General features: G+C 51.4%; 4 protein-coding genes across 5 annotated transcripts; 2 read left to right on the top strand and 2 right to left on the bottom strand.

Moving 5' to 3' along the window:
• Positions 1 to 23,496: 23,496 nt before the first annotated feature.
• Positions 23,497 to 26,309, bottom strand: TMEM270 (transmembrane protein 270). The gene is made up of 3 exons (XM_053557629.1): positions 26,238 to 26,309; positions 23,894 to 24,310; positions 23,497 to 23,793 (listed from the first exon to the last, which is right to left on the bottom strand). The coding sequence occupies exons 1-3, from the start codon at positions 26,307 to 26,309 to the stop codon at positions 23,497 to 23,499; spliced, it is 786 nt and encodes a 261-aa protein (XP_053413604.1).
• A 12,313-nt stretch (positions 26,310 to 38,622) lies between these two features.
• METTL27 (methyltransferase like 27) lies at positions 38,623 to 43,094 on the top strand. 2 transcript variants are annotated; one of them, XM_053556067.1, is made up of 6 exons: positions 38,623 to 38,658; positions 38,955 to 39,081; positions 39,567 to 39,695; positions 39,904 to 40,039; positions 40,296 to 40,472; positions 42,685 to 43,094. In XM_053556067.1, the coding sequence occupies exons 2-6, from the start codon at positions 38,959 to 38,961 to the stop codon at positions 42,906 to 42,908; spliced, it is 789 nt and encodes a 262-aa protein (XP_053412042.1). In that variant the 5' UTR covers positions 38,623 to 38,658; positions 38,955 to 38,958; the 3' UTR covers positions 42,909 to 43,094. The 2 variants fall into 2 exon arrangements, with proteins under 2 accessions (XP_053412042.1, XP_053412043.1); XM_053556068.1 differs by lacking the exon at positions 38,623 to 38,658 and having other exon boundaries at positions 38,704 to 39,081; positions 40,296 to 40,388.
• A 954-nt stretch (positions 43,095 to 44,048) lies between these two features.
• Positions 44,049 to 45,796, bottom strand: CLDN4 (claudin 4). The gene has a single exon (XM_053557644.1). The coding sequence runs from the start codon at positions 45,564 to 45,566 to the stop codon at positions 44,937 to 44,939; it is 630 nt and encodes a 209-aa protein (XP_053413619.1). The 5' UTR covers positions 45,567 to 45,796; the 3' UTR covers positions 44,049 to 44,936.
• A 14,104-nt stretch (positions 45,797 to 59,900) lies between these two features.
• LOC128561726 (serine/threonine-protein phosphatase 2A catalytic subunit beta isoform-like) lies at positions 59,901 to 60,892 on the top strand. Its single transcript, XM_053556286.1, has one exon. It carries the CDS (start codon positions 60,107 to 60,109, stop codon positions 60,839 to 60,841), a length of 735 nt encoding a protein of 244 aa, XP_053412261.1. The 5' UTR covers positions 59,901 to 60,106; the 3' UTR covers positions 60,842 to 60,892.
• The last annotated feature ends 8,635 nt before the right edge of the window (positions 60,893 to 69,527 follow it).

Below are 69,527 nucleotides of genomic sequence, written 5' to 3'. Positions count from 1 at the left end.
CCTGTTGCAGCTAGACACGTTCTTCCCCACCACCCCCTCACCACCCACCACCAGGGAATGCAAGTTGCCCTGGAAATATTGTTTAGGTACAAACACTTCTTCAGGATACCTCCTGGGGGAACATGGGGAGGAGCACACCAGCTTGAGAGAGGCCAGAGGGTGGGGGGCATGGGAGACCCTCCTGGTCACCAAGTGGCCCTAGTCTCTGGGGAAGGTCTAGCCAGGGCTGAAGCTGGCTTTCTCATGGCCCAAAGGGACAAAAAAGGGTGGGAGGAAGAGTGACAGCCAAGAATAGCTCTGGATCAGGGCCCCAAGGCCTGAACTCTACTCTGGTCCATTGGCTCTGGACCTTGGTTTCCTAATCTGGAAAATGGGTGAGTTGTTACACAGCTCCATTGCCCTGTTTTTCAGCTTGCATACTCTCTGCTGCTATCAAGGCCTCCCTGGGACAAGGGGGTCTTCTTAGCCCCTCAATGAAGCTCCTCTCACCACTCACTTCTGTGCGTACATGGGGATGCTACTGGAGGGCCAGTACTGAGGAAGTACCCTGGAAGGGCAGGGCGGGGAGGAATTGGGGCATTTTTAGAGCTTTGACAGCCCCATGAGTCAGTGAGGCAGATGGAAGCCATTAGGAGCTGGCAGGAGGCACCATAGGGCGGAGACAGGAACCCAGTGTGGGGAGCTCAGAGCTCAGATCTCCATATCAGGTGGCTTCCTCCAAGCCCATGGAGCAGCCAGGGGCCCGGAGCTGGTGTGCATGTTTGAGACACCAAGCCAGGTTACACAAATAGGCTCAGATACCGAGGGACCCAGGAGGCTAGGGTGGGGCCCCCAGGTTACAAGACAGTGATAGGACCTAGGACAGGGAGCCCTCCTGCTCTTAGACCATGATGCTGCTGCCCAAGGAGGGCAAGTTTCTGGAAACTGTCTCTCCGCCCCTTTGCTACTTCCTGGAAGGTCCTGGGACCTACCTGCTGATAATACAAACCTTGCCCAGCAGTCCACACGTATGCTCCCCATATAGGAGGTGGCCTGTGTCCCTCAGAGGGTATCTTATCTCTAGGGAGAGGCAGGCAAAGACAAGTCATTTTTCAAAGAATTCCGTTTTAGGGCAGTGCCTGTGGCTCAAGGAGTAGGGTGCTGACCCCATATACCAGAGGTGGTTGGTTCAAACACTGCCCTGGCCAAAACTGCAAAAAAAAAAAAAGAATTCCGTTTTAAAACATTTATCAAGCACCATCACAGGCCAGGCCCATGCTGGGTGCTGAGGACTCTAAGAAAAGCCAAAGGAATATCTGCCCTCCAGGGGTGCCCAGTCAGGCAGGGGAGACTGGCTGTTGTGCTCCGCTCTTAGAATCATGACCTGAGGTGCTTCAGAAGCTGCCAGAGCCAGTATGGCAGTGTGCTGGACTGGGAGGTGGTGAGAGGGATGTAGGAGGAGGAAGGCAGTGGGGGGAACCCCCAGGGAGCCCAGAAGGAGGCAGGGGTCCTCTGCTGCACTGCTCAGCTGGGCAGAAAGACCAGCAAGGAGTGTGGGGAGGGAGATAAGAAGGACAGAGCAGAGAGGTAAGGACCAGGGAGGAAGAGAAGGTGATGGCACATGAGTCCTAAGGGAAGTGTGTCTGGGACATTCACACAGCCTCTCCCAGGGCCCAGGGCTCTCCTGGTGCAGCTGGAGCCATATCAACCACCAGCAGACCCTCCCCAAAGACCCCCTGTGACTCTTACCTATAGAGGCCAGTGGAGGTGTGCCTCAAATCACTGCAGCACCCAAATGGGAACACGACTGTGAAGCGCCAAACCCAGCCTCTTCCCGAAGCCTCTCGTGGCTCCAGTCCTCCCCCAGCCACCTACCCCACCCAAATGGTATTGAGCAAACACCTGCTGATGGCCACTCTGCCAGGCTCTGTGATGTCAGCTAAGGAGGGACATAGAACCGGTATCCCAGATGCTACAGTTGACATCCAGAAAGGAGGGGTCATCCACCTGGGATTTGGGGGTGGGCATGCTGACATAAAGAAGGGCTCTGGGGGTGAGTGTGGTACAAGTGGCAGGAGTTTGTCCAGCCCCACTATCACGGATGTGGAGATCCAGAAGTCTGCAGTGTCTTCACAGAGGGTGCAAGGCAGCCCAATAAGAGGACAGGATGGAGGGAGGTTATGAAAAGGTTTAAAGCAGGGAGAGTTTATGTTATAGATAGATAACTCTGGTGGCCTGTGATCAGGCCAGGATAAAGCCTACAATAAGAGGCAGTGGGTAAGGAAGAGGGCACAGGTGCAAGAGTGCCTTAGATGGTAAAATCTACAGGATTTGATTACAAGGGATAGGGAGGTCAGGGGGAGAGGGAGGCATCTGGGGAGACAGCTGTGCTCCTGCAGGGAAAAGGGAGGATGGAGGTTCTGCAGGTGGAGATGGAGACAGTGTAGGAGGAGCTGGCCCAGGACAGTCACTTGGTTTCCCTTGAACTTGACTTTGCAACATCTGGGACAGATCATCGGAGAAAGCCCACAAGGCTTGTCAGCACAGAGCTGGCAACTGAAACCTTTAATAAGGCTTAAACACAAGGCCAAAGAGCTCACAATTTTCTCATGGATAACATGGGGAGCCATTGGAAGCTTTATGCAGGGAAGTGACACAGTCAGATTTAGAAGAATTATTTGGGCAGCAAGGAGGAGGCTGGCTCAGGCAGAGAGAGACCTTGGAGGCAGTGAGATCTAGCATGAGGAATTGAAATGTCCCCCTAGAGGCCAGGACCCCAGCAGTGGCCACAGCAGGAGAAGGAATCATAGGGCAGGCCCCGGATAGTGACTGATTCAGGCTAAGTGTCACAGGTGGATCTCACTTTATGCAAGTGGGGTTTTAATAAGTTTGGTCATAAATAATGTTTATGTTGATGCTTTATGCCAAATCTTATTTTAAATGATTGAATCCAAAAATGAAACTTAAAAAAATTCCCTTTATAGTAGTTTCAAGAAGAATAAAATACTTAGGGGGAAAAAATGTTTTTAAAGTACAAGACATATGCATTGAAACCTACAAAGTATCATTGAAAGAAATTGAACATCTAGGCTTGGCGCCTATGGCTCAAGCAGCTAAGGCTCCAGCCACATACACCTGAGCTGGCGGGTTTGAATCCAGCCCAGGGCCTGCCAAACAACAATGACGGCTGCAACCAAAAAAAAGCCGGGCGTTGTGGCGAGCGCCTGTAGTCCCAGCAACTTGAGAGGCTGAGGCAAGAGAATTGCTTAAGCCCAGGAGTTGGAGGTTGCTATGAGCTATGATGCCACAGCACTCTACCCAGGGTGACAGCTTGAGGCTCTGTCTCAAAAAAAAAAAAAAAAAAGAAAGAAAGAAATTAAAGATCTAATTAAATAGAAAGACATCCTATGTTCATGAGTTGAAGGCTTAATACTGTTAAGATGACAATTCTACCCAAAGCTGATGACAGTACCACCAAAAACAAATTCAACACAATCTCTATGAAAATCCAAATAGTGTACTTTGCAGAAATGGAAAAACCCATCTTAAAAATCAAATGGAATTTCAAGGAACCCCAAAAAGCCAAAATGATCTTTAAAAAGAACGAAGTCAGATGATCCACTCATCTTAATTTTAAAACTTACTAGAAAGCTATAGTAATTAAGACAGTATGTTTCTGGCATAAGGATAGACATATAGAGTGATAGAACAGAATTGAGAAATAAACCATTGTGTTTATGATCAACTGGTTATTGACAACAGTGCCAACACCATTCAATGGAGAAAAAATAATCTTTTCAACAGATGGTGCTGGGACAACTGTATCCACATGCAAAAGAATAAAGTTGGACCCCTACCCCATACCGTATACAAAAATTAATTCAAAATAGATTGAAGGTGTAAATGTAAGAGCTAAAACTATAAAACTCTTATAAGAAAACATAGTGGTAAATCTTCATGACCTTGGGTTTGGCAATGGTTTCTTAAATATGATGCCAAAGCACAAGTAACAAAGGAAAAAAATAGATAAATTGGACCACATCGAAATTAAAAACATTCGCACTTCAAGGGACACTATAAAGAAAATGAAAAGACAACCCAGAGAAAGAGAAAAAACATTTGCAAATCGAATCTTAAATGACTTAAGAGACAGTGTTGTGTAAAAGACTCTTGGAAACTTCTCCAAGGTGGAGATGGAGGGGAAAGACCCTACCCCAGTGAGCAGAGTGCAAGCATCCATCCTGCCCTGCCCTTCGTGGAATGGTTTGCCAAGGAGGCTCTACCTATATAGGAAATTAGGGAAATGAGAATCAGGAAGGGTGAAAGGAAGGAGGGACCCTTGCTCCCAGGGCAGCTACAGTTCTCTGGGAACTTGCTCATGAATTCCCTGAATTCCCCCATAGTAATTTTAGAACGAGTCCTCGAAACCCAGGGTTGCCGAAGGGCGGCTCGGCGCCAGTGTGGACAGCTCTCAGAAAGGGGACAGCACGAGGGAAAGGCTGTCTGGCCTGACCTAGTGTCCCAGCCAGGCCCCATTCGTCCATGGGAAGGTCACGAGAGGCACGAGCCAGGGCCAAGCCCCGTGCAGGGCGTGGGCCCAGGCCCAGGCCAGAAGGTCCTGGGGCCTGAGGCCTCAGTTCCCACTGACATCAGTGCAAGGTGTCAGGGGGCCTGAATCATCAGGGCTGGGGCCAGCCCCCCTCCTGGGAAAAAAACATAGCAGAGGCATGAGGCAGCCGAGCCAGGCAGGCGGCCCCAGGCTGGGCTGGACCTGGTGACTGTTTTATAGAATTAGCGAATGGGACCTGCCATGGGGGGGCAGTGGGGGCTGAATGTCATCGTTCTGGATTCCAAGGCTGTGCTCCCCCCTTTCTGATTCACAAAATTAATTCCAATGGCCAGAGAGAGGAGGCTGTCAGCAAGGCCAAGGGTCATAAACATGGAGAATATTAATAGCCCCAGCCAGGCTGCCTGGGGGCGGGGGGGCCCTTCCAGAGGGACTGATTTATTTAGTCTCCTCATTAATGATGTGGATGGAGGAGTGTTTGCCTGAGCCTGGGGCGGGTGTTGACCTACATCAGGCAGGGCTTGCCCCGGCTGAGGATGGGCCACAGGGGGCCTCTGGGGCCATGTCTCCCCCAGAGAGGCTTCCTCCTTGCACTACCATGGTGCACCTGGCCCTGCATCACAGTCAGGCCAGCTGAGAGTGGTGGAACATGTGAGCTAGGCACCTGGGATGTATGTAAGGATAGAGCTCCTTCCAAAACTGGGGGGGTCAGGGAACAATCCTGACATGTATATGAGAACACACACACACAGACATACACCCCTTTCCACATTTCTGATGACAAGACTAGCCTCTCTCCAGCCAGGTGGGCCTCCACCTGGGCCTGTGGGACCAAGTCGGGGTCCAAAGTGCCCAGCCACACCAGACTGGCATATGAGGGAGTGGGCCAAGTGCGACAGAGGTGTGCACTGACCAGGAAAGGACGGGCTTCTTCCCAAATAGGGACCCCAGTCTTCCTAGCCCTTTCCCCAACCTCAATCTACAATTAGTCAATCTTATCATCACTCACAAATCTAGGGATATATAAAAGTGGGAGATCGTGAAGAATCCATGCACACCTGCATTCACACACAAACACAAAAACACATATGCAGGTCTTTCTGTGTCTGACACCTGTTGCCTCACATACTTAGCAAGGGCCTCACCCTGGGCATGGCCTCTCCCAATAACGGGAATAGAAATCAGGGCAACTGGCATGCTCTGGCCCTTACCAAGTCTCCAGGTCCTGAGAACATCATTGCAAACTGCCCTCAGAGCCCCAAAGTCAGGGGTCACAGGCAAAGGAGTCTGTGAAGAGAGACAGCTGGTGAAGACTTGAGGAGCTCCAGCTCGGAGGAGTGCCCGGGGCCCACGCAGACAGGCTGGGCCCACACACCCCCACCGCCTGGGAAGCCCTCTGCTCCCAGCTGCGCGGCTCCTGGCTGCCAGTGCTGGGGCAGACACAGACGGACTGGGCCTGGCAGCAGCCGAGGCTGGGAGCCTGCCGAGTCCGGAGCTGGAATGAAGGAGAAACCTGTCCAGCAATGAGATCAAGGCGATGGCACCAATGTCCCCCCCAGGGAGCCGAGCTCCGCATCCCAGGACATTCCAAACTCTGTGAACAAAACATGAGGTGGGAGGCTGGCCAGGCTGGGCCAATGCCAAGTGCCCCCCCACTCCCAGCAGCCTCCTGCGGGGGCTGTCCCAGCCCAGCAATGGGACCGGCTGGGAATGTAGCATGTGCTGCTGGGAATGCTGCCCGCACAAGTCGCCTGGGGACGTTGCATCCAGACACCTGCCACGTTCCCTCAGCAGGGCGCCACATGTGGTCATCTGCTCAAGCATGGCACAGTGCTGTGGGCAAGTAATTCTGCACATCCACCTGCACGGTGCTGTTCAGCTTAGCAAATACCTTCAAAGCTACAATTACATTAAATAATCCCTGGAGGAAGCCAGGTCTGGATGGCATCCCCATTTTATAAGAAACAGAGGCCTGGAGTGGAATTTGCTTGAGGCCACACAGTTACTGCATGCTGATGGAGGATTCCCACCCAGGACTGCTCTCCACCATTCCTGAGTTCTTTCAACCACACTTCACACTAGCAGCAGTCACCAAGGCCATGGGCTCAGCCCCTGAACAAACCTGATTCCACACTAGTGCCTCTCAAATCAGAAAGTTCAATGCCTTCACTCTATAAATGGGTAAACAGGCATAGAGACAAGGGCTTGCCCGAGGTCACAGGACATCAGAGCTGAAAGTGGGTTTCAACATCAGACCTCTGGTTATGCTGAAAAGCAGCCAGTGTCCATGGCTCAGAGGCCAGGGGAAAAGGAAGAGTCATGGTGGCTTCCTGGAGGAGATGTTCTCCCCAGCAGCAAGTCCCCTAGGAAGCCCACTCAGGTGACCCCTCGGTAGAGACAGCATTAAGTTGACAAAGGAAAATTGCAAAGAACCAGAGGCTACTGGAGTGGGCCACAATGGCCAGTGTGACCTCAGAACTGTCCCTTCCTCTCCCTGGGCCTCGGAGATCTCACCAATACAACAGAGGCTAGCTGAGCTGGGACATGAGGTGTAAAGAGAAGCCAGGAAAAGACTAGAAACATAAACAGCAGGAATTGGAGGAGCAACAAGTGGATGGGGTGAGCAAGCGTGGGCCAGGATGCAGTGTCAGCAGCTTGGACCGCATTCCATAAATGATAGGAAACTGAGGGGATTAAGTAGGTCATGGTCAGACTGACCATCACGTGGGAGACAGTGGCCCAGGAGTCATCTTTATGGTCCAGGCAGGCGATGGTAGAGCTGTGTCTGGAGCCAGAGCTGGTGGCCGTGAGGTTGCAGCAGAAGCTGAGAAATCTCAGGGTGGGAGGCAGAGGCAGAGTCTCCCCACACTGTCCATCCCAGACTATTGGCCCCTCAGGGGCAATAAAGAGTCTCTGGTTCCCAGGGCAAGCATCAGCAAGGGGGGGTGCTCTTGATGACTGTGTGCTGACCCTGAGTGTGCCTAGTGATCGCAGCCCTCGGCACAAAGGGCCCACCCTCCAGCTGGACCAGGTCATGCTGACCAAGGGCACAACTGACAGGCAGCCTCTTCCAGGGAACAGTGTTGTCTGGCTCCCAGAAATGGTTTCCAGAAACCAATGGTTCAAACATCATCATTGCAGTGGGGACAAAGCATGCACGAAGACAGAAATTCAAGAAGGAAATCATCCATCCTGACCCGAGGAGGCTCACGGAGCGCTTGCTATGTGCCAGGCTCTAGGCCAGGTATGGGGCCACAGAGATGAGGAAGACAGGGCCTGAGACTCCACAGATCTGTGAGCCCCGAAGACCCAAGGGGACTGGGCTGTGGGTGCCAGCACAGGGAAGGACCCAGGTGACGTAGGCCTCATCAGTGGAGAGTGAAGAGGAAGAGGTTAGAAGCTACAAGGGACTGCAGGGACAGCTCGGGAGCAAGGGCTCTGCAAGGCAGTGGGAGATCCCCCCTCCCATCTAGGACTGAGGACCTCGGCGCGCATATCCCATTAAGCTACATTTTGGTGGAGATGGAGACACAGAAGCGAAACCATAAGCCATTTTCACCTTTTAAAAACCACAGACATCCGCTAGGCGCTGGAGCCAAATTTCTGGGAGAGACAGAGGCCCTGTGGGCTCTTCCCCTGACGTCAATCGGGGTTTCTCTTTTGTGTCTGTGGCTTTGACAGGAGGAGGCCAGATCAGGGGGCTGAGCTGAGAGGAGGACCCGAGGCCAAGCACCGCTCTGATTCTTCTGACCTTCCCGTCCATGCATGAAGCCTACATCAGGGTGGCTTGGGGGCCCTGCTAATGAGCAGGGCAGGTGTCTGCTGTTGAGGGTATCTGGAGTCCACTGCACAGCCATGACCCCATAACCAGCCCATGCCTGAGCCCTAACATGAAAGGCACACCCCATGAGGTCCAAGAAGGTCCATGTGAGGGAAGTCCTTTGAATACAGAGGTGGCACCATTAGCCACTAAGGGCCAGAAGATGCCTGTCTGGCTAAAACTCTCACCTCAGGGCTCTCATGAAGGTCCATCTGCCTGCCTCTCCTCCCTACTCCTGCTGGTTCAACCACCCCTCTCCAGGCCAGAGCACCTGCAATGGCCCCTTGAGGCCCACCCCACTCAGTCCTGTCATAGCTTCCCACCCTTCCAGGCCAGAGTTATGGAGTGCAGCCCAGCTGCCAAACACCAAGTTTCTCAGGTAGGGAAACTGAGGCCAGAGAGGGAAGAGGTGGTGTCTTGTACTTCCTGTGTCCCTAGGCCCGGCACAGGCATCAGGGCATATCTTGCTGGAGAGAGAACTTGATTAAAGTTGCCTCTCCACCCTCCAAGCCCAGTCCTGTCCTATTCCTGCCTCTAGGCTGCTTTCAAATCCTCCTGAGTCAGGGTCCAGTTGTTTGTGGGGACTGGGCACAGGGGGCAGAGACACAGAGGGGAGGGGACAGGGATCACCTTCCATACATGCCTGCCTCCATACACTCCACACAGGGATCTGCCCTAACACACGTGGAGGCCATAGTATGACACTAGGTCAAGCCTTGACCCCAAACCCAGAGTGACCCCAATACCCATGACAGAACCTCAGCACCAGCCTTGGCCCCTGACCCTAGACTAACCCAGTCTCAACTCCAGGCCAAAGGCTAACTAACCTCCAGCCTGGACTGAACCCATGGTCCAAACCCAGTGTAAACCCATCATCTGCCATAGACCAAACCCCAGCCATGGCCCCAGCCTGAGCGCTAATCTGACCCAGCCTTAGACTAAGCCCTGACCCCTTCCCCAATTGAATTTTGACCCACCCCAATCCAGACTGAGCGCTGACTCTGACTCAACCTAGCCCTGACCCAACCTAGACTGAGCCCTAAGCCCAAGACCAAGCTGAATCCCAACTCTACACCTAGCCTGAGCACTAGCCCAGAAGTACAATCTGATCCCTGAGCCTGGCTTAGCCTGAGCTCTGGCCCTGATCCTAATCCCAGACTAAGCCCTGATCCTGCCCCGATCCCACATAGCCTGATCCCAAAGCTGAGCCTTGGCTCAGCACAAGCAGCCCAGGAAGACTCTGAGGACAGCATGACACGAGCTCCAGCCTCTTTGCTGCCAGGCAGGACAGCAGGGTCCTCAGAACACAGGGGCCACGCAGGCACTGGAGAGGGAGAGAAAATACAAGGCCACAGCACATTGTGTCACCCTGGCCAACAGCGTCCCTCTGCCTCAGGTTTATCTAACTGTGGGGGTACAGGCTGTTACAGCCTGCCTATCCTGTGTGGATGAAGGACCCCTATACCATCCCGTACACAGACAGAGCCTTCAGGGAAGGGAGACTGACCCAGACAAGTCCTGCCCCAAATAAGACTATGGAAGGCCTGGCATAGGGCCAGCACCCCATGAGGAGCAGACTATGCTCAGAGCCACCTGGACAAGTACAACCTGATATGGCCATGTGCAGGGCTAGGGGGCTTAGCAGTGCAGGAGTCCCCAGTGTCTGGGCCTCCCTTAATAGCAGCAGATGCAGTATCAGGGAGAATGTGGTCCCTGTCCTCAGGGATGGCTGAGTCTCAGCCTAAGGGGTTATTCCTTCCTACCCCAGGTGCCCTCTGGTCTCCGGATGTGGGACCAGGGCCCCATGAAGGCCTCCTGAGCCCCCCTCCTGCGTGGCCCAGGTCCCTGGCCCGCCTCACTGTGAGAACGTGCGCTTGCAGCCGCCGGGAAGAGATCAGCATGAAGGAATGTGCTGTCCAGGGGCCAGCGGGCGGGATGGGCCGCCGGAGAAGGAGTGAGCGAGGCGAGCTCAGGGAAGATGGGGCTGGGAAGGAAAACAGAGATGTGCCGCGGCACCAGGCCAGGCAGCGCCGGCCCAGTCATTGTTCCCAGCCCCATAGGTCAGGTGCACTGGGCCCAAGGCCCAGCCCCAGCCTCTGCACAGCGTGGCCCCAGACTTCCCCAGGCGAGCCTGCCTCCCTCCCATCCTAGACCTGAACCTCTGGGGCCCTGCCCAACTTGGGAAGAAGACAAAGCTTGTCCTCTGTGTCCCTGAGTGGCCGAGGGGGCTCTATCTGCCTCTTGGCAAACTCTCCCCTCTCAGCTCCGAGGCCTAGGTCCTTCATAAGCCTTTTTCTGTCCAGACCTCCCATGTGGGAGGAAGCTTCTGGTTTCAATGGCCTGATAAGCCAGTCCACTCACGGGTGCTAATAGCTGATAACTGCTTAGATCAGCTGCTGTCTAAGTGTGGCCCCAGATCAGTAGCATGAACATCACCTGGAAGCTTGTTAGCCCATCCTACTAAATCAGAAACTGCTAATTTTTTCTATTTTTAGTAAGAGTTTCTGATTCAATAGGATAGTCCAACAAGCTTGCAGGTGATCAGAGGGAGACTCTGTCTCAAAAGAAAGAAAGAAAGAAACTATGGAGACAGGACCCAGCCACTTATTTTTAAAAGCCCTCTTGGGGACTTCCAAGTCCAGTTAGAGAACTATGGACTTAAAATGTGACTGTGGTCAACTCAACACGTGTCAATAGAAATTATAATTGAATGAATGACCAAGTGAGGAAATGAGTATTAAGAAGGCCCAGTCTCATTCCCAGACTGGAGTGGAATGGTTCCTTCTTGCCTGTCTGGTGTTCAAGCCCTGAGGGTAGTTGAGAGCTGCACATACAGGCTGGAACAGAGATGGAGCAGGTCTCAGACAACTCCACCTGCAAGGAGCCCAGTCAGCAGGTGTGGCCTGGGCCCCAGCCAGACTCAAAGATGACCAGCTGAAGCCGATGGGACGGGGGGTCTAGCAGGCCAAGTGGGGAATAATGACAAGGGTCTGGGACCAGGGAACCAGGCAGGAAGATGGAATTGGGGAAGTCTTATGACAGGAAGGAGGGTCTTTAGCATACGGCTGGGGTTTAGGGTAACATTCATGTGCTGAGGAAGAACAGGGAGTAAAGTTAAACCTCCACTCTTAGAACTGGGACCCAAGCTTTGATGCCAGTCACCTGAACATCGAACCTGGCTCCTTCAGAAATACTCTAAGGTCAGGCTGGGCCCCAGAGTCCGGGACAGAGTTAAGCCTGCCAGTGGGGTCCAGGGACTTCAGCAGGGGGGAGAGGACAGGAAGCTGCAGGGTAAGGATATAGCATGTTCTGAATCTTGTTAACTCATCCCAAAGTCTGGTCATGGGACCAAATCCCTCCTGAAGCTGGGATTGCCCTTTCCAGAACTTCAAATCAACTTGTTGATTCAACCTCTCTGCTTTCCTAGCTGCCTGGGTCTTGCCCAGCCTTGGCCATGGGTAACCTATTGTGGCTCATGTTTCCAGGACAAGTTAGAAAGAGGGACAAGTGTACCCTATCCTCCTTTTTAAGTCCACCTACCAGCTCACCACCCTTTAGGGCCAGGGGAGAGAAGACAAATCATGTAGCCAGATATCCACAGTAGTTCCACACCAGGGAACCTCATGTGGCCAACTCTGTCCAATATCAAAAAGGTAATTTTTCACTCAACATAGAAAGAGAAGCAGCATCACTTACAGCTAGGTGACTTGACATTTCAAGTCCAGAAACCCCAAGGTGTCCTCTCAATCTATGTGGCCCAGAATATGTCATACTTTTTCTGAAAAAGATTCTAAAGGGAAAACGACTAGTGTTAACTAAATCTGGGAAACATTTCACACCAGGGCCCCTTCTTAGAAAGTCAAAGTTCCTATTAACAATTCAAAGCTCTGAGAAGTCCTGCAAGAGAGAAGCCTGTTGGACTTTGTCCAACCCAGTTTTTCCTAGGCTTATTGGATCCAGAAGATTGTTTCTCTACTGAAACAACAGTCCAGGGAGCATCACTTGAGAAACACATCCAAAATTCAAAGAGCATCTTTCCAGAATTCCAAGGAGGAAAATCAGGAGCATCTTGTTAAAAGACCCTGAGGCAGACAACACAGGGAGCTCTGGAGACCCACACAGGATCAGCATGGATGTCCCTCTCAACCTCCAGGAACCCCCATCTCCAGAGCCACTGTCCCCAGAAAAGTTGTCGTTGAGCAGAAGCCTCAGAAGAGGGGTGAGTTTCCTTAGATGAGAGGGGAGATAGGCTGTCTGCTGCAACATGGAAGAGAGTGACAAATGTGGGTGCTGCACTCAGTCAGCCAGGGAAAAAGGGCATCTCTCAGCATCCCTTGGGGAAGGTACAACCTCATCCTTTGGCTTGAATTCCCAGACCAACTTGTATCTACACCTGCCCAGCTAGACCCCTTACTCTGTCCTCTCCTAGTTCCTCTGAAGCCCCCAGGGTCTGGGGCAACCTCCCAACCTCCACTAGTGGGCTTGGAGGCTCCCGTTCTCTTTAGGTTACAGGGGGAAAAATCCTGCCTTGGCTCCCTCCCTCCTGCTCAGACTCTTGGCTGCCTTCTCAGCCGGACAATACAGGGAAATGTTTGCACCCAAACAACTCTGCTGCTTCAGGAACTGCGGGCCCCTGCCCAGGAAAGCAAACTCCTGGAGCTCCACCCTGTGCTCCCTCGGTCTGTGGACCAGAGACCAAGGCTGGAAGGGCAGCCTGGCCAGGGAGTCATCAGAGCAAAAGGGGTCACAGGCATCCCAGCGTGGGCATCTCAGGGGTCACCTCTCTCTGGGGACCCAGGCTTGCCTTCCTGGCTAGATCAGAAAGGGAGTTCTATCTCTCACCGTGAAACACACAAAAGCCAGGTTGCCAGTATTTATCTGGAGAGCCATAGCTCTGGAAGAAATGTGGCCTAGATATAATGAAAATAGCACTTTGACTTGACTTGGAAAGTGTATTCATTCATTCAACAAGCATTTGTTTTACTTGGGTTCTGTGCCAGAACCAGTGCTGGGCACTGGAGACCTGGGATAAATCAGCCCCACCCTGCCCTGGAGAGACCCACAGTCTCATAGGAGAGATGGACACACAAGTGGAATGAAGGGTGGAAGCTCTGCTTTGTCCCTAGCTAATGTGCCCCCTGAAAAATGTCAACCTGTGTTAGCTAAACCTAAGGGCCGAGACTGGCACACTCATGGTCAGAACAGGCTGTCAGGGGAGCCATCACCAAATGCACCCACAGCCAGGGCCATAGCCACCTACCATCAAAGACATGGGGTCAAGTGCATAATTTGTAAAACCAGAGGTCCATCCCCCTGGATGATATAGACTCAAATGCCCGCTGGAGGCTCCCCTCCCAGCAGCCCTGCCCATCCTCTCTGATTTTGCCCTTGCCAACCTCAACACAGTCATGGGGTGATGAAGATCAGGTATAAGCCAACAAGCATTGTGAAAAGTGACAAGAAGTAAAAGGAAATTGGCTTCTTCGTGCTCGTTGGCACAAACACATGGACGCTCCCATGGAGTGACCTCCGGGCATTCCTGTGCATAGACCTTTAGGGCACGTCAGCTTCCTGTTTCCGGTGCAGGGGGTGGAGAGAAGAGAGCTGGTGACCCCGTAGGCTCCCAAGTCTACCTCAGTGAGGCTTGGACAGCAGCCACCCCTTCTTAAACTTGAGGACAATGGGGCTGAGGACGCAGAGCAGCTGAGGTCAACTCAAGCAGCCTACTTGTCATAGCCCCTCACACCCTCCTCTCCTGAGTGCCAGAGACCGTGTGTTTTTGTCTTTTCTTGGAGGGGGAGGGGTGCGGCTCAGAGCCTTGAGTGATGAGTTAAGTGACAATGAATTTGAACCACATGGAGCCTGGGTTTGTGGGGAAAGTGTTTTGGTGAAACACAGCTGGGATTTCATCAGCCCCCACCCCCCAGACAGTACAAAAATAGTCCGGGCCAGGCAGGCTCTGACCCACAGGCCTAGCCCAATTTCGTGGCCCCCTGTCCTACAGAGAGGCTCCGAGTGGCCTCTTTCCCTGGATCTGGTTTCGTAATCTTTTCATGTTGTTTTGGTTGCCTGTTTGTTGACTGGCCTGGTCTGTCTCAGAGAATTCATTCCCTAACAAACTGCTTCCACTGCTTGGCCTCAAGGAAAGAGGGGGAGGCAGAAAGACCCTCACTCACTGTCTGTAATCAGTCCCCTGGGGGCTCAGGGAGAGACTGGTGTGGTCACTCTTACAGCCAAGTGCAGGTAGGGTCATGTTTGCAGCCAACCCCAAACCAGCCTGGTGCCTAGAGCAAGGCTGGCCCCTGCCTTCCTGTTAGTCAAGGCCGTGAGTGATGCCCAGAGCAAGATGGGCTGCAGCGACACGGATGTTCAGGCTGCTTTGAGGACCAGGCTCCTGTCCTGGGAAACAAAGGCAGGACACATTCTCCAGGTTGCTGACCAGAGCATCCTGGGGACAGGGGTGAACACAGAGCAGGTGGCCATAGGCACTGGTGGATGTGTGCTTTGGGACCATGGCAAGGGGCAGTGGACAGGTCCTGCACTCAGGCTGACCTGGCTTCCACACTGCACTTAGGCATTTGTGAGACCTAAGCATGTCAAAGGAGGGGATGAGGGACCAGGAGGGGCCATAGGAAGTCTTCCTTGGAAGCCTACAGGGGTAGCCGGCTGGCTGGGAGGAAAGCCAGGGCCTCTGTCCAGCCCCAGTCTGGGGCACTGACCCCACCACCTTGTCCCCTGGTACTTAAAGCCTGCCCAGTGGCTGAACCAGCAGCTTTCTCCTCTTGCCAAACTCAGGAACATACAGTCAAGTTCATTTCGGCCTTGCTGGGCCCCTCCTCCATGTTCTCCTCAGACTGGGGCTTCCTCAGGGCAGCCAGACCCCTAGGATCTCAGGATAGGCTCCATGTGGGTTTCCCCACACAGTGCTAGGGGCTAGGAGGCCAGAACTCCTTGAATACACACAGGAAGCCCGGCCTGGGGACCCTTTTCCCTGAGCCATTGCCCCCTATCCCAGGGACCCTAGGACCTGGCCCGTCTAGAAAGCCCTGCTGGCCTGGCCTCCTTCCCCAGCTCTCACTTCCAAGAGGGTTTCCGTTCCTTTCAATTATTCTCCCGTCACTGCCCACTCCCTCCTCTGTTGCTAGGCCCTGGGCCAGCCCCTCCAGGCCAGCGGGGGCACAGGGACATCATGCTGGGCTATGGGAAGCCTGGCCCCATGCTGGGAGGCTGGGGAATGAGGAGGCTGCCACTGCCTCCTAGCCCTCCTGGCAAGGATGGAGATTAGGGGCTCCATGAGGGGTTCGCTGAAACTGGCCTAGGCTAGAATCCTGGCTCTGCCACTTGTCAGCTATGTGGACAACAATTTACCCTCTCTGTGCCTCAGTTTCTGCATCTGTAAAATGGGATATGAGATTGTCCAACTAAGGATATCGTGGGAAGAAACTGGACTATTACATCACAAGGAGGTCCTCTGTGCTAGAGAGGAACAGGAGCTCTCGCTGTGGGAGAAGTTGCTAAAAGGTACCTGTAAGATGGGAAGGTCATTCAAAGTGGTCCAAGGACAATGCCAATGGCCCAGAGTGCTCTCTTTCCTCCTATACTTAGGCCTTCTGATAGGTCCAAAGGTGTGGAAGCAGACAGAGAGACACCACAAACACACACACACACACACACACACACACACACACACACACACACACACACTGAAGGAGACCCTCAGCCCCAGCCCTGGCAGCACCCTCACCTCAGGGTCTGGTGTTGCCCCAGGAGACTAGGCCATAGGAACTGGATCCAACTTCCTGGCCCCTGGCAGCCCCAGACTTCCACCCTCTAGAAGGGCCAGTGCGGACTCAGCACCATCCCTGGCCAACAGGACTCAAATAATGCAAAGCCCATCTCTGTTAGACTTTGGAAGACTTGACAGGGATAGGCTGCCTTTGAGGTGTGGACAACTCATCAGAAGGCAGGACAGCCATTGTAACTTCTGGGCAGAGTCCAGCAGCACCACCTCTCAGGGCCTCAGAGTTGTGCCTTCACCATCTGGCTGCATCCACCTCTATCTCTGCTCTCTCTGTCTCCCCCACCCACTTCAGCTTGCACAGAGGCAGGGAGGAACAGTGGTCAAGGACACAGGCTTTGGCGCCAACCTGATTTGACTCTCAGGTGTGCCATCCGATAGCCAAGTAGACCTTAAGCCTCAGGTTCCCCACCTGTAAAATGGGTTAATGATGACAATGGTGCCTCCTTGACAGGGAGATTAGAATGAGTTAATAGAAGTAAAGCCCTCAGAACAGTATCTGGCCCACAGTGAACATTCAATAAATGCTAGCCCTCATTATTTTTTATTTGTGTCTCCGTCGTGCATGTTTATTGACTCAAATTTTCCGTGGGTAGGGAGGTACAGAAGAAGGCATGAAGTTCTGTGGTTATTGCTCTATTGCTCCAGGGCCGCGGGCTGGAGGCTACAGCAATAAACGATTCCTTTCATTTGGGTCCAGTGATGCTCTGATAAAACTTGACCACAGGATGCAGAATCGCCAGCCTCTGCAAACATACCCCAGGCCTCAGAGGCTGCGCCACCACCAGAGCTGATCATGTGGGCGAGAAGGCCCCCAGCCCCAGGCCATGGGCTGTGGCATTAGTTTGAGTTCTCAGGGCCATTCTCCCGTTCCCCTCCTTACTCCCCTCCACCCCACCCTGCACTCGGAATCTCAGGCCTCCACCCCATGATTGTTCACACCTCCTATCATGGAAGTCCCGGTATCTGAGAAGGGGGCATCACAGAATCCTAGAATCATGGAATTATAGGGCTTTCACATAGTGCTAGGAGGTTGTCTAACACAGCCTTAGGCTCCTTACAAGAATAACCTCATGTTGCTGACAGACAGCAGCCCCACCAGCTTGGATCCCTCTGTGACAGGGAGCTCACTACCACCATGGCAGTGACTTCAGACTCCCGCATACTTTAGCTGGTTAGGGTCACATGTCCCTGGTGAGGTCAGGTTTACAACTCCATCCAAGAGGAGCCAGTTGAGGCTACCACCAGGCAGTTGCCATGATGTGTCTCTGCCAAGGCAGAGCCCCTGTCCCTGAGATGGTCTCTTTCCAGATGCCAGTCCTGGTTCCCTCAGGTGACCTGCTTTTCCAGGCTCTCTTCTCTGAGTTTGGGGCCTCTAGGGACACATCCAGCCCCCACCCTTCCTGCCAAGCATGGGAATTAACAGGGATGGGGGAGCAGATGGGAGGGTTCCCAGGAAGTAGCAGCAGGGCTGGTTGCGTGAGGTGGTCTCCGTGACAGGGACACAGCGTAGTGCCCCCACAGTTGGTGGCATCCCCAGCAACGCCTATGGCATCCCAGGCAGGCAATCCAGGGGCCCCCAGAGGCTCTTTTAAGTACTGCCAAGGAGCTGCCTGGTGAGTTGGTGCAGAGTGGCAGCTGTCACCACTCCTGGCAGGGGACATGTGTCTAAATTATGTCAAAACTAAGCTATTCCCAAGGCAGGCCCCAGGAGAAGCCCTATGACCCCTCTGTACACAGGACCCCCACCACAGGGGAGGGACTCCAGGCAACACGGGCTCCAGACCCAACCATGGCTTGCGTTTCGCTGCAGAGATGGGGTGGAGCTGCAGTGAGGGGCCCAGATGGGCCACGTTAACCTGGAAACAGGCTCTTGGGGCCCAGATGCTCTGTATTTCATCGGCTAGCTGGTTTTGGTCTCCAGATGTGGGCCTGGAATGGGAGTGGGCACAGCTCCAGATGTGTGCACTGTGTGTAGGCATGGCTGCAGGGCCCAGCTGCAGCACTCAGGCCCAGGGACTTACACTTAGGCCCACTCCAGCACCCCAACCTAAGCCCACTGATCTGCCCCCCAAAGGGGTTCAAGGCTCACAAACACTCAGAATCAGAAGCTGGCAGAGCCCAAAGTCACTGTCATAGAGGCAGAAAGGACAGAATTCAAAGGCCTGACCAGGATCACACAAGCCAAGGACAGATAGGACCCCCAGTAGGAGTAGAAGGTCTGGAGCCCCTCAGACCATAAGCGGTTTCAGAGTGGGGGCTTTGGGGCCAGATGCCTTTCTCACCTCACCTCCACACACGCACTCTCAGACACACACTGCTGAATGATCTCCATGTCCTCCACTATGCAGTAGAAAGAGGCATTCCCCTGACCTTGGAAGTAGGGGTGGTCACAGGGGACAGAGTCCTGTTTTGGAAGATCTCAAAGGATGCATCACGTCCTGGCCCTCTGTCAGCTCCTCTTGGTCCACCCAGCCAGTGCAGGGGCAGGAGCCCACTCCTGGTGGAGGCCTCGGGGCCAACCCCAAACCCCAACCCCAGGCACTCAGAGGCCACACAGAGGGGGCTCAAAGAGGCACAGAAGAAGGAAAGGCACTGCCACCCATTGAGAGCACCACAAAGGACTAGGAGAGCCTCCTGAAGGAGCCAGAGGTGGTGGCTTGCCAGGGACCGGGGCTGCCTCTCTCCACATGACACACCTGCCTCAGGTATGGGACTGCAAGGGGAAGACTGGAGACCCCTGCATTGGCCCCCAACTGGAGCAGTCCCTTCCCACCATCCAGAGGGCCTCCAGCCTACAGGTCCCCAGGGTCAACTGCCCAACCCCCTCCATTAGCCCCCTAGAAGTACAGCCCAGAGGGTGGGGATGAGGACAAAGCACAGGACAGCAGGAAGGCTCCTGTCCTCTAAGCTTCAGTCCCCCCAAACTGCACAGTGGCTCTAGTTTTGGACTCTGAGACAGGAGGGCATGGTGGCCACAGTGGGCAGAGGTCAGAAGTCAACCCTGCCCGACCACAAGGCAGCTGCCAGGGGGACCAGCTAGCAGAGGCCTCTGGGTGGACAGCAGCCCCTACACCCCACTGATGAGAAGCGTGGACAGGCACAGCTTCCCAGGGATTACTGGGTGCCCCAAGGTTCCTCACCCTGTCCAGCAGCCTGGCCTGAGAGGGAGAGCAGGACCAGCAGTCTGGCCTGGGTGGGGAGTCTGGCTAGGGGAGCCGGGCTGAGAAGAGCTGAGGCGAGGATCACTAATAGGTTATGTCAGGAGAGTGCTCTGGAGAGGGGGCCACGCCTCTTGGCTCTGGCAGCCCCACCTGGGGCCCGAGCCCAAGAGCTGGGGCCAGGAGGAAGCCGCTGGCTTGGTCCTGAGCATAGCGTGAGGGCCAGGGAGTGGGCAGGCAGGACAGGGATGAGCCCCCCACTCCCTGTTGAACCTGGGGCAGAGTGGGGGTAGGTGGTAAACACAGAGAACCTTCTTGTGGGCTGGGGGAGTCCTATGTAGAAAAGGTTGCCCACACCTACATGTGGCCAGGCTTGGTGAAGAGCAGAGCCCCCAGGACACTCCATCCTCAGGAGGGCTCCCCACACTCCTCACTTCCTCCTCTGCCCAGAACCCCACGAGGCACCCATCCCATTTCCAAATCTGAGACCCTGATCCCTTCTCTGCTCTGCCGGACTCCTGTCCCTGAGTCTGCACCTTGACAGTCCTCATACCACATTCTTTCTGTGGTCAGATGGGGTCTTTAACTGGGGGCAGGGAGAATAAGCCTCTCTCCTGGGGTTGCAGGCTCAGTGGCTGGAGGGTTGGGGGGGACTCAGACAAAGGGGTGGGGGTGGGGGTTAATAAAGGGCCAGGGACTGGGTCTGGGCCTCTGGGTAGACTGAGGAGGGGGCCTTCACAACTATGGTGGGGCAGCCAGAGCCCTGTGTGTCTTGGCGAAGAGGGACCCCTGGGCCGCCAGGTATGTAACAATTCCAGCCATTTCCTGCCCTATTAATGAGAAAGGGGCTGATATAAATACACGCTCAGCATAAATAAATACAGGCCAGGCCCAGGACTGCATAGCAGACAGATTGCGTGGAGCTGCTGGCCAGCCCTGCAGCCAGCTCCCCCCACCCTGCCTGAGGCTCCCCCACCAGCCCCACTTGTCTTCTCCCAGTAGGCGAGGGCCCCTTGCTCTGGGCCTAAGAGAAGGGGACCAGACACCCTGACCCTGGACCTCAGAACCAGATTCCCGGAGCCCCTGAGAAGGCAACTAGTCTGGACAAGGGAGTGTAAGAGCTGGGGTCCCCGAGTCCCCAGGCCCAAGCAGGTATTGGACATGTACAGAGCAGGCAGGGTTGGGATACTGTGACTATGTGCTGTTCAGGGGAAGTGAAACTGAGGCTAATGAGGTTAAGTAATTTGCTCAAGGTCACACAGGCAACAGGTTGTGGATCCACTCTGCCCAGTGTCATAGGGACAGTCAGGCAGATTTTGGCCCTTCTCCCTTCCCTTCAGGCCCCAGCCCCAGGTTACCAGGGTCCTTGGAAGGCCTGAGGGGCTTTTTGCAGAATCACACCAGGGACAGAGGAGCCAAGGAGCTAGACCTCGCTGGCCCTGTCTACAAAGCTGCACGGCCCCCTCCAGCCCACACCGCCTCCCACATGGGCATTCTAGAACAAGCCAGCACTGGGGTCCCCCAAACGCTGACTCTCTCACCTGGATCACCCCACATACCCTACAATGCCCAGATAACAAAACTGAGGCCCGGAGTAGGCAGAGCCTCATCCAGTACCACAGGCAGGGGAAGAGCTGTGGAACCCAAGCATCTGTCCCCCAGCCTAAGCCATCTCCTCCTACAAGGGTGCCCCTTACTCGGGGCGGCGGGGGGGGGGGGGTGGCACAGCTCCCTAGCCCCAGCATTTCCAGAGATAGGTTCTGGGTGCAGGAGGAGAACCCAGCCTGGGCACCCACCCAGGGCACAGAACATAGCTAAGAACAAGGCTCCTACAACAAGGATCAGAACATTCCTCATTTCTAGGCCCAGTTCAAATGCCGCATCTTCAAGCCACTGAAGTCTCTCACCAGTGGCTCTTATAAGTGGACGCAGAGCCCAAGCATGGCCACACTGCCACTACCCTGAAGTGCCCCAGTGTGGAAAAAGCCTTTACAAAGTTGCATTCCCACCAGCTGCCAATGATTTGGGAGCCAACTGGCTGAGGGTTCAGCAGGCAGGTGGGCACTCTCAGGGCAGCAGGTTCCAAGCCCCAGCTGATGTTCTAGCTCCGCCTCACCCAGGTCTAAGGCCTAAGATAGGTGGGGCCAGTGAAGTCTGTGTCTCCTAGCCCCCTACCCCAGCCTGAAGCCCCTCCCAGCCCTGGCCCCCTCTGTCCCAGCTCATTCCACCCATGTGATGTATCAGCCCCAGACACCCAGGGATGTGGCAGGAGCTATGGGAACACTGCATTTGGGGAGTCAGAGAAGAGCTTCCCCAGGCAGGGACTACTTCCTAACCTATGTCCCTAAATTCCCTCCCCAGGCAGCTGCCCCATTCTCCCCATGCTTCAGAGTTACATGTGGGACATAGCAGGAGGGGAGCTGACCTGAACAGCCTCCATGCAGCCATTAGGAAGGAAAGAACAATCCACGACCATTTGATCTGGGCATGGGGGTGGGGGGTTGGGGGTGGAGTGGCATATTGTCAACTGCAAAGAAGCAATTGGCCTGAGAATCTGATCAGAGTTTCGCCAGCACGATCCACAGGTGTCCTGTAAGCAGACATACAGGTTGGCATATATGCAAAGAATCACATGGGAAAGAACGCACGCTTGCCCCCATTTCAAAGTTTAGAACCAAAGAAGGGCGAGATATTTTTACACTAACATTTTGGGTCATTTTCTAAAAAGTGGGTAGATGAAAAAAAATACCAGTATCACAGATACAGTGTCATGTCCAGCCCACAGCCCGCTCCCCCAGGGCTCCATCCTTCCTCCCCCTGCTCCTCTTTGTCTCTGACCTCTCTCCACTCGTCTGTTCTCTCATTCCTCCTGTCACCCCAGATCTCCTCCTGTCCAGCCCCACTGGGGCCCCAAGTGGCTCTACCATCCATCCCTTGGGCTCTGGGGTCTCTTGCCTGTTCCTCCACTCACATACTCCTGCACTCAGATTTCCCTGCAGGTTGTGAATGTTCCAGAATACCAGCCAAGTTGACTCTTGGATCAACTATAGATCCCTCATCAGTAAGTGTTCTGTTCCTTTGGGCAGGTTGCACCCGCTTACAGTTCCTCCTCGGGCAGGCCAGGCTCGCTGCTCAGACTTGAAGGGCCCGGAATTTCACCCCATATCTACCATGGGCTATTTGCAACTCCATATGAAGTCCCTCAGTGTCTGGGAACCCCAATGGAGAAGGGGAAAGTGGGGAGGAGTTCTCTGGACCCTCTTCCCATCCTCACACCACCCTTTGGTTTGGAAGTAGGTGAGGGATGATGGCTAGCCCTCAGGAAACTAGCCCTCCCCTCCTCTCAGCATTATCACTCACCTAAGGGCCACATCTCAGGCAATCAGACTGTGCGGCCTGGCTTGCAAAGCCGTGTCAGCCACCCCTCAGGAGGACCTGTGTCCTTATAGATTATGAGTGCCAAGATACTAGGATAGTTAGCCCCTGGACAGATGGTGGTGGGTGAGGGGGTTGAGAGGTGAGTGGATGGTTCTGTGGGTGGGTGGGTGAATGGATGGTTTTGTGAGTGGGTAGATAGATAGGTGGATGGTTCTGTGAATGGTTGGATGGGTTGATGGGTGGGTGGATGGATGGTTGAGTGGCCAAGTGTGTGAATGAATGAGTGGTCTGGTTGTAGCCTGGCTCAGGAGTAACCACTTCTTAAAGGTAGTGTCTAAATCTCTGAAATGTGGGGGCCTGGCGCCCTCCAGAGGCTAAAGACTCTAACTACCCGTCCCCCACTAAAGCCTTGGACACCAATAGCCCTGAGAAAGCTAAAGGTTCTGGGAAACAAAAAAATCTAGAGACCACTGCTGTCTCTGCCCTTGACTCTGTGACCTTGGAAAAGTTCAGCCTTCTGAAGCTCAATGTTCTCATGTGGAAATGGTGTTAATCAAACCTGGTGCTAAGAGATTTAAGACGAATTATTTGTAAAGCATCTGAGATGGTTGATACCTAGCACATGAAAGGTGCTAACTGAGTGTGATTTTCTTCCCAAAGGCAGCTCTGGGCACACGCGCACACATATACACGCATGTGCACACACACACTGAACATCCATCCAGCACAATAGGGAAGAGAGACAATGAGACCACAGACTAGGCTAGACCAGGAGAAGCAGATGGGGACACATTTATTCTCCAGGGGTTTCTTGCTCTGGCAGGACTGGCCCAGCCACAGGGGCCAAGGACTCAGGGAGTAGGGGCTCCAGTGAGGGTCCTGAGAGTTCCTGGAGTTCAGCCTCTTGGGCCTGGGCCAGCTGGGATGTGTGTTCAAAGGCAGCCTGTAGCAGGTGGGAGGCCAGGCAGGTGGTCCAGGTGACGAGGTAGGCCAGGTGCCAGGAGGTGAGTGCCGTTGTGCTCTCCACCCACCAGTACAGACGCCTCAGCAGCACCAAGAGCTCTTGCACCACCTGGTTCTCCTGCAGGGCCTGGAGTAGAGATGTGGCAGGCAGGTGGGCCCCAGGAGCTCATAGGGCTGCACTGCCCTGCTGTCATGCCCAGTGCCCCAGTCTACCCCAGCACACCCACCTTGCTGGGCAGCCAGCGCTGGACCTTCTGGCACAGCCTCCAGGTCAGCAGCAGCAGCAGCAGGGCCACCAGCATCAGGCCGTGCAGACACGACAGGAGCAGGTCCGTCCAAATGGCCACAGATAGGCCTAGCTGCTCCCAGGCACCTAGCAGGGCCAGGCCCCAGGCCCAGGCGCAACCCAGCACACCTGCCCATACCAGCCTGGATCCCCGCAGCACCAGCCACACAGGAACCTGCACCAGGACCAGTCCAGCTCGGATAACCCGGCCCAGGGGGCAGGCTGTGGTTCCCGGGGCTGGGTGGGCCTGCCTGCTGATCGACCCCTGGGCTTCCTGAGCCAGCCCCAGTACCCAGTGGTTGAAGAGGATGATCTTGAGGAGCAGGAAATTGTAGAGGTGAACCCGATTCTGGACCAACTGCAGGAGGAGGGAGAGACGATCATCACCCATGGTCACCCACCTGAGGCAGGAGCCCAACTTTTGTTACAGAGGTAGAGTTGCTGGTTCACCATGTGACGGGTCCTCACCGTCTCAAGGCCTTGGTTCCCCGCCACCCAAGGATGATTTTTGTCCACTTTTAAGGACTCCTCTCTGAGGAGGGAGCTTTAGGAAGTGTTTCATATTATATGTGGGTTCCTTTCTGTTGGATTTAAGTAATTATTTATAATACTACAGACTGCAGGAGGTTGCGTTATTATTATTATAGAAGGAGCCACCTTTTTTTTTTTTGAGACAGAGTCTCACTATGTCACCCTTGGTAGAGTGCTGTGGTGTCACAGCTCACAGCAACCTCAAACTCTTGGGCTTAAGTGATTCTCTTGCCTCAGCCTCTCAAGTAGCTGGGACTATAGGTGCCCATCACAATGCCCGGCTATCTTTTGTTGCAGTGGTCATTGTTGTTTAGTAGGCCCAGGGTGGGTTCGAACCTGCCAGCCTTGGTGAATGTAGCCGGGGCTGAGCCATGAACTACCCTTCTTCCCACACCATGCAGGACTTGAAGCCGGGTCAATTGGGTTAGGCTATCCACGAGCCACCTCCTGGCATCATGAGGCCAGCTGGGGGCAAAGGGTGGTGCCATCGGGGTAGAGAGATATGAGAGGCATGGGGAGAGGTGACAAAATGGTCCTGCTGAGAAAGGTGAAGGAGGGGGTTTCCAATTTCTAATCTGGTGAGAGGTTGACCAAGCATATCTCCCGTGCACTGAAATAGAGCACGCAAGGTAGGGTGGGATGGGGAGAGAGCTGTGCTAGAGTCCTGGAGCCAAAAGACCCTTCATCTGAGCCTTCGAGCCCCTAACCCTTGAGCGACACCACCCTACCAATCTGAACTGCCCTCACGCAGGTGTCCACGGGCCCACACAGCTTGGATCCTGGAGCCTCTTAGGAACTGTGGTGGGAGGCAGCTCTCTGGGATTGGCTGGTGCCCCACTTGTGAGCTGGATTAACACAGCCAAGGGGTCACAGGTACTAAGGGAAAGAAGATGACCAAGGGGCCCAGGGAGGAGAAGAATTTGGGTGAAATAAGGAAATAAGATCTCCCAGACCATGATGCTGAGATCAGGGAGGAGGGAAACCTATTATGTTCCACATAATCCTACAAGGTTAATTTTGTAAGAGAGGAAACAGAGGCTCAGAGAAGTGAAGTAATTTGCCCAAAGTCACACACTAGAGAGTGGAACATCTGTCTCTCTCCCCATTCTAAGCCACAGTAGCAGACCCAGGGGACCCTCTCTCCACAACTCAGCCCACTTAAGGGTTGTGATGGGGAGGTGTGGCCCCAACTGTAGGCATGCACATATTTTAAAAAGATGGATGGGGGGCTGGTACAGTGGCTCACACCTGTAACCCTAGCACTCTGGGAGGCCAAGGTGGGAGGATCCCTTGAGCTCAGGAGTTTAAGACCAGCCTGAGTAAGAATGAGACTCAATCCCTACTAAAAACAGAAAAATTAGCCAGACATTATGGCACATGCCTGTAGTCCTAGCTACTCCGGAGGCTGAGGCAGGAGGATCCCTTGAACCTAGGAAATTGAGGTTGCTGTTAGCTAGGCTGATGCCACAGCTCTCTAACCTGGGGCCACAGAGCGAAATTCTGTCTCAAAAAAAAAAAGATGAATGGGAAGGATGATGCTTAACCCATAGGAATAACCCTCTACAGAGAAAATTCTGGAACTATAGGTTTGGAGGTGGGGCGCTTATGGGAGCTGTCAGATTATTCTCAAAGGCAGGCAGGCATTCACCTAGTTCCACTTGGCGAGACAGGTAAGACTTTGGTCCGGCAGCTCAGAGGTGGCTGTGAAGGGCCTGGTATGTGACTCCTGCCCCACAGCCCCCAGCCCCACTCACCAGCACTGACAGCCTCATGACCTGCAGCAGAATCCCCCAGAGGCTGGATCTGACTGGAGGGCTGGCCTCCATGTCTGGCCTCCCTCCTCTCCTTCAGCTGGGAGAAGATGGGTGACCTCACAGATACCACAGGGTGGGGGCCAAGTTACCGTGGGGACCCAGTTGTCACAAAAGACCCCCATTTACCTGACACCTGCCCCTCCATTGCTTCCTCTGAGACCTCAGGCCCAGTCTGGCCACAGCACAGTCATGGGGGTCTTCTGGCCTCAGGTTAGTTTCCCCAGGAGGTCCTAGACCAATAATTCAAGTGCAAAGAGTTTATTTGGGGAGTAGTTATTGCAAGTATTCATAGGAAAGTAAGAAAGTGAGGCAGGCTTTCACTTGGAGCTCAGTCTGGCTGCAGACCCCTGGAAAATGTGCAGAACACAACTCAGATTCACCCCCACTTAAGGATTATGAAAACTAGGGTGTCAGCTGGACACAATGGCTGATGCCTATAATCCTACTACTTTGGGAGGCTAAGGTAGGAGAATCACTTAAGGCCAGGAGTTTGAGATCAGCCTGGATAATAGCAAGACCTCATCTCTATAAGAAAATAGAAACATAAGCCAGGCATGGTGGTGCACACTAGTACTCAGAAGCTAAGGCAAAAGGATCAAGCCCAGGAGTTTGAGGTTACAGTGAGTTATGATGATGCCACTGGACTCTAGCCAGGGTGACAAAGTGAGACCCTGTCTCAGAAAAAAAAAAAAAAAGGAAGAAAGAGAACTAGCATGTCTTCCATGTTCTGTCCACCTCCATGTGGAAGTGGCCTCCAACCTGCCAAGCATGAAAACTGGAGAGAGCCCTCAAGTAGACAGTCAGGAGGGGACTTACAGCAGGCAGCTGAAGCGGTGCGTACAGAAACAGGCAGAGGGTTTGGGGGGAAGGAGACCAGAAAGATATCCACAACAACAGCCCCCAGACATGAGATCGCAGGAGCTTAGACCATAGATGTGACTCTAGGAATGGAGACAACAGACACCAGGAATCTGCAGCAGATAGACAGACAAAAATGGAGGAGGTCAAGACACATGATGGTCAGAGCTGTTAGCCTGCTTGCATGCTAACATGTTCACCAGCCAAATTTCCATGGCTGCCAGGAGAAGGCATGAGACTCCTGGCTCAGAGATGAAGGATAATTTATTACTCACAGCAATAGCTGTCAACCAGAATATAAACATTTTGCATTCATTTCTTGAGCCCCAAGTCCCACAGGATGACAAAATGAGGGCAGAAAGATGCCAGGCAGTACCTGTGGTGGGTGTGTTTGTTACAGGAAGGAATCCTGAGCTTAGGGAACCAAATCTTTTATGATGGGGCAGTAAGCAGGCCTGTCTTTTGCCGCAGAGAGAGAATACTCTATCTTCCAAGGTTGTTTGATATACAGGTGTCCTTGAAAAGACTAGAACAATGGACAACCACTTAGTGCCTCACTCACAAGACATGCAGAAAAATGAAAGACATGTAGAGAGTTGTGTCCCCAAAGAGGGATGAATAAAAAAAGAAGTAAAGGGCGGTGCCTGTGGCTCAAAGGAGTAGGGCACCAGCCCCATATGCCGGAAGTGGCGGGTTCAAACCCAGCCCAGGCCAAAAACTGCAAAAGGAAAAAAAAAGAGAGAGGCAAAGTGAGGCGGAGGTCAGAAGGCTCAGGTGAAGGGCAGATGGTAATTCTGCCCTCCAAGTGGGGGTGGGAAGAGGAGGAGCAGGTTTGGGGAAAGAGGTAAAGAGATTGCTGGGACTTCAAAGGTGGTGGCTAGAATTAGGACTCCCTCTTCTCTTTCCTCCTTCTCTTTGATTTGGCCACTACTATCACCTGGCATCACTGTCCCCTGAATTCCACTGTCACTGAGACTGTGCTGCTGGTCCTCATTTTCACATTCCTCAACCTCGTAGTCAGGCAGGAGCTGGGGCTGAAGAGCCCTCACTTTGCCCCATAGCCCCTAAGGGTGACCCATTAGAATGCCAGGCTCAGGTCCCAGCCCCAGTATTTACTCACCCGGCCTTTCCCTCCCCACCACCCATCAGAGCCCTGATCTTGGTCTCCAAGAAGGATTCCAGCAAAGCTTCTTTATGGCTCTGTGGCTGCCCAAACCACAGAAAGGGAGGGACACAGAGGGCACAAAAGGGACAAAAAGCCTGGACATCTAGTGAGAGAGGTCAGGGGCCTCTCTATAAGTGTTAAGCCAACTCAAGATCTCCCCCTAACCTAACCCCAGTCAAGCAGAACCAACCATGCAGTCCCACCTTACCACCTTTCTTCCTTGCCTTCCTGCCAAACCATCCCTGAAAGCAAAGACCATGAATCCTGCTCATGATTGTGTCCCATGCTTGGAACAGTGCCGTATTCACAGGATCTCTGTGATTATTTTAATTACTAAATGAATGAACAATGGCCCTATCCACCAGGTTACACCTGCGAGCAGCAGGACCTGGCTCCAGGAGGAACCCCCAATTTAGATTCTTCAGCTGGGAACCCTCTACCTTTTTCCCACAGGCTCTTTTCCCTATTTAGCACTAGTTTCAAGGCCATGCACTCTGTGCCCTTGGAGTTTCACTTTGCAGGATAACAAGAAGGACCGGAAGGGGTGATCCCATTATTAGTGACACTGCCTTGCACAATTTTGGAGGCGACATTCCCGCGTCTCTGCCCTCTCTGTCCTAGGACGGAGAAGCACGATTCCCGCTTGCGACTCCAAGCGCCAGCCCTGGCACCTAGCGCGCAACCCTGTGGGTGCAGGACCGCGGTGCAGCCGCGCGGGGGCAGCAGACACCCGGAGACAAGGTCCGGCGCACATCAGAGCCAGCGCCGGTTGGTGGCGAGTTTCCAGCGCTGGTTTTGAACCCTGGGCCTGCGAGGCCGGTTCCCCTGCACCAACAACATCCTGAGCAGGTCCCGTCACGCCCAGATGCTGGGGGTGAAACCACCGAGAACTGATTAGAACCACATTCTCCCCACTTTATTTCGTGTTCCAATGTTAAAACTTCCCTTTATTTCTAATCTTTTTTTTTTTCAGAAGTACACAAAAAGAATTAATATGCCTTTATGCATTTTGGAACTTTTGTCTTTCTTTCTTTCTTTCTTTTTTATTGTTGAGGATTCATTGAGGGCACAAACACCAGGTTACACTGATTGCATTTGTTAGGTAAAGTCGGAACTTTTGTCTTTCTAATGATAGCTTTATCCAAGCCACTAATATGCAAAAATAATGATTAAAAATGGATGAAAGTCTGAGGGACCATATCCTGGCTTAAGGGAAAAGGATTTGGAAACTGACAGACTTGGGTTTGGGGGATGGGATGGGCAGTCTCATTCTGTCACCCAGGCTAGCATATAGCCATGTCATCGTAGCTCACTGCAACCAACCTCAAACCTCCTGGGCTTAAGCAATCTTCCTGCCTCAACTTCCCCAGTAGCTGGAATTAGGGTTTAGGCGATTCTCTTGCCTCAGCCTTCCAAGTAGCTGGGACTACAGGTACCCACCACAAAGCCCGCTATTTTGTTGTTGTTGTTGTTTTTGCAGTTTGGCTGGGGCCAGGTTTGAACCTGCTACCTTCAGTATATGGGGCCAGCGCCCTATTCACTGAGCCACAGGCGCTGCCCTGATTTTTCTATTTTTTAATTTATTTTTTGAGACAGAGTCTCATTTTGTCACCCTTGGTTAAGTATGATGGCATCACAGCTCATAGCAACCTCAAACTCTTGGGCTTAAGTGATCTTCTTGCTTCAGCCTCCGCAATAGCTGGTACTACAGGTGCCACAACACAGGGCTATTTTTAGAGATGAGGGTCTCTAACTCCTGAGCTCAAGCAATCCACCCGCCTCGGCCTCCCAGAGCACTAGGATTACAGGCATGAGCCACTGCACCTGGTCTGAATTTTCTATTTTTAGTGGAGAGGGAGTTTTGCTGCTGCTCAGGCTGGTTTCTAACTCCTGAATTCTAGGGATCCTCCTGCTGCAGCCTCCCAGAGTGCTAGGGTTACCAGCCTGAGCCACTGCTCCTGCCCAGACTTGGGTTGGAACTAACCTCTTGCTGTGGCTTTGAACAAGCTCTCACCCCAAGTTTCCTTATTTATAACCCTAGAACATACTTAGTAGAACTCACCAGGGAGCTCTTGGGGACAAGGCAATGAGATCCTGCCTGTGACAGCTTTTGGGCAATGCTGGGGGGCTGGTGAGTAATAGTCAGCTGTGGTATCTGTGGATGAAAAGGAATTCAAGAATTTTTTAAAACAAACCTATAAATTGCTTTAAAATATGTGCAAATCTGTAAAAGGAAATCCCCCAGGATGCAGGAATTTTATTAATTTACAAACCAATGTGTGGAAATAATAATTTTAACCGGGCAGTTCACTTGCAACCCAACATAATTTTGAAATTTTAAAGGAACCCAAAACACTGCCAAATATAAAGAAGGAATATTGCTATATTGTTTAATCCAAAACTTTTTAAACATAAAAATTAATGAACATGCTTTAAAAACGTTTGTAAAGGGGGAAGTTGTCAAATCACCCCATTGTTAAAAAATAGTATTCATTCCCGGGCGGCACCTGTGGCTCAGCGGGTAGGGCGCCGGTCCCATATGCTGGAGGTGGCGGATTCAAACCCAGCCCCGGCCAAAAAAATAAATAAATAAATAAATAAAAATAATAAAAATAAAAATAAAAAATAGTATTCATTCCCAAATAAAAATTCTGACAAATGGACAAAAATATATAAATGCAAGTAACAGATTGCAAAGTCACACCTGAGAGGTATAAAAGTCATCAACATATGAAAAAGGAGCAATGAGAAATATAATTTTCACTGAGTCATTTATGGATCAGTTTGTTGACTACCAAAGTTTTTAGCACATCTGTTTTCTGCCAGCACATCTAGACCTTTCTCTGGAACATTCTCTCATCCTCCCCTTAATCACACTACTTCAGTTTAAACCTGTATTGTAGACAGAAGTCTAACAGCCACCTTACAGCCCCCACCAGCCACCACCACTGCCTTGGCGCAAGTCGCTGATAAACTCTTTGTTGCCAAATCTGAACAATGAGATAAACCAAAAAGGAGTGGCAGCCTGGGGGAAATGTTTGCAACTCACCAAACAGTTCAAAAATCATGATCCAGAATATACAGACTATCTGAGGAACGCCTACATATTGATAAGATAAAATTGAATGACCTGCACAAAATTTCAGTTAGGAGAAATAAGCTCAAAAGATCTATTACACATCATGGTAACTACGGTTGATAACAATATATAGTACCCAATATATTGTATGCTAAAAGAGGAGATTTTAAGTGTTCTCACACAAAAAAATAAGTAGATGAGGCAAGGCTTGTTTAGCCATTCCACAATGCGTGTGTGTATATATGTATCTCAAAACATTATGTTGTATACCATAAATATATGCAGTTTGTATTAATTAATTTAAAAATAAGGAAAGATGCCGGGAGTGGTGTGGCTTACACCTGCAATTCTAGCACTCTGTGAGGTGGAGGTGGGAGGATCCCTTGAGCTCAGGAGTTTGAGACCAGCCTGAACAAGAGCGAGACCCCATCTCTACTAAAAACAGAAAATGTAGCCAGTGGCACATGGTGGCACATGCCTGTAGTCCCAGCTACTTTGGTGGCTGAAGAAGAAGATAACTAGAGCCCAAGAGTTCAGGGTTGCTATGAGCTATGACACTGCCAGGGCAGCACAGGGCACGCTGCCACAGTGACAGAGTGAGACTATATCTCAGAAAAAAAAAGGAAAGGAAAAAATTCAAATGACCCAATGATACAAGGGCAAAGGCAATTCACAGAAGAGGAAACCAAAAGAATAAATAAATAAACTTAAAAAAAAGAGGTTCAACTTTATTAGTAATCCAAGAGGAATGCAAACTGAAACCACAATGAGATGCTATCTCACAATCATTTGCAAACACAAAAAGGTCTCCAGTACACTTGCTAAGTTGATGAGTCTGTGGGGTATCTAGAACCACAGATGCTGCCCATCCTCTGACCCACTGGTGCCATGCTGGTTTCCATTCCCTGGGTGCCACCTTTCATAAGAAATATATTCAACAAAGCTGCCCATTAACTACAATGTGAAATTGAAACAGGAAGTCAACAAAACAATAATTACCCTTACTATGTGCAACATGCTCTTCTATTTCCTATTAATTCTATTTCACAACCATCTGACTTGTTTTCATCACCCTCCAATGGGTTGCAAACCCCAATTTGAAAAGCACTTCTTCAGAAACATCCACTAGTAAACAAAAGGATATGTGGTAGGCTGCGGCAGCATTTTTTCCTATCAGTAGGAAAGTGGATAAACAAACGGGTGTATCCATGTGAGGGATGACTAAGCGGTGGTTAAAATGAAAAAGATCTCTATGAATCAACATGAAAGATCTCAAAAACAGAATGTTAAGTGACAAAGGAAAGTTACAGAGTGATAGCTATAGTATGACAGCATTTACATAAAAATTTTTTTCAAGCCCATTAAGAAATATTGTATGTGGTTCTCGACACCTAATATATGTAGTAAGAATATAAAAATAAGACCTAAAAGGTCTCCTATCCATTCATGGTGGTAGCAGAGACCTTGGGGCAGCAGATGGACAAGTGAAGAAGTTAAAAGAAACTCTCTTTCTGGGGCAGCGCCTGTGGCTAAAAGGAGTAGGGCGCCAGCCCCATATGCTAGAGGTGGTGGGTTCAAACCCAGCCCTGGCCAAAAACTGCAAAAAAAAAAAAAAGAAACTCTCTTTCTTTTCCGCTTTGAACTTTCTGAAGCAGTAGTGACACCAAGCTAACCTTTGTTGATTCTGGGTAGTGGATACCTAAAGGTTGAAATAAGCCAGTCAAGCCAAAAGTTGAAGGAAGAATCATCCAGGTCAGAAAAGCTCAGTGCGAGGGCCCTGAGGTAGCCACGGCATGCTCCAGGCCAGTGTGGCAGAGCCAGGAAGAGAGAGGTTAGAAGTGAGATGGTAAGGAATTTGGACTTTAAATTTTAAGCAAAGGAGTAAACCCATCAGATGTATACTGTGAAAATACCACGGTGGTTGGGCATGTTTGGTTAATCATTGAGAATGAGTGATGACACAAATACACAGGGGTTATGCTAGCCTCTTCTATTTTGTGTGTTTGAAAATTTCTATAAAACACTTAAAAATAAGAATCCATGCTATCTCTGGCTACTGTCTGGACAATAAACCGGGAGTGGGGACAAAGAAGGCACTCCAAGGAGGAGGCTGCTGCAGGGATGTGGACCAGGACGGTGGAGGGAGGCTGGATGGGATCAGAGGCAGAGGTGGAGGGGTGAGAAGGTGTTTGAGTCCACAGGATTTGCTGATGGACAGAATGCAGGACCAGAGAAAAATGGCTTGGGTTGAGTGTAAGGTGGTTCAGAGGTATTCACTGAGGCAGGGGGATTTGGGAGAAGAGAAGATAATCAGCTGGGTTTGGGTTCATTGTCAGCAAGAGGCCTGTGGCCTCCAAGGAGAAGATGCCAGTTGCTTAGGTGAGTAGACAAGTCCATAGTTCAGGGGAGAGTCAGCATTAAGAGTCACCAATTTGAGAGTCACCAGATAATATTTATAATCACGGGACTAAATGAGATCACCCAGAAAGTGGATGTAGATAGAGGAGTCCCAGGCCTGAGCCCTGGGGCTCTCCTAAGTTTGGAGGTGGGGAGAAGGGAGGAGGGGATAGCCAAAGCAGTAGGGCAGGAAGAAGGGAACTTCTGTTTCTCCCCCAACAGCCCCATAGCCCACCAGCACCACGGCAGCCCCTTCCCAGCAGCCCTGACTCTTGCCTAAATAACAGCAACAGCCTCAGAACTTGCAGTTCACCAGGTCCACTCTCCACCTGCCTCTGGGGCCGTCTTTGCAAAATGTTAAATCTGATGCCACAACTCCCCATAGCTCATGCAGGGTTAGAAAAGCAAGTCCACAGCCTGGGGACCATGCACCCCAAGGCCTGGGTCCCGCACACGTCAGCAGCTACACCTGCCACACTAGGCATCCATGCATGTGGATGCACATGGAAGCACACACATTAGCACACACGTCTGCACTCCCAAAGACCTGGCCTGATAGCCTGCACCAGAGGCCATGAGGCCATTCCCTTCACCCTCCTTCCTAGAGACAACACTGGCACCCACACTTGACCCTGAAAGTACCAGAAGGCACCTTCCCAGCCGCCCCACCCCCTACCCCAGGGAGCTTCTGGGAATCTCCTTCCTCCCAGAGAGAGTCAAGGAAAAGCATCCTCTTTCCTAGCTGGCCCTGGGCTTTACATGCGAGGGCTCTGCCACTATATGTGACCAGAAGGAGCCAACGCCACGCAAAGGTATAGCATAGCTCATGAGAGGATGGTGCCTGGAGCCTCTAGAGCTCAGTAGGGCTCTGCGCCAGCCTTCATGCTGCTGATCAAGGCCTCCTTGCTATAAGAGGAGAGAGCAAACCCCTACTAATGCAGCCACTTGGGGTGGGTTTTCTGACACCTGCATTCAGAATCATCCCCACTGATTCCCACAGCCTCACATTTCTGGCCCTGAAAGTCTTGTCTTCCCCCCAAAACTTACCCTTTGGCATCTGTCTCCCTGTCTTGCTCAAGCTGCTTTCAAGCTAACATACCTTCACCTTTTCCACTCACTCTGGCCATAGGATGGCTCCTGACTCACCTTCAAGGCCACCTGCTATCCTTGGCCTTCAGTTTGTAAATCTGGGAGGTCAGGTGATAGTTTTAAAACATGAATGATACTTTAAATATTTCCCTACTCCCAAACTATTTTCTGTTACCCAGCCCTTCCATACCCATTTGGCAGCAGCTGGACAGGGGTATCCATTACCCTGGAGAGGGTATTTTTCAGCAAAAGGCAGAAAAGACTTTTAGATTCCAAAAATTTAAGACTTGAGAGGACTGAAGGATTAGAGGGAACAAAACAAAACTTGGTGAGTCAGAGAAAGTTCTTGTGGCTAGAACAGTTCCTGTGCCAAGGAGAAGGAATGGAGCAGCTGTGTGGACAGAAGTCGGTGGACCCTGGGACGTGTGCCCAGGGAACAGAGCAGCATCAGAAGATCACCAGGCTCTACCAGTGCACCCCAGAACAAGCCACATCCCCCACCAGTGCACCCCGGAATAAGCCATGTCCTCCACCATGGCCCAAGAGCTACCCCGGTAGGAGCTGTGTGGGTGGCCACAACCTGTGCAGCCTCCAGTCAGTGACCAGCACCTCCAAGGCATTGAGGGGCTATGTGAGCCCCCCAAGGGCCTCTCCTGGAGCACCCCAAGCCACACTCTGATGGTCTAGCAGGACTGCCTTTATTTGAGGCCATTCCCCTCCCTTGAAGGGTCTCTCCCCAAGATACCAATCAGCATCCCTGCCACCACCAGACAAAGGGATGGTCCTGGCATAGGTGGCCTAAGATGAAAAGCCTGCACATACACACTGAGGAAAAGGTGTCCCCAACTAACATGGTGTAGGTCTGTTTCTGGCTCATTTCTGTGACTCCAGCGCCCCCACAGGGCCTGGGCCTGGCCAATAGTACGTGTGCTATTGACCTAAATGTTGATTGACCTAAACAGGGTATCAGGGCCCACCATCCTCCTTCCTCAGCAACCCCCTTCTCATGACTGTTACTAGCCAGGGATGGCCCCATGCTCCAGGCTGGCCAACAGGATGAAGCAGAAGTCGCAGGCTACACCAAGGCTTCCAACAAAGCTTCTTTTAAAGGAATAGACTCCAATGGCCCTGCCCTTTGCCTTTTCCCCTTCCTCCTGACCAGAGGTGGCCCAACCATGTGGTGACAATAAAGTTAAGTACCTACCTGAAAATGGTGTCAAAGACGGAGGATGACAAAAACCTGAGTCCCTGATAGCATAACTAGGCCCCTGGACCACACTGCCTAGTCTCAACTTCTTATACCAGACCTCTGAACCCACTCTGTATAAGCTGCTGCTCTTTAGGGTTCTGTTACTTGCAGCTGAACACAACGGGGCTCACAGCATACTTACTGTACATCTCTGGACCAGGACAGATTTGGGTTTGGATCTTGGTTGATAACATCTGAAATCTGGGTTTCTCCACTACCTCCAATCCCCCAAAACTGCTCTTGTCAAGGTCACTGTGCTAATTAAGGTAAATGATGATAGCAATTGTATTAGACAAATCCCATTGCGTTAGAGGCTTAACACAATGCAAGTTTATTTCTTGTTCATGTTACAGTCCAGTGCAGGTTGGTGGGGAGGGCTCTGCCACACACAATCATTTAGGATCTCAGGAGCCTCCATCTCATAGCCCCACCCTGCTGGGTGACACCCTCTTTTATGGACAAGGTCCGGAAATGGAGCCTTCCACTTCTAACCACATGCTATTGGCCAGGAGTTTGCTACACCTACATGCAAGGAAGGCCTCCATGTCCCCATACCCAATGCTTACTTTTCTTGAGAGATAGAGAGAGGGTCTTGCTATGCTACCCAGTCTGGTCTCAAACTCCTGGCCTCAAGTGATTCTCCTACCTCAGCCTCCCAAAGTACTGAGATTATAGGCATAAGCCACCATGCCTGGCCCCACAACTCACTTCCTAATCCTCATTTTACACCACCTCTCGGCAGCACTGGACAATCCTGGCTGTCCCCCATCTTCGTGACACACTGTTCTTGGCATCTTCCCTAAGCTTCCCTGGGTTTTCTCCAACACTCCTAACCACTCCTTTTCCTACTTGCCTTGAGGTATGGGGGATCCTCAAGCTGGATCCTGAGTTCTCTCCTTATCCCCCTTCTGCATAATTTCACCTTTACCAGATGCCTCAACCACCACCATTATGCTTATGACCCTTGATCGGTCTCCAGCCTGACCTCTCATGTGAGCTCAAGACTGTGGCATCACACAGTCTCCTGGGCATCTTCATCTAGACACATCAGACACCTCAAATTCAACATCCAAAAACTGTTAGCATCCACTTCACCCCAAAGCTGCTGCTCCTCTGCTCCCCCGGCCCCCCGTGAGTGACACCACTGTCAACCCGAGGTCTCAAGCAGAAAGCTGGGCACCGTTCCTGATATTTTGCTTCCCCATCCCACAGGCTCTGTCCATCATCAAAGCCATGCTGCTTCTATCTCCTAAATGACTATGAAATTCATCATCTCTCTTTCCAGCCATGTCCTCTATCCAACCAGATACAGCTACCACCATTGACAGCTTAGACTGTTTAGCAGCCTCCCAAATTCTGCCTGTCCTAACCTTGATCCTTACACCAGTCCTCTAGATCAGTGCTTTTGAAACTTCAGCTGCATAAAAATGCTGGGGCACTTGTTAAAACAGAAATTCTGAGTCTCATTCCCAGCAATTCTGAGTCTCACTCCCAGCAATCGGACTCTGATTCAGAAGGTTTAAGGCAGGGTAAGAATTTTTGTATTTCTGAGAAGAGCCCTGCAGGATTCTCCTCGAGGAACCCCAGCTTATCTTGAGGCTGATGCTGCAAGTCTGCGGATCATACCTTGAGTGGTAAGACTCCCTGCGCTGCCCAATAAGGTAGTGACTGGCAACATATGGCTATTTAAATTATTAAAACAAAATTAAAAAAATATTTTTTTGAGACAGTCTCAAGCTTGTGCCCTGGGTAGAGTGCTGTGGCATCACTGCTCACAGCAACTTCTAACTCCTGGGCTTAAGCGATTCTCTGGCCTCCGCCTCCCAAGTAGCTGGGACCACAGGCACCCGCCACAACGCCCGGCTGTTTTTTGGTTGTAGTTGTCATTGTTGTTTGGCGGGCCGGGGCTGGATTCGAACCAGCCAGCTCCGGTGTATGTGGTTGGTACCTTAGCCGTTTGAGCAACAGGCGCTGAGACAAAACAAAATAAATTTTAAAATTCAGTTCCTCAGTCACACTAGCCACATTTCAAGGGCTCAAAGGCCACGTGTGGCTAGTGGCTACCCTGTGGAACAGCGCGGATTATAGAACATTTTCATCATCACAGAGCATTCTACCGACAGCATTGCCCTAGACCTGAGTGAGAGGTCTAAAAATGAAAAGAATTCAGAGGCTTTCCACTACCTACAAGCTCGTGCTTTTAGGAAATATGAAGGACGTCGGGAGCCAAGGGGGCAGTTGGGAGAAGGCGGTAGAGATGTTCGTTCCTTACGGTGGAGGGGGCGTCCAGAGCCAGACCTCCCAAACCCGGATCCCACCAAGACTTCTGGGCTTTCCCCTGGCTGGAGAAGTGTCAAAAGCCTTGCGCTCATTGGTTGGTTTAGGGGGGGCGAGAAGTAAAGCTTTCCATTGATTGGATATTTTCTCTTAACAGAAAGCCAAGCGTCGAGGGTGGGGCGTGGCCAGGCCGCACAGGCCCCGCCCCTAGTTCCGGTGCACTCTCCCCTGGCAGTTCTGACCCGCGGTGAGTTCTGACCCCCGACCTCCTTCCAGACTCCCCGCCTAGCATTCTTCCCCGGGCAGGGAATGGAGGTGGCGGGGGCAGGTCCTCCCTCCTGCCGCGGGGCACAGCCCTCCCCCATCACTACCCTAACCCCAGCCCTGCAGTCCCCGGGCAGACTGTGGATGTTCAGACCCGCCCTCTCTGCGCACAGTGTCCCCGCCTGTAAAATGGGATTTTCCTGGTGGCCTGACAGCCTCTTCTGCAGTTCTTGTCGGGGGTGGGAGATTGAGGTGGGCCCTGGGACCGTGTTCCCACAGGAAGATGGCTCAGGAGGAGGGTGGGAGCCTGGCCGAGGTGCGGGCGCGGGTCGGGGCCTCACATGGCATCACCAACCTGGCTCACAAGCTCCACTTCTATGATCGCTGGGCTCCGGACTACGACCAGGTAAACCCGTCGGGATCCTCACCTACACTTGCCCAGTCTCGATTTTTCTGCCTGTAAAGTGGAAATGGTTAGCCTCACTTCCCTGGCTATGAGAATGAAATGAGACCTGGTTCGAACCCTACAGCCCTGTCTGTTCCCTACCAGCCCCACAGCTCTGGATTGACAGCCCCTATCAGGCCCAAGACTTCCCTAGGGGGCTGCCTGGAAGAGGTGCCATTGAGGGGTCATTGTGGACTAAAAAGACACAGCTGCCAGTGGAGATGGTCCCTGGAGGCTGCGGGCTAGTTCTGCAGTCCTGGCCCCTTGGCAGTGAGAAGCACCTCATACCTGGATCTCCCTCTCACTGTAGGCACAGCCCAAGCCCCCAACACACACACACACACACACACACAGCTCAGCCTAGCAGACTCCTGGACCACCACAGATGGGAGGGCCCCCAAACACTAGAACACCATGTGGTGTTTGGCTCAGCAATTTGTCCCTAGGATGTGGCCACCCTGCAGTACCAAGCCCCTCGCCTGGCAGTGGACTGTCTCACCCAAGCCCTTCCAGGACTACCCCATGATGCCCTGATTCTAGATGTGGCCTGTGGCACTGGCCTGGTGGCTGCTGAGGTAAGAACCCCCCACATCCCCTGCCCTCCCCTCAGCCCTTCACTTGCCCAAATCTCCTATCACCCACAACTCTGCCATCCCCCTCTGACTCACTATACTGAATGCAAGTGCTATGTTCGCTACAGGCCCCATTGTTTTACCATGGTACAGGGACTCAGCTGGAAAGTGGCATGATGTGAACCATAACTGAGTCCCCACCCTTCCCCAGCTGCAGGCTCGGGGTTTCTCCCAGCTGCATGGAGTAGATGGGAGCCCAGGGATGCTGGAACAGGCCCGAGCCCGCAGCCTCTACCAGCACCTCAGCCTCTGCACCCTGGGCCAGGAGCTTCTGCCCAGCCCTGAAGGTACATCCTTCCACCCTAGCACACTAAGGCCCACCTTGGTACAACCCCTTCTCTTGCTGAGTCCTCCACTTCATGATCCAGCTGCAGCCCAGGACCGGGCCATGCCTACCATATCCTCCGTGGGATCTGGGTCTTGCAGACACAGGTGGCAGGACTTGTCCCTATCTAAACTTACCTATAGGACACTGTCCTCTAGGATGGTCTGAGGCCACACCATAGACAAAGCACCACACCACTTTCCCATATTGCCCCACAGGGACCTTCGATGCAGTGCTGATGGTAGGTGCCCTCAGTGATGGCCAGGTGCCCTGCACCGCAATCCCGGAGCTTCTGCGAGTCACTAAGCCAGGTGAGGAGCAGCCCAGCCAGCCGCCCCACATGCACCTTCCCTTCTCCACGCCACAGATACAGGTCTCAGAACGCGTCAGGCCAGGTAAGTGGCAGGATCCTGCCCAGGGTTACATACAGCCCCACCTAGCATCCCAGCCACCACCTGCCAGTCCAAGGCCACATCTCAGCTGCCAGTGTCCACAGACCCAGGCACACAGGCAAGACAGGCAGGTCACCTTGTCTGTGGGCATATGGGAGCCACTCCACTCTCCTTTCCAGCCTGTTTCCTGGCCTGGGAGCAGGAAGGCATAATCCTGTGATCCTGTCCCCTAGGATTACAGCGAAAATTGGGTGAGATCATATCTCAGCAGGGCCCCCAAACTACGGCCAGCGGGCCACATGAGGCAGTGTGGTTGTATTTGTTCCCGTTTTGTTTTTTTACTTCAAAATAAGATATATGCAGTGTGCATAGGAATTTGTTCATAGTTTTTTTGTTTTTTTTTTAACTATAGTCTGGCCCTCCAATGATCTGAGGGACAGTGAACTGGCCCCCTGTTTAAAAAGTTTGAGGACCCAGGGCGGCGCCTGTGGCGCAGTGAGCAGGGCACCGGCCCCATATGCCGAGGGTGGCGGGTTCAAACCCAGCCCCGGCCAAACTGCAACAAAAAAATAGCCGGGCGTTGTGGCGGGCACCTGTAGTCCCAGCTACTCGGGAGGCTGAGGCAGGAGAATCGCCTAAGCCCAGGAGTTAGAGGTTGCTGTGAGCCGTGTGACACCACGGCACTCTACGGAGGGCCATAAAGTGAGACTCTGTCTCTACAAAAAAAAAAAAAGTTTGAGGACCCCTGCTCTAAGGCCTTGTAGTAAGGGCTTTGCTCAGTCCCCTCTTCTGCCAGCTTCTTCACTAATTCACAGACTCCATTAGGTGAGTCTTTTTCTCTTTTCTGGTCTCAGTTTCCTCATCAGGGAAGTAGGTCCCTCAGGTGAGATGATAGTTGTGAGCACTTTCTGTGAACTCTGCACCTGGGGATGGGGTGCAGGCCCTTGTGTTTGTTGTGCCCTTACTATGTGTTTGCTCTGGGTTTGCCTCTGCTCTGGCTGAAGGCACAGACCCTGTCCTCTGGGGCTCAATCACCAATCCACTGGGCCCAGGAAGGGGCCAGAGAGCAAAGGGCCAGGCCAGAGGTGGCCACACAAGGGCTGTAAGTGCTCAGTACTCTGAGCACTCAGAGAAGAGAGGCATTGCTGGGACCTGGAATGAGAAGTCACATGACATGGCCTAAGTGAAGTCACAGGGACGAAAAGAGAAAGACCAAGTATGAAGACTGGGAGGCGCTGACTGGCTCAGGGAAGGATCAGGAAATCAGAGAAGTGAAAATGCTTTCTCTCCCTTCCCCCTTCATGTACCCTACCCCACACCCCACCCTTTCCCAGGCCCAGCAGGGCTATGGCTAAGCCTGGACAGGCCTGGACAGGCTTCAGCCTCAAGGAGCCCTGGAGGCTAGCAGATACAGTTATGTCAGTGGGGTCAGCTAGAGAGGTAGAAGTTGGGCCCAGGAAGCCCAGAAATTCCTACTGCCTGAACCAGCAAAGGCCGGACTTTCCAACCCAACCTGTACTTTCCAGACTCCTTAGCTGGCCAAGCCCTGCCTGCCCACAGGTGATGGGCTCCCCTGCTCCAGAGCCTTTCCTTTCACCATGCCCCTCTGCTAGCAGCACCCGGCTTCTCCTTACCCCTTCCTCCAGGAAGGCTTCCCAGACCAGTCATTTTCTCCTAAGTGCATCTGAGGCCACACTGGGCACACTTATAGGCTGAATTTATAAAATGCCCAGCATAGCCACTAAGCTCTGGCTGAATAGATGAATAGCTTTGTCCCCTTGGGTCCTGGACCTGTAGGGTGACCCAGAACAGTCATTCCCTTCATTCCTTCTGGGAAACTGAGGCTCAAAGAGGTAAAGGGAATTGCCCAAGGTTCACAGCCCATGTGCTTCCCTCCTGTGAGTCCAAACATAGCCATACTCTCCAGCAGAGGACTGGGTGAGTGGCGAGGAGGGAGTCCCCTCAGTCCAGGAAAGGAATTCCCAGTGTAAAGGATGCTAGGATCCTAAAGGGTGCATAGATGGCCCCAAGCTGAGGAAGAAAAGGGGACAGTGGGCACCAAAGCCATGGAAGTGGAAAAAGGCTAGCTTGGGGACAAAGCAACAAGAGTTTTTGGCCTTGAAGACATAAGCAGGAAGGGACAGCCCTGCCTGGCAGGGCCAGGCCTAGGACTGGCTCCTGTGCCTCCCCACCTCACCTGTCCTTCTCTCCCCAGGTGGGCTGGTGTGTCTGACCACCAGGACCAACCCTTCCAACCTGCTATACAAGGAGGCACTGGAGGCCACCTTGGACAGGCTGGAGCAGGCCAGGGTGTGGCAACGCTTGGTGGCCTGGCCTGTGGACCGCTGGGAGCTGGCCACCTCTGAACTCGAGGTGGGGCCCAACACCTTGGCAGAGGGCTTCATTTCCGGCATCGTCTACCTGTACCGAAAGCAGTAGGTGACCCGAGTTGAGGGGGTGAGATCTAATCAGCAGCCCCCAGTTGGCCTCTGACCCTCTGTGTGACTTTAGCCAGGCTTACCTGCTGGGCCTCTGCAACTTCAGCTGTAATATGGGGCCACCATGCCAACCCTGTCCTTCAGGAGTGCTCTGCCTATTAAATGAGCTCTCAGAAGTGACAGAAGGTCTCTTGGCTGTCAGTTCTCTCACCCCAGGAAAGAGCAGTATCTGTCTAAATGGGTTCAACAAGTGACAGAGACGGCCCCAGGGTGCTGAGACCTCTCACCTCCAACTGACAGACAAGGAAACTGAGGCTGGGCAACCCAGAATGTGCACATGGTGCACAGCTGTGGCAAAGCAAGGTCCAAAACCAAGTGGTGGCTGAGCTCCATGCCCTGTGCTGGACAACCCGTAGACTTGAAGCTAGAGGTCCCAAGATATAGGCTTAGTCCTGGGCCTCACAATTTCACACACCCAGGACTCAATTTCCTCATCGAGAAAGGAGTCAGAATGCCAAGCTCCGGGTGTGGCATGAAGGCTGCTGTCAGCTGAGAAAGGTAAAAGGGCTTTGGTGACTGTCAGAATCTTGGGGACGTAAACAGGGCCAATGATTCCTCCATCCAGGAGCGTGGGAAGGCTTTAATGGGGGAGGAGGCTGAGAGCTGGACCTTCAGGACAAGCAGGATCCAGAGGGGTGGAGAAAGGGAAAAGGACATTCCAGGCTGCAAGCAGGGATAACCTTAGCAAAGGCCAGGAAGTGGGACCTGTAGGGTGACCCAGCCAAGATGCACAGACCAGCATTATTGCCCATACAAGGGTGAGGGAGGAGAGGGCAGGTGCCCCATCCCCAGAGCTGGGTGCTCCCATATGTCCTCCCTCTCAGAGTCCCCAGCCCTTCACCCGGGTCCTGGGCATATTCTATCTCCCGTGTACAGGGTTTACCCTGCATAAATGAAGGGCTTAGACAAAGTGATTCCAAAGGTTGGGGCCACTTCTAATTTTTCACAATTTCCTTAAACCAGTTCTTCAAGTGCTCATGTCAAAGCCACAACATGGTGGTCCTGCCCCTTACCAACCAGGCTTCTAGCCCTGCCCCACCCACTCCACAGCTGAAATCAGAGACAATACCAGTCTTCCTGTGCACTGGTCCTATTTATTGTAGAAAATAATAATAATTACAGTGATTAATAGATTTTAAATTACAAAACAGAAACCACATAGAAGGCAGGGGAAAACCCTGGGATTTCCTGGGGTAAGACTACTCTCTTCTCCCTCCCGCCCTCCCCAAGCTGGCCAGTGTCCTTGGCAGGGCAGAAGATTCAGACGGGACAGTTTCAAGGGTCCAGGGTCCTCCTAGTAGGTGGGTGGGTCCTGAGGCTGCAGATCAGGAGCTGAAAGGGGTGGGGGTGCCTGGGTTGCTTCTCTGACTCCCTCGCCCACCACCCCCAAACCAGTTTGGACCACCTTCATTCCTCCCCTTCAAAACCTGTCCATCCACTCTGCACTCCATCAAAGGTGGGTGGGTGAGGCCCCAGCCATACTCATGGCCACAATTGCCACGGGCAATGCACAGCCTGGGCAGCAGCACTCACTGTCCCACCCAGTCACACAGGAGTGCCTGGGAACAGGACAAACAGCAGCAGCAGAGGAGCTAGAGTCTCAGAAGATGCATGCAGAGGGGGTGGAGAAGGTCAAATTGGGATGGTAACAAAGACTGGCATGGGCAGAGAGCCTACGGTCAGGGTCAAGCTGTCCTGGCCAGCAGAAGCCAGCTCCCCCATCACCACCTCTCCCCTGTACCCACAGCCATTCAGAGGAGGGTGGCAGCATCCATTCTTGCTTGTGGGAGGAGGCCTTGGGAAGGTGTCCTAGTTGGGCCAGAAGGAGCTGAGGACTGCTGACAAACAACCTGGCTTAGTCTCTTGTTTGCCCAGTCCCCAACAGCCAGGCTGTCCTGGGGTCACAGGCTGTGCTGAGTTCAGTCCAGGAACAAACAAAGCCAGAATTCCAGAGCTGAGCAAAGGCACCTTACACATAGTTGCTGGCTGCCGCGGACCGGGCAGCAGAATACTTGGCCGAGTAGGGCTTGTCAGTACGAGGTGGGCAGTTGCAGCAGAGCAAGGCCCCTCCGAGCAGCAGCAGGCCTGAGGCGGCCCAGCCGATGTATAGTGACGCACCCATCTCCCGCTTCTGTCCAGAGGCCACCAGTGGGTTGTAGAAGTCACGGATAATGTTGTGGGCCGTCCAAGACACAGGCACCATCACCAGCAAGCCGGCCAGCAGGAATACCACACCCGCCACAATCATGGTCTTGGCCTTAGTGCTTTCGTCCTCCACACAGTTGGTGCACTTGCCCCCCACAACGGACAGCAGCACGCCCAGTGCAGCCACAATAATGCAGATGACAATGAGGGCGCGGGCTGCCTGCAGGTCCTGTGGTAGTGCCAACAGCGAGTCGTACACCTTGCACTGCATCTGGCCGGTACTCTGCACCACACAGTTCATCCACAGGCCCTCCCAGATGGTCTGCGACGTGACGATGTTGCTGCCGATGAAGGCCGTCACGCGCCACATGGGCAGTGCACAGCTCAGCATGGCACCCAGCCAGCCCAGCACGGCCAGCGCAATGCCCATCACCTGCAGCCCCATGGAGGCCATCGCTTGCAGTTGGCTGGTGTTGAGGACCTGTAAGGCTGAGTGGGGCTGGTTCTGGAGCTGTAGGGTTCCAAGCACTGAGGACGGGCGGACTTGAATCGATGTTTGCTGAAGCCTTTCCCTGTTAGGTAGGAGACAAAGCCCAAGCCGGACCTGGAGAGTTAGATGCACAAGCCTGACGAGTGTGACCAGACCAGTTCCTTCCTGCTGAGGTGTTCTCAGACTGCAAGGTTGAGCAGTTATATGACTGTGGCAGAGAGGCGGGGCAAGAAGGAGGGGTTTCAGTCACTGGGGCCTCCCCCTGACCAGTTTCTCTGGATTCCTGAGCTCTGGCCAACAAAGGCACTTATAAGCCCCAGCCCTGGGCCCCTGAGTCACTATCTAGTCTCAGAAGAAACTGTCCTCTCCCCTTTCCCCCAGGCCGCCACTGAGGTCAGCTGGAGACAGACACTGAGTCATGGCCCAGGGGCACCTAGGTGTTGGGAGGGAGCAGCCAGGCCCAGCCAGGTTCCTGGCCTGAAGACCAGGGACCCCACACCCAGGGCTCCCTCATTCTAGGCTCTGGTGGGAGGCCAGAGTGGGGACCCTCGGGGAGAACATCTGAGGAAGAATTCCTGGCAGTGCCCCAGAGAAACCCTGCCTTGGCTACTGTTGCCCCTTTCCTTATCACTTTCATCACTAGCATTATCACTACTGTTATTACTGCTATCATGCATACACAGGGCCTCACCAGCAATCTTCTTGACACTGGCCAAATGAATCAAATGAGGGGCTGGGGGCTGGGACTCCTGGGTCCACCACCAGCTCTTCCCCATCTCTCACCTGGCTTCCCTACCAGGTCAGAGGAGGGGGACTTGGAGATGAAGCACTCTCAGGCAGAGAGAGACAGAAGCCTGTCGCCTATCCACAGGTGTTTAGGCCAACACTACTATCCCCACCCAGGCTGAGCCTGCTTGGCCAGAAGTGGGTGGGGAAGCTCACCAGGAGCAAGCTGTGGACATCATCAGGCCAGGAAATGGGTGTTTACTCTGTGAAGACACACAGAGCCCTCCGATAAAGCCAGGATGGGTACAAAGTCCCATGAGACTTCAAAGGAAAGGAAGAAATTCAGGCCAGGGTGGGAGTGGAGTAGCTGGGGCAACTGGGCAGTGAGGTGAGGGGGGTGCTGCATTCTTGGATTATGCTACAGAAAGCAACAAATTGACATGTAAGTCACCATGAATGGGTCCCCCAGGGAGTTGTGCAAGGCAATTTAGAGCCTTGTAAGGAAAGTCTCCTTGAGGTAAGATGGAGAAATGCAGCTTGGCCTGTGAACAGGTCCCCTGGGGAGTTGAGCAAGACGAGGGGACTAGGTGAAGGAGGACGCTGGTGGAGAGGGAGCAGCAAGGTGCCCGAGTGCCACCGTGGGGAAACTGGGAGTAATCCAGTTCAATCAGAGACTGGGGTGGTGGGGGAGGCGCCAGAGTCAAAGGGTCAGAAATTTCTGCCTGGAATGTCGCCAGACCCTGGGGGGAGTGGAGGTAGGGCAGAGGGTCCAGGATCAGGAAGGTTCAGGGCAGGGGCTGAGAGGACCTAGAGGAAGGGGTCATCATGGTGAGCCAGAGTGTTGAGGGCGCATCACAGTGGGATGGAGGGACCCTCTTGCCCTCTTCCCGGTCATGTTGTGTCTCTCTCCTCACGACACTGGAGAGCTCTACCCAGGGGCCAGGGCTCTAAAGCATCCCTGAGCTCTGCCATCATCCAGCACCTGAGGTGGCTGTGTCTCCCGTTTGGGCCCAGACAGTCATAGTCCTTGAACTCCTAAGGGCAGGACAAAAGTGTGCCAGGATCCAGGACTGGAACCATCTGTGAATGCTGGGTACATAGGAAGAGTTTGAGATGGGTCTGTTGGCAGGACAATCTAGCACACTCCACCCATGATAGAGATGGGCAAATTGAGGCCTGTTATTGTCATTACCTCTATGCACATCTGTCTCCCCTACTGGGCTGGGAGTTCCTGGGGGATAGGAGTAATGCCTCGTTCAACCTCAGTGCCCAGCACAGGGCTTGGTACGTCACAGGTGTTTAAGAAATGTTTGATGATGGAAGGAAGGAGGCATTCTCCGGTTTCCAGCCACCCTCCCACACTTTCACACATCCCCCATAGCCATTCCCAACAGCACAAACTAGGAGGTTTCTGCTTGGACCACACCTCCCTGGAACTTTCCTTACAAGGCTCTGAGGAATTGCACACAAAGAACCACCTTTGGTGATTGACAATAAGTGCTTTCCTGCCAGTGACCTCATCACAGCCTCCTATCAATAAGCAGGTCAAGGAATCTTATTGCCTTGGCTCAAATGAGTAAACTGAAGTACCGAAAGGGCCAGGGTTTGCCCAGGATGAGTGGGCCCTCCAAAATGGGAGCTTCCGTACCTGCCATCCCAGCCAGGCAGACCTTTAGCTTTCTGTGGAGAGATGTGAGTTGGCCAGATGGCCAGATCTCCCTCCCAACACTTCCTCCCCTTGCTTTCCTGGGACACAGCCAGCTGGCATTTAGGGAAATAGGCGTGGGGGAGGAGAAGCACCAAGCCCTAGAACATTCCACCTGTGGCCCAACAGAAGTGACTAAGAAGCTATTCTTTCTTGTGGGGCGCCCACAAGAAACACAAGAGCAGAAAGGCTGGGGGAGAAGAGGGGGGGAGCGAAGGGGGAGGGGTCCCCAGGCACAGGCCAGGAGGTCAGCAGGGAGCTCGGTTGGGGTGGGACCAAGGTGTGAAGGAAGGACAGGAGGGGTGTCCCTGGGGAGCAGTGAGCAGCTGAACATGAACACATGAGAGGAGCTGGAGAGATATTTGTTGATCTTGAGTTTTGCCAAGGGACAGTTGGCTTGGTCCCACCTACCTGCTGCAGGAAAAACACCAGCAAAGCTGAGACACTTTTCTCCACTCCACTCTGGCTCCCTGAGCCCTAAGGTGGAGGAAGACAAGGAAATTCAGCTCCAGGCCTGTGTCTGGCCCTCTCCCAAAATCTAAAACAATCTTTTTTTTTTTTTTTTTTTTGAGACTGAGTCTCAAGCTGTCACCCTGGGTAGAGTGTCATGGTATCACAGCAACCTCAAACTCCTGGGCTTAAGCTATTCTCATGCCTCAGCCTCCCAAGTAGCTAGAACTACAGGCGTCCGCCACAACGCCCGGCTATTTTTTGGTTGTAGTTGTCATGGTTGTTTGCCAGGCCCGGGCTAGATTCAAACCCTCCAGCCCTACCCACTGAGCTATGGGCACTAAGCCTAAAACAATCTTTTACTAGAAAACCTTATAATGTGTCTTCTATTATCACCTTTGTTTTGGGATCAGGGAGTGCAGGGTTGGTGCTTATTTTATTTTTCTTCTTCACCACACATACTGTATAATTTCATACTAGTAGAATTGTCTCATGTATACTGATTTTTATCAAGCATGGTTCCCTCCCCCATCAGATCAGCTCACTCATCCCTGCTCACCCCATAAACCAACCATCTACTTCCAGCCTATGACCATATCTGAGCCTCGCTTCCTCTTTTTTAAAATGCAGACATGTATACTCTTTCCCCTTTCAAAAACAGGTGTAAAGGGAAATAGGATATGAAAATGCTTCATGAGCTGCAAAGTTTAGGACCAAAGCTAGGAAGTTTGGTATCCATAAACCATATTTTAAAAAATTTTTCAGGGGCGGTGCCTGTGGCTCAAGGAGTAGGGCGCCGGTCCCATATGCAGGAGGTGGCAGGTTCGAAAAACCAAAAAAAAAAAAAAAAAGAAAATTAAAAAATTTTTCAGATTGGGCGGCGCCTGTGGCTCAGTTGGTAAGGCGCTGGCCCCATATGCCGAGGGTTGCAGGTTCAAGCCCAGCCCCGGCCAAACTGCAACAAAAAAATAGCCGGGCGTTGTGGCGGGCGCCTGTAGTCCCAGTTGCTCGGGAGGCTGAGGCAAGAGAATCGCTTAAGCTCAAGAGTTAGAGGTTGCTGTGAGCTGTGTGTCGCCACGGCACTCTACCCGAGGGCGGTTCAGTGAGACTCTGTCTCTACAAAAAAAAAAAAAAAAAAAAATTTTTCAGATTAATATGAGATACAAATAAATATCCACAAACCATCTTACCAGTCACACCCTGGGGAAGCCAATTCCATCTCTGAGCTCCGACTTCCTCCTTTGTAAAATGAATACAGAAGGAGATGAGGATGTGAACATGTTCTGTGAGTCAGAAAGTTTAGTAAGAGAGAAAAGAGAAGAGAGAAAACTTTCCAACATAGATCAGCTGCTGCTAAGCCCTGGTCCTGCTCACACCAGGCAGCAGCTGAGATTTCTCAGGCCTCTGTCTCTAGAGCTCCCAGGGCTCAGCCAAGCTCTTGATCACAACATACACATGCACCTAGTTCCGAGCCCAGCTCCCCTAGAGTTCCTAGCAAAAGGGCAAAAACAAAGTCTCCCTTCTCACCCTGAGCCCCTGCTGCCTTTCGGGCCCAGGCCCTGTACCTTTCTTTATAGGGCCTGTGCCCAACCCCAATGCTCCTCTTTGGCAGCCAAAAGGATCTCAAGGGGACAAGCAGGTCCAGCTTTTAGAAACAGGAAGAGGAAAGCCAGGTAAACCAGTGTCCACTTAAAATTATCTCCCCTACCAAATATTGATCCCCAGCAAATCAAGCAGCTTTTTCAAAAAAAGAGGAAATGGCCTCATTCTGAGCTTAAAATAGTCATCTAGCATGCAAGCTCCAAGTTGGTTCAAAACTTTTTCAGGAACTCACTAAGCACTCAACTGGAGAACACCTCCATCCCCCAGAGAGAAATTAAGATTGTAAGACTAAGTAGCAAACATAAGAAGCCGTGTCACACTAACTGGGTATCCACCTAAAGGAAAATAAGTCATTTTATCCAAAAGACACCTGCACTGGAATGTTTATTACAGTGTAATTCACAATTACAAAGATGTGAAATCAACCCAAGTGCCCATCAATTCAGAGAGGATTAACAAAATGTGGTAAATATATACTACTCAGCCATAAAAAAGGGTGAACGAATGCCTTTTGCAGAAATATGGGTGGAACTATAGACTACTATCTTAATAAGTATCTCAAGAATAGAAAAACAAACACCACATGTACTCCCTAATAAATTGCAACTAACTGAGGGGCCACACAAGTGCACAGAGGGAAGTAAAAGTCACTGGAAATCAAGCAGTGGGGAGGGAGGATGAGGGGAGAGCCAAAAACCTGCCCAACAGGTGCAATGAACGCTATTCAGGTGATGGGCATACTTATAGTCCTGAAATAAGCATTACAAAACCTATCCATGTAACAAAAACATGTATACCCCCTTACTATTTTGAAATAAAAATTTAAAAACCTTTCTTTTTTAAAAAAGAAATCATCTTTGCTCATCTCTGCTTGTCACGTAATCTCACAAAGCCACTAACTCTGTGACAATGACGTGCAGTTCTCTGGAGAGATCTTTGAGGACAAAGCAAGACAGAGTACAAGGCCCTCACCTCCTGTGCCTGGATCATTATATTTTTTAAAAGATAAATGACCAGTCCTTGACTTTTCTTGCACACAAGAAATGTGGGGTTGGAGATTAGGTCTCTGTAATCTATAACCAGAGGTGTCCTTGCACCCAAACTTTGGTGTAATTCTGCTTCAGTGTAACTTCAGAGCAATTCTGGTGTGATTTTGCACATACCACACCCCCACCGTCTGCATGTAAGCAGTGGCCAGAAAATACTGTGCAGTCCATAGTCTTCAGTGAAACATCTAAAGAAAACTAACTTTAATTCTTCAAATATTTGATTTGTTTTTCCCTTTGGTCAACAAGATCCTGTCTCTTTTTGAAGTCCCTGAGCTCAGAAGTGCCAGCCTAGCTCCAGCCTAAGTGGCGAGCCCCTGGTCCTCAGCCTGGTAGTACCATCAGTGCCCCACCCACCCACCCCAAATCCCCCACCCCCGCCACCTGCCCTTGACCAGGGGTAATGACAGGCCTGGCTGCCCAGCCTTGCCAGACCGGCTGAGCAGGTGCTTTCCCAGCCTGGGCCCCACATGGGAGTGGGGGTGGGCAGTGGCCATGTCTGGGGGTGCCTCCAAGGAAGAGAAGAAAGACCACACTCTACCTCTTGGCTGGATTACCAGGGCCCAGCACAAAGGGCACTGGGGAGAGGGTGTAGAGTGAAGAGAGGGAGTTTGAGAAGTGAGTTTAGTTAGACAAGGCTCAGGGGAGAAAGAAGGCTGTGTGAGGGGGAGGCAGCTTACAGAGGATAGCTGTTAAATTACTTTCCCCCAGGTTAGTTAACCCAATTTCAGCTTCCGTCAGTTTCAAAATGTCCTATATTTGGACATGACCTTGACCTCAGGTTCCACCATCCCACCCAGCTACCCAGCTCTCACTGGCCACTGTTCCCCTTCCGAGAGAGGGCCACCCCAGAGAGGTCCACTCTGGGCCTCAGACGTCAGTCCTCCTCTCCCACCCACCTTCATCCCTCCCTCCACTTTCCCCACCCCCACCTGCTCTAACTTCAGAGCAGCCCCTGGCAGTGGAGGGAGAGGACATAAGGGGCATGGAATCCCTGAAGAGCCTCTACGTGGATGGAGGAGTCACCCCTGTCTGGCCCCATCCCTCTCCCTCCTCCACTAGGGCTGCTTCCTCCTGCCTCTTCCTGGGCTTCTCAGTGCTCAGTGTTTGATCACCTGCCTGGGGGTTGGGAACCTCAGCCTCAAGGCCCCAGGTAGGCCCTTCAGATCTCCAAGTGTGGCCCCTCAACCAAATCCAAACTTTATAAATCCCTGTGAAGTTTGGATTCAGTCAAAAGGCCGCATTCAACAACCCTCAAGGCCTCAGGTCCCTGCCCCTGCCAGGAAATCATGTTATCTTCCTATAGTACAATGCAGGGGCACTCATTACTATACTATGTTACAGATGAGAAAGCTAAGGCTCTTGGAAGGTGACATTCCAGGGCCATCAGAATGTTGACAAGACCAGGAGAATGTTGTCACACCCAGCTCGATGTCTGATTCTGGGGCTTATCCTTTGCCCCTGTTCTCTCCTATATCACTTTCATTTTTTTATTCTTTTGTGAAGGATACCACACTTAGCTGGGCCCAGGCCTGGGCATGCAGCTCTGCAGGGAATCAGAAGAATCTATGTGGGTACTCCCAACCCCCCAGCCTGTGAAGGCAGCTCCATGTAAATTTGGGGAAGAGAACAATCAACCCTACCCAGGGCATACGGCAGGCTTCCTGGAGGAGCTGACAGGTAGAGGGGACACAAGAAGAGGACAGAGCTCTCCAAAAAGGGAAGTAGCAGACCCAAAGACGCGGAGCCTGGAGGGGGAAGTGAGCTTGAGGGGTCTGGAGCTGGAAAGGGGGTAGAGCCAGGGCTGGAAAGCAAGGTGGGCAGAAGAGCTTCAAGAGCGCAACCCAGGAGCTCGGGGACTAGGGGCTGGGGAGGTCACTGGGCCAGTGTGGTGGGTTAATGGGGGGGGCTGTCTTGCTCTGGGGAGGGTGATGAAATCTCAGGACAGGAGACACAGGGCTTCTTGGGGGGTTTCCCCAACCCTGGACCACTCCGGACCCCCTGAGGAGGCCCTCCTGCCCCCAGCCCGGGATAGGCCCTGCCTCCATCCTGCTTCCTCTTGGAAGATTAGAGGATGCGGGAGGGAACCCAGTAGCATGGGCAGGGCACACACCTGATGACAATTGTTTACAGGGAAGCGGTCTGCTTCTATGATACACCAAGAGGGTGAGAGGAACCAGCAGGCAGACTGGGGACTTCCAGGTAGGCAGCCGGTGACTCATCAGTGACAGGGCCAAGGACAAAACCCAGGAATCCAAGGATCACAAGCACCACCTTGTCCTACCACCAGGTGACTCAGAGATCCTATTACCCCTTTCTCCTTGTAGAGGCCCCAAGCCAGGTCTCTCCTGCTCTATGTCCCGCGACCAGTCCCCCAATCTCTCTCACGTCTCCTAGCATGGGTGAGTGGACACCACCCAGGCCTTTTCCTGCCACACACAGATCCTAATCACTTCCCCTCCAGGGCACAGGAAGTCCAGCTGCCAAATGTTTGCACTACTGCCAGGTACACCCACCGACCCCACCAGCAGCCCTTCCTCCCTGCTGGCTCCCAGCTCCGCAGGGGTCCAGGCCCAAGGAAAAGCACACCTGCTCTGGACTGCCCCATCCCCTGAGGAGCAAGAGGCGGGCAGGGCAGGAACAGCTGCCCTGTGGTTAGGCTTCAGTTTTCTAATTTGTTGGTGCTCTTTTCATATCAAGGCTTAACCCACATGGCCTGAACTTTTGAAGTGTGCCTGAGAGTTCACCTGTAGCACTCAATTGCTCTCTCTTCCCATCCTTCCCTCTGTTCACGTGCCCCTCCTTCTCCCCAGAGGCTTGTTGGCTGTCACCCAGTTGGTATCACTACCCTCAGAAAACCTCTGCATCCCCACAGCCCCACCCAGGGCAGACACAAGATCCCAGAACATCAAGGAGAGCTTTCTTTGTCCCATGAGCCATTGCCAAGCTACACCTGCCACAGAAACCTCTAGGCTCCACATGGCCCCTTCAGGGCCTAGGGGCTCAGTGGCCTGGCAGCCACACCAAGGAATCAGAAATCATTAGTGGGCAGAGCCCCAGTTAGGAGCCACAGAGCCATCCACAGAAAGGTGTCACCTCCCAAGCACCTGCAGTTTACTTATTTATTAGTTAACTGCTATTGTCTGTCTCTCCTTGTCAGGCTGTCAGTTCCTGGAGGGGTGTCTTTGTTCTGTCCTTGTGAATGTGCCTGATGCATAGTAGGAACACACAATAGGAGCTTTCTCTGACACCCCACACTCTGGAGGCCTGTCATGCTTGGCACCAGGCAAGGGGAAAGAACAAACACGAATTGGCCAAGCAAGACCTCCCCAGACACAAACTCCAGCCATTGTTTGCTGAGCCTCCAGGCTGGTCTCCCGGGCCAGTCACCTCCACAGGTGGGCCACGTGAACCTGAACACTCAACCCACCCTCTCTGCTCTCCCACAGAGGCCTCCCAGGCACCACTCTGAGTGAACGAGAGGAAGCCTGCCTCCCTGATGTGGACACTGAACCTAGTCGGGCTCTGCCTTCTTCTCCTGTTGCATATCTTGACATTCTGCCTGGATGCCAAGTCCTGAGTCACTTGTCCCTTATCACCAAGCTCTCAGCACCCCATGTTCTCTCTCAAGCCCCCAGGCTTTTCCACATGCAGAGGCCCCTGCCCAACGTGCCCATTCATCATTTTACCACATGGAAAACCTCTCCCCATTCTCCAAACTCCAGCTCTGAAGTTATTCTGGGACTGCGTCTGGACTCTCACAAATGTTTGTGATCACACCCTCAGAGCACTTGTCACACCATGTGTAGTGTGGCTCCCACCCCATTCCCACCCCAAATGGGCTGTGAGTTCCTAAGGCCAGAGACAGCAATTTATTCTTCTCTGATCACCCTTGTGAACAGCCTGTGTGAGCCAGAGAATAGGTGTCAGTGACCAGCTATTGAATTGGTCTTCCAAATTACTATTATAATGATGACTGAACAAGAGTAAAAAAGAAAACAGATACTGAAATAAGTAAATGATTGATTGAATAAAAATAAATAAATGGAGGAGAAAAAACAAATATCCAATGCAGAAAATTTTCAAAAAATGCATGTAGATACTCTGCCCTCCTGGAGGGGAGAAAAATTTCCCACACCTTAAGTGAGGGCAGTGTGGGGTGACCCCCTTCCAGAGGGCACAGTATAAGAAGGGGAAAATAACTTTATAGTGGAGATATCTGACAGCCACTCCCCTAGCCAGGTGATCAAGGTCAGCATCAAGTTGAAAGTCATATGGATAACCTGTATTCTTGATAGGATGTGGAGAAAGAGGCACTTTCTCCGCAATCTTTCTCCTAAAAACCCATAATCCCAGTTTCACCATGAGAAAACCATCAGACAATCCCAATAGAGGACATCCTACAATATTTCTCAAACCTATGAAGACATCAGAACAAGCGAATTCTGAGAAACTGTTACAGCCGAGAGCCATCATCACATGTGATGTCCTGGATGGGGTTTGGTTCAGCAAAAGGCCTTAGGAAAAGCTTTGGGAATCAACATATGTAAATAAACATAAATATGTATGTAAATACATGTCATGTGGTGTCTTGGATAAAATCTGGGAACAGGAAAAGGCCTTCAGATAAAAACTGTGGAATCAGTACAGAGGGTGCCAAAAAAAGTATACACATTTTAAGAAAGAAAAAATGTATTAAAATTATAATACTCAATATACACAAATAACAAAAGATGAACACAAGTCACATTGAAACCTCTTGTAATTGCAGAAGTCAAAGGTGACTTAAGTATTACAATTTAATGCAGTGTTTTCCTTTCTTAAAATGTGTATGCATTTTGGGCAGCGCCTGTGGCTCAGTGAGTGGGGCGCCGGCCCCATATACCGAGGGTGGCAGGTTCATACCCGGCCCCGGCCAAACTGCAACAAAAAAAAAAAAAAATAGCCGGGCGTTGTGGCGGGCGCCTGTGGTCCCAGCTACTCGGGAGGCTGAGGCAGGAGAATCGCCTAAGCCCAGGAGTTGGAGGTTGCTGTGAGCTGTGTGACGCCACGGCACTCTACCGAGGGCAATAAAGTGAAACTCTGTCTCTACAAAAATATATATATATAAAAAAAAAAAAAGTGTATGCATTTTTTGGCAGCCTTTGTATATAGGGTTTAGTAAGTAATATTGTTATTAATATTGATATCAACCTTGGTACCTTAACTGAAACAAATGTGCAACATTAATGCAAAATGTTAATAATGGGAAGAAAGGCTGTGGGGAGATATGAAAATGCTCTGTACTATCTGCTTAATTTTTCTATAAATCTGAAACTGTTCTTAATAATATAGAAGAGATGAAAGGAAAGCTGTGACCAAGGCCACCTCCCCCAGGGAGGCTTCCTGGTTCCTGCTTGGGCAGTGAAGGGGCTCCTAGGGGGCCAACAGGCCAGACTCAGTATTCAACCATGTCTCTGACAGCCAGCATCTCATTCATAAGAGAAGCATGCTGAAGTATTAGGTAGCAAATTGACATTGTGTGTTCATCTAAATCTCAAATGGCTTAGGAAAAAGCAAAATGTGTAGATAAAGAGTGGGGAGAGGGAGCACAAACATAATAAAATGTCAACAATTGGTGATCCTGAGTGAAGGGTATAGTATATAAAAGTTGATTGGGGGCGGCGCCTGTGGCTCAGTGAGTAGGGCGCCGGCCCCATGTGCCGAGGGTGGTGGGTTCAAACCCAGCCCCGGTCAAACTGCAACAGAAAAATAGCCGGGCATTGTGGCGGGCGCCTGTAATCCCAGCTGCTCGGGAGGCTGAGGCAAGAGAATTGCGTAAGCCCAAGAGTTAGAGGTTGCTGGGAGCCATGTGACGCCACGGCACTCTACCCGAGGGCGGTACAGTGAGACTCTGTCTCTACAAAAAAAAAAAAAAAGTTGATTGGACTAGTCTGGCAACTTTTCTGTAGGTTTTGGATTTTTCGGAATAAAAAAATTGAAAGAAAAATTAAGAAGATGTCAGTTAGGTGAGTGAGGAGGAACCTACCTTCCAGGTGGAGAAACCATCTCTGTGAAGGCCCTGAGGCATGGGAGAGCTGGCATAAGTCTACAGGTCTGGGAGGTGGGGCCAAGAAGGTGGGCAAAGTGAAGTGGAGGGGCCAGAGAGGCTGGAATCCTCCAGATGAGCTGCTGGGAAGAACTAAGGTACTGCTGAGCTGGCCCAGGGACAGCGGGTGGACAGTAGCAGTAGCGGGCAATCAGCAAGGCAGCAAGCCTTCCTCATCCAGCCCATCCCACCATCCTACAAGGCAGCCCATCCTTGCCTAGGCCCCAGAGGCACCTAAAGAGTAGATAGCCTGGCTTCCCACCCTTCCCCTCAGGCACACACATGAGGTTATCCTGGCCCCATGTCCTCAAACCCATAGCCACCCAAGCCTCAGTTCTCTGTTTTCTCTCCAGCGTCTGACCCTGACTATACCCTGGGTTTCCCTGCTTGAGGGAAAGTGGCTTCCCCTATTCCATCTAACATCACTTTGGATGAGTCTGGTACAAAATGACCCTCCCAACTCCCTTCTCTGTGCTCTGGATGGTACAAAATGACCCTTCAACTCCCTTCTCTGTGCTCTGGATGGATTGAAGAGCTCAGACTTCTTTACCTTGGAGGACAAGGTCAATACTAAAAATAACTACCCAAATCTTCATGGCAGCTATTCGCAATAGTCAAAGGGAGAAACAACACAAATATCCATCAACCGATGAATAAACAGAATGTGCTCTATCCACACAATGGACTATTATTCAGTCACAACAAGGAATAAAGTGCTAATCCATGCTACCACGTGGATGAACCTTGAAAATATTATGCTAAGTGAAAGACATAATAAAAAGTAATAAAGCCAGACACAAAACATCACATATTGCACGATTCCATTTCTATGAAATGTCCAGAACAGACAAACGCATAGAAACAGAAAGTAGATTCATGGCATGGGGCTTGAAAGAGCTACCTGGAAAAAGAGTAAAGGGTTTGTAACTCCTCTTTGTGGTGATAAAAATGCTCTAAAATTTACTGTGGGGATGGCTGCATAACTCTGAATATACTAAAAGCCCATTCAACTGTGAGGTTTGTTTGTTTATTTATTTATTTATTTATTTATTTTTGAGACAGAGTTCCACTCTGTCGCCCTGGGTAGAGTGCTAAGACATCAGAGCTTACAGCAACCTCTAATTCTTGAGTTCAAACAATCCTCTTGCCTCAGTTTTTTTAAATTTTTATTAGAGATGGGGTCTTGCTCTTGCTCAGGCTGGTCTCAAACTCATTAGCTTAAGCAATCTGCCCCCCCTTGGCCTCCAGAGTGCTAGGATTACAGGCGCCAGCCAAAATGCTTGGCTGAAGTTTATTTATTTAATAAATTAATTGACTTTTTTTTTTTTTTGAGACAGAGTCTCACTCTGTTGCCCTGGGTAGAGTGCTGTGGCTCAAAGCAATCCTCTTGCCTCTGCCTCCTACGTAACTGAGACTACCTCCCAGAGTGCTAGGATTACAGGTGTGAGCCATCATACCCAGCCTGTTTTTTAAATTAAAAAAAAAAAAAATGTTTATGGCTTGGCGCCTGTGGCTCAAGCTGCTAAGGCGCCAGCCACATACACCTGAGCTGGCAGTTTGAATCCAGCCCGGGCCCTCCAAACAACAATGACGGCTGTAACCAAAAAATAGCCAGGCATTGTGGCCGGTGCCTGTGGTCCCAGCTACTTGGGAGGTGGAGATAGGAGACTCCCTTGAGACCAGGAGTTAGAGGTTGCTGTGAGCTGTGAGGCTATGGCACTCTACCCAGGGTGACAGCTTGAGGCTCTGTCTCAAAAAAAAAAAAAAAAAAAAAAATGCTTAAAGAAGGGCCGGCGTGGTGGCTCACACCTGTAATCCTAGCACTCTGGGAGGCTGAGGCGGGTGGATTGCCTGAGCTCACAGGTTCAAGACCAGCCTGAGCCAGACTCCAGGGAAGAGAGAGGTGGGAGAAGGGAAGATGTAAGGCAGAGAGTGGGAGGGAATGAGGAGGGATCTCACCTAATGTGCACATCGTGAGGGTGTATAACATGCCCCTGGGTGAGGGGCTTTTCAACAAATGCCCTGGAAGTGAAAACAATGTAACCTAAATATTGTACCCTGGCTGGGGGCCTGTAGCTCAGCGGGTAGGGCGCCAGCCACATACACCGGAGCTGGTGGTTTTGAATCCAGCCCAGGCCCCCCAAACAACAATGACAAATAGACCCCCCAAAAAACTGGGCGTGTGGCAGGTGCTTGAACAAGAGAATCTCTTAAGCCAAAGAGTTTGAGGTTGCCATAAGCTGTGACGCCCCAGCACCCTACACAGGGCAACATAGTAAGACCGCCTCAAAAAAAAAAAAAAAAAAAAAGGGCGGCGCCTGTGGCTCAAGGAGTAGGGCGCCGGTCCCATAAGCCAGAGGTGGCGGGTTCAAACCCAGCCCCGGCCAAAAAAAAAAAAGAACAAGAGGCCAGCGGCGGGAGGCGGCGGGTAGTGGGCGTCTGGCCGGAGCTGCGCCGAGACCCGGCGCCTCGCTCGCGCCCTCCTCCCCGCGCCCTTCACCGGCTCGCGGGACGCGCGGCCGGGCGGGGGTCTCCTCAAGGCCGCGCGCTCGGAGCCGCCCGCTGGGCTTGGGCGGGGTGCGGGACTAGCGACCGCGTTCCCCGGCTCCCTCCCTTCCCCTGGGAGCGGGCGGCGGCGGGAGAGGGGAGCAGCGTCCGGGGCCGAGGCGGGTGGGGGAGGGATCGAGCCGCCTTGGACGATAAGGCGTTCACCAAGGAGCTGGACCAGTGGGTCGAGCAGCTGAACGAGTGTAAACAGCTTAACGAAAACCAAGCGCGGACGCTGTGCGAAAAGGCTAAAGAAATTCTAACAAAAGAATCAAATGTGCAAGAGGTTCGTTGTCCTGTTACTGTTTGTGGAGATGTGCACGGTCAATTTCATGATCTTATGGAACTCTTTAGAATTGGTGGGAAATCACCAGATACAAACTATTTATTCATGTGTGACTACGTGGACAGAGGTTATTATTCAGTGGAGACTGTCACACTTCTTGTAGCATTAAAGGTCGGTTATCCAGAACGCATTACAATATTGAGAGGAAATCATGAAAGCCGACAAATTACCCAAGTATATGGCTTTTATGATGAATGTCTACGAAAATATGGGAATGCCAATGTTTGGAAATATTTTACTGATCTATTTGATTATCTTCCACTTACAGCTTTAGTAGATGGACAGATATTCTGCCTCCATGGTGGCCTCTCTCCATCCATAGACACACTGGATCATATAAGAGCCCTGGATCGTTTACAGGAAGTACCACATGAGGGCCCAATGTGTGATCTGTTATGGTCAGATCCGGATGATCGTGGTGGGTGGGGTATTTCACCCCGTGGTGCTGGCTACACATTTGGACAAGACATTTCTGAAACATTTAACCATGCCAATGGCCTCACTCTGGTTTCTTGTGCTCACCAGCTTGTAATGGAGGGATACAATTGGTGTCATGATCGGAATGTGGTTACAATTTTCAGTGCACCCAATTACTGCTATGGTTGTGGGAATCAAGCTGCTATCATGGAATTAGACGACACTTTAAAATATTCCTTCCTTCAGTTTGACCCAGCACCTCGTCGAGGAGAGCCTCACGTTACATGGTGCACCCCAGACTATTTCCTGTAAATTCCTCCTGAGGAAACCTGCCTTTGTCTGTGGAAGTATACCTGGCTTTTTTTTTTTTTTGTAGAGACAGAGTCTCACTTTATGGCCCTCGGTAGAGTGCCGTGGCCTCACACAGCTCACAGCAACCTCCAACTCCTGGGCTTAAGCGATTCTCTTGCCTCAGCCTCCCGAGTAGCTGGGACTACAGGCGCCCACCACAACGCCCGGCTATTTTTTTGTTGCAGTTTGGCCGGGGCTGGGTTTGAACCCGCCACCCTCGGCATATGGGGCCGGCGCCCTACTCACTGAGCCACAGGCGCCGCCCCGTATACCTGGCTTTTTAAAATATATATATATTTAAAGCAAACAAAAAAAAAGAACATTGTACCCTGATATTAATTTGAATAAAGTTTTAAAAAAATAGAAAAAAAAACTCTTACTCTCCATTAGTAGGGGAGACAGAAAAAAAAATAAACTTTACTTCTAGTAACTGAAAAAATAAAAATAAAAACAAAAATAGCCAGCTACTATGGCCGGCGCCTGTGGTCCCAGCTACTTGGGAGGCTAAGGCAAGATAATCACGTGAGCCCAAGAGTTTGAAGTTGCTGTGTGCTGTGATGCTGCCGTACTCTACCAAGGGCCACAAAGTGAGACTCTCTCTCCCCCCCCCCAAAAAAAGTTTAAAGAGACTGGATGTCACTATGGTGACCAGGCAGGAGGGCAGTAGCACTATTCATAGACACAATCCCACTAGGGATCAGCACAGGCATTTTGACCTGCTTCCTTTCCAACCCCTTCTTAGTCACCTGCTCCCAGGAGGTCACCTTTTTTTATGTTTTGTTTTAGACAGAGTCTCAATCTGTTGCCCAGGATAGACTGCCATGGCATCAGCCTAGCTCACAAGCACCTCATACTCCTGGATTCTAGCAATCCTCCTGTCTCAGCCTCCCCATTAGCTGGGACTACAAGAGCCTGCTACAATGGTCAGGCTGGTCTGAAACTCCTAAGCTTCAGCAATCCTCCCACCTCGGCCTTCTGGAGTGCTAGGATTACAGGTATGAGCCACCATGCCCAGACAGAGGTCACCATATTAATGCCTAACACCCTATTGTCAGAAAGCACTACAGCCCAGAACTACTAGGCTCAAGACATCCTTCCGCCCCAGCCTCCTAAGAAGCTGGGACTACAGGTCGGTGCTACGGCACCTGGCAAATTGTACACTTTAATGGGGAACGGTATTACACAAGTTGTATTTCAATAAAAGCTGCTTCAAAAATAATAATTAGCACTTCTTGAACTGTCTGTTGTCAGGCAGGCCCCAGGGACAGCCTCTGTTAACCCTTAATACAAGAAGGCTTCATGCACTGAAGTGACTCACTCTGAAGCTAGGATTTGAACCCAGAAATGTTGGCAACCGAAGCCAGGTGTGTACCAGATCTACTGTGATTCCAAGATATTATGGAGTCCCAAGCTTTCTGGACTAGGGGAGAAACTCAGAAGCCCACAGGCAGGGTCTTCGGGCTCCCGTGGACACCAGGGGCAGGGCTGTGAGTGACGGGCGTAGGGACACAGCAGTGGAATGGAAGTTCAGGGTGCCTATGCCCTGTGATTAAAAACAAAAAACAAAAACTGGGTGCCCCTTTTCCCAACCACAACTCCCTGTACTGAAGGTGTGCGGATGCCAAGGCAGGAGGCAGCGCCCCGCTTTGGTGCTGGAAGTGCTGGGTGTCCCCATCTCAGGTTAAGGGCGGTGGCCTCCTCGGAGTCGCCCCCTCCTGTTTGACCGCGGAAACTGCGGCCTCCGGAGCGTCCTAAGCCGGTGGATAGAAATTTTGAAAGTCGCGCCCGCGCCAATGGCAGCTGGAGGGTGTGGAGGGAGAGTTGTAACAGGCTGCCAGCGCAGCCCCAAAGTGGCTGTTTAAAATGGAGAACCGTAGGTGGGATTTACAAATTCTCTAGACAAATTGTTCATCAGGATGAAAAGTAAAACCTGCCCCTCCAGTGCCATGTGTGCGGCCAAGGGTGGGGGTACTTCCCAGGGTCTGGCTGGGCGGTCTCTATGGTTGCCGGATCCCTGGGCCGAGCGTGGCGTCCCCTTGGATGTCTGCGGAGGACACAGCCAGTGGGCCGAGGCCCCCAGTGAGAGGCTAGGGAGGCGGCCATTCGGAATAGGACTGACCGCTCCCTGGGAAGATTGGGAGGCGGTGGCCAACCCGGGGTAAGGGAGGGCCCCCCAGTGGAGGCTAGAGTCACTGCAGCCCTGGGGCAGCCGGCTCCTGAGTGTGGTGACGCGCCAAGGAAAACAGGAGGTGGGGGAGGCAGCAGCTGCTCAGAGTCCCTGGTTGGTGGGATTCCAGAGTCGCAGTCCCCTCCTCTTTCGCCTTCTGGTCGTCCCGCTCAGTCCCAGCCAAGCCACCTGGTCCCGGGAAGATGACAGGACCTTGTTCCCAACAGAATTAAGGGCCAGCCAGGTCAGGACAGGTTGGCTAGTCCCAGACATGCCCCAACCCTGCCCTGTGCGCCCTCGGTCTCTCAGCCCCCAACCAAGCCCCTGCTTTTCCATCCCTGCCCAAGCCCTTACACCGCCCCCAGGAAGTGAGTGTTCGGGGAAGAGTAACAGAGAGTGGGAAGAGACTCAGAGACTCGGTGAGGAAGGGTTCAGGGCGGGGACTGAGGACCCAACTCAGAGGGGTGGGGGCTCCTGAGGGAGGGGTCCCCAAGTGGGTAGAGGGGCTGAGGACACAGACTAGAGGAGCCCAGGGACAGCCCCAGGGGTGGGCTCTGGCTTAGGGCTAGGTCTTCTCTGGGCTGGGCCCCATCAGGGCAGCGCCCTTGGCACAGCTTCCAGGCAGCCCCCGGGCTCAGTTTCAAGCAGGTCTGGCTGAAAACCGAAGAAACTGAGCTTGGGCAGGGCCTCTTTATAGCTCCTGGTGAAACCCGGCCCTGGGGACAGGGAAGAAGTTTCCTCTGGGACAGCAGTGAGGAGGAAGGGGTGACTCACTCCTCCCTTTCTGGCTGTGTGACACCTAAGAGCCTGGGAATTACCCAAAAGCAGCCAACCTGGCCAGGCTGAGAGAAAACAGTGCCACCCCACCCAGGAGACTCTCACCTCACCTTCCCACTGTCACCCACACTGAGGGACAGGCCACACCCAGAGAAACACACACCCTCTCACACAAGCATAAACCCACCTTCCATGCCAAACATGCCCACCCCATCCGCAGAGGCACACACACACTGAACCCCAAACCAGTTCTGCTTTTCAGGTGGCCAGTTTAAGAGGCCCCTTAGGAGTTTCAGAAAACCAGAAAAAGATGGAGGCCTTAGAAATGGAGGGTGGGGAGGGGGCACACATCTCGGCCCTTCTGCAGGGGAAGGAAAGCACAAATTGAGGGGTTTTGGGTTTTTGTATATATATATATACTTTTTTTGTAATATATACTTTTTTGTATATATATATATATACTTTTTTGTATATATATCAGGGGTTTTGTTTTTTTGTATATATATATACTTTTTTTGTATATATATATACTTTTTTTGTATATATATATATACTTTTTTTGTATATATATATACTTTTTTTTTTTTTTTTTTTTGAGACAGGGCCTGGCTAGAGCACAAAGGGGTCATCATAGCTCAAGGCAACCTCAAACTGCTGGGCTCAAGCCATCCTCCTGCCTCAGTCTTTGGAGTAGCTGGGACTACAGGCACACCCCATCAGGCCCAGCTATTCATTCTTTCTTTTCTTTTCTTTCTTCTTTCTTTCTTTTCTTTCTGACAATCTCACTCTGTCATCCTGGGTAGAGTTCTGTGGAGTCATCATAACTCACAGCAACCTCAAACTCTTAGGTTCAAGCAATCCCCTTGCCTCAGCCTCCCAATCATCAAAACTCACAGCAACCTCAAACTCTTAGGTTCAAGCAATCCCCTTGCCTCAGCCTCCCAAGTAGCTAGGACTACAGACGCCAGCCAGGATGCCCAGCTAGTTTGTTTATTTGTTTTCTATTTTTAATAGAGACAAGGTCTCAGTCTTGCTCAGGCTGGCCTAATTATTCTTTTTGCTTGGGGCTAATCTAGAACTCCTGGCCTCAAGGAATCCTCCTTCCTTGGCCCCCCAGGGCACTAGGATTACTGGTATAAGCCACCACGAACAGCCACACATTGAGTTTTAACTGACCCAGGGCCAAGCACCACAAGGATTTGAGGTAAAGATGATTATTCCCATTCTCCTGAAGCTCTAATAGGACATTTCTTGCCCAGGAGCTTCCAGCTCCCCCCACTCTGCCTTTGCTGACTCCTGCTCCCAGCACTGTTTCTCCACCTTAGGCTCTTACTCTAAGAACACATATAAATCTTGGTATCTCAGCCCAGATATGTAACAAAAGCTGGCTGGAAAATCACTTCTCCAGGAAGTGCCTGGATGCACAGCACCTGCCCACATTGGCATCGCTGTCAGTGCAGCCCAGCACCTGCATACACAGCTGAAGCTCCCAAGATACGGCTTGCTGACTTGTTTGGCAGCTTCCTGTATATGTGATACTTCTTATTTTTCCCCTTAGGCTGAGGCTTTCCAGGGCAGAACTTCTCCCTCTTCAGAAACATCTCCCAAAGCATGGTCTTAACTCTCCAATGAGATCACGGCCTTGGTATGGAAGATAGCAGGTGTGCTCAATTGATATGGTTTAAAGGGGTGGCCTTGCACATATTGCAAAAATAGCAGGAAAACACCGAATTCTGCAATATCCTAATAACAGTTAAAGATCAATTCTATAAATTCTCTTGCTAGATTATTTTGACTGAAAATAACAAAAACTGACAATGTCTAACGTAAGCCAAAAAAAGTGTGGGAGTTGAAGGGCATAGGATGGATTTCATGTATATATATATATATATTTATGAAATAAATTAATTGTATAGAAAAATATTCAATGATACTTTTGTATAAATTTATGGTGTACAAGTACAATTGTTTTTTTCTACAGATAAGATCTTGCTCTTTGTTGTTCAGGCTGGAATGCAGTGGTGCAATCATAGCTCACTGCAGCCTGGAATTCCTGGGCTCAAGTGATCCTCCTGCTTTAGCCTCCCATGTAGCAAGGATTACAGGTCCATACCACTACACCCAGTTAATTTTTTAATTTCTTTTTCTTGAGATAGTTACACTTTGTCACCCTCGGTAGAGTGCTGTGGCACCACAGCTCACAGCAACCTCAAATTCCTGGGTTTAAGTGATTCTTTTGCCTCAGCCTCCCAAGTAGCTAGAACTACAAACACCTGCCATAATGCCCAGCTATTTTTTTTGTTGTTGTGGTTGTCATTGTTTAGCAGTCCCAGGCTGGATTTGAACCCACCAGCCTTAGTGCATGTGGCTGGCACTGTAACCACGGTGCTACAGGCACTGAGCCAATGCCCAGCTATTTTTTAGAGACGAGGTCTCACTCTGGCTCAGGCTGGTCTCGAGCTCAGGCAATCCATCCGCCTCGGCCTCCCAGAGTACTAGGATTATAGGTGTGAGCCACCACATCCAGCCAATTTTTTAAAGTTTTTTAGAGACCAGGTTTCATTATGTTGCCCAGGTTGGTCTCCAATTCTTGGCCTTCTGCTGGGATTACAGGCTTAGGCCACCATGCCTGGCTGCAGTACAATTTTGTTACATGTATAGATTGCACAGCAGTGAAATCAGGGCTTTTAGGGCACCCAGCACCCAAATAACATCCATTGTACCCATTAATTTCCTATCATCCACCACCTTCACTCCCCTTCTGCGTCTCCACTATCTAACTGATATTTGTTAAAGCACAGTAAGGAAGACTTTAGTCAGGACCATCTTCATAGGCATTGGGACCACTGCATCAGAGGCTTGCTGTGAGGGGAGAAAGACTGAGCTCAACTCTGAATACAGAATGGGCAAGTGGGAATTGACAACCAAGCAGCTGTATGGGGCGGGGGGTAAACAGGTTGAAAATTACTAAGAGGAAACATCAGGGGTGAGAGGGCTTCTGTCTAAACCAACCTAACAAGATTCTTGCTGAAGACAGGCTAGGGTGATCAGACATCACCAGGCGGGTGGAGGAGGAGGAACCTGATCAGACATAGAAGATAATGACATGCTGAAGATGGGGGTTAGGGGCAGTGGCTCACATCTGTAATCCTAGCACTCTGGGAGGCCAAGGTGGGAGGACTGCCTGAACTCAGGACTTGGAGATCAGCATGAGTAAGAGTGAGACCCCATTTCTAATAAAAATATAAAAATTAGCCAGGCTTTGTGGGTGCCTATAGTCCCAGCTACTTGGAAGGCTGAGGCAGGAGATTGCTTGAACCCAGGAATTTGAGGTTGCTGTGAACTGTGATGACATCACTGTACTACACTAGGGTGACAGAGTGAGACCCTGGCTAAAAAAAAAAAAAGATGTGGGCAGGGGTTCTTGCCAAACTATTTAGCAGGGAGGGTTCTTTGCTTAAACAGCATTTTACTAGGAAGTGTGCAGATGGGTCTAGCAGAAGATTCAGAAGCCTGAGTAAAGTTTGGCCAAGTAAAGAATTTTTTGTCAATCTTCCCTTTTGTTCGGGGTGGCACCTGTGGCTCAAGGAGTAGGGCGCTGGTCCGATATGCCGGAGGTGGCGGGTTCAAACCCAGCCCCGGCCAAAAACCACACAAAAAATAAATAAATAAAAAAGTAAAGAGGACTCTAATAAAAAAAAAAAAAATCTTCCCTTTTGTTCAAGGAAATAAGAGACACTCTTCTTTCCTTTGAACAATGTAAGTCCATTTTTTGTTGTTTTGTTCAGTCTCCTATTGTTCATTTAGGTCCAGCTGAAACATCTGCTGGGACTTGGTAGTAGAGGACCTCTCCTACAAAGTGTGAGCCATAAGGCCTTTAACAAGGGAAGCTTAGTTTCTATGCAAACAAAAGAAAAACAAAGGTTAAGTTAATAATGAGGACAAACTATAAACTCAGTTTCTGAGTCCAGAGGGCAACCAGTCAAGATTTCCAGATGTTAGGCCTGAAGCCTCTTCAGATGGGGTGAGACCAGGCATTGGCAATAGGACAGATTTTCCTGGTTTTTAGTTTGGAGGCCGTGAAGTTTTCTATACATAAACCATTCTGGTTATTTCTCTATCAAAGTGTCTAGATTCTGTGCTTACAAAGCTTCAGGAAAAGAGCAGTTTTAATTTCAGTGATCTCATACCAAAAGGGCAAGAAAAAATAGAAATATTTATTTAGCCTTTCAAAAAAAAGAAATATTAATTTGGACAGTTGTATACAAGTAATGGAGGAACTAGAAATAAAAATTCAGGATGCAGTCCAGATTGTAAGTGGATCCTCCTAAGTAGCTGGGACTACAGGCACCTGCTATGACCCCAGCTATTTTTTTTTTTTAGAGACAGAGTCCCACCTTATCGCCCTCGGTAAAAGTGCTGTGGCGTCACACAGCTCACAGCAACTTCCAAATCCTTGGGCTTAGGCGATTTTCTTGACTCAGCCTCCCAAGTAGCTGGGACTACAGGCGCCCGCCACAACGCCTGGCTATTTTTTTTGTTGCAGTTTGGCCGGGGCTGGGTTTGAACCCACCACCCTCAGCATATGGGGCCGGAGCCCTACCCGCTGAGCCACAGGCGCCACCTGACCCCAGCTATTTTTTATATTTTTAGTAGAGACGGGGGTTTCACTCTTGCTCAAGCTAGTCTCAAACTTGTGAGCTCAAGCAATCTACCTGGCTCAGCCCCGCGAAGTGCTAAGATGACAGGTATGAGCCAGCGCACCCGGCCACAAGTAGATACTAATAGTAAAACCTCAAAGAAAATAAGCAAAGCTGGGTGGCGCCTGTGGCTCAAGGAGTAGGGCGCCAGTCCCATATGCCGGAGGTGGCAGGTTCAAACCCAGCCCCAGCCAAAAAAAAAAAAAAAGAAAAGAAAATAATCAAAGCTGTAACATAATCTAATACTAGGTGCGATACAGTTTTTTTCTGAAAGACAATTTTTCTCTCTCCAGTCACCCCCATTTCTAACAAAGATAATCAAAACCAATTTGTTTGAAAAGTAAGTTTAATGTCATTAAATTTTGCTTATTTGCCTAACTGCAGCAAGAATATTGATTGACCACATAAGACTTTTTAAAGTTTGCTTTGTTGGAACTTTTGATAAGGAATCTCAGATTAGACTTTTAAAAGCCTCTGGAGGCAAGAAGCCAAGAACTCACTACAAAACTTAGCCTGCAGTACTGACAGATTTGAGTGAATTCCTTTCTTCTCCAGGTCTCCAAAACATTCTCAGTTTCCTGGACTGTCAGGAAGTGATACCCTTTACCCTCATTTAAGGCAACCACGTGAACCCTGTATTCAAGGTACTAGGCCAGTTTTTCCAAGGGAGAATTTATTGGCTCCATAAAGTTAACGTTAGTTCCTTAAAGCCACCTGGTCATAACTGAAAAATATGACATTCCAGTCAAAGTCTTGGTAATATAACCGGTACTTCCAATTATGTCCTGTTGCAAAGAGAATAGGTTCTTATTAAACTTTGACAAACAACTATATTGCCATAAAAAATAGAATACTCACAAATTGTTTCTGAATTCCCAAGGGATTAGGTAGCATGAGAAAGTAAATGTTTCAATTTTCATTCACTAAAGTAAACTTTACCATTTTGCTTAAAATGATAGCTTAGAAGGAAAAGAAAAAAAATCTTTTTTAGGGCGGCACCTGT

The sequence above is a fragment of the Nycticebus coucang genome, chromosome 12 (genome assembly GCF_027406575.1).
Source record: "Nycticebus coucang isolate mNycCou1 chromosome 12, mNycCou1.pri, whole genome shotgun sequence".
Classification (NCBI taxonomy): domain Eukaryota; kingdom Metazoa; phylum Chordata; class Mammalia; order Primates; family Lorisidae; genus Nycticebus; species Nycticebus coucang.
This window is presented reverse-complemented; position numbering and strand designations above follow the sequence as displayed.

Coding starts and splice junctions, on each gene's coding strand:
- TMEM270 (XM_053557629.1), bottom strand. CDS start 26,309: ATGGAGGCCAGCCCTCCAGTCAGATCCAGCCTCTGGGGGATTCTGCTG. Junction 24,311..26,237: donor TCATGAGGCTGTCAGTGCTG/GTGAGTGGGGCT, acceptor CTCCTCCTGCAG/TTGGTCCAGAATCGGGTTCA. Junction 23,794..23,893: donor AGCGCTGGCTGCCCAGCAAG/GTGGGTGTGCTG, acceptor TCTCTACTCCAG/GCCCTGCAGGAGAACCAGGT.
- METTL27 (XM_053556067.1), top strand. CDS start 38,959: ATGGCTCAGGAGGAGGGTGGGAGCCTGGCCGAGGTGCGGGCGCGGGTC. Junction 39,082..39,566: donor GGGCTCCGGACTACGACCAG/GTAAACCCGTCG, acceptor ATTTGTCCCTAG/GATGTGGCCACCCTGCAGTA. Junction 39,696..39,903: donor CTGGCCTGGTGGCTGCTGAG/GTAAGAACCCCC, acceptor ACCCTTCCCCAG/CTGCAGGCTCGGGGTTTCTC.
- CLDN4 (XM_053557644.1), bottom strand. CDS start 45,566: ATGGCCTCCATGGGGCTGCAGGTGATGGGCATTGCGCTGGCCGTGCTG.
- LOC128561726 (XM_053556286.1), top strand. CDS start 60,107: ATGGAACTCTTTAGAATTGGTGGGAAATCACCAGATACAAACTATTTA.